The sequence below is a fragment of the Zonotrichia leucophrys genome, chromosome 10, assembly GCF_028769735.1.
Source record: "Zonotrichia leucophrys gambelii isolate GWCS_2022_RI chromosome 10, RI_Zleu_2.0, whole genome shotgun sequence".
NCBI classification, from domain to species: Eukaryota; Metazoa; Chordata; class Aves; order Passeriformes; family Passerellidae; genus Zonotrichia; species Zonotrichia leucophrys.
The window spans coordinates 7,382,152-7,443,099 of record NC_088180.1 but is presented as its reverse complement, the minus strand read 5'-3'; the positions used below and the strand labels follow the sequence as shown (position 1 = coordinate 7,443,099).

The 60,948-nt window shown below is 38.9% G+C and overlaps 1 protein-coding gene across 8 annotated transcripts; it reads right to left on the bottom strand.

Moving 5' to 3' along the window:
• Window positions 1–1,502: 1,502 nt before the first annotated feature.
• NEDD4 (NEDD4 E3 ubiquitin protein ligase) lies at window positions 1,503–52,555 on the bottom strand. 8 transcript variants are annotated; one of them, XM_064721994.1, is made up of 29 exons: window positions 52,494–52,555; window positions 42,403–42,476; window positions 40,850–40,928; window positions 39,723–39,761; window positions 39,224–39,277; window positions 20,920–20,970; window positions 20,045–20,106; window positions 19,604–19,706; window positions 18,781–18,950; window positions 18,111–18,228; window positions 17,803–17,970; window positions 15,987–16,052; window positions 15,278–15,397; window positions 14,673–14,879; window positions 13,499–13,576; window positions 13,185–13,239; window positions 13,037–13,095; window positions 12,135–12,200; window positions 10,667–10,896; window positions 9,994–10,115; window positions 9,825–9,895; window positions 8,691–8,786; window positions 7,609–7,682; window positions 7,394–7,454; window positions 6,765–6,824; window positions 6,561–6,668; window positions 5,868–5,964; window positions 3,349–3,421; window positions 1,503–3,271 (listed from the first exon to the last, which is right to left on the bottom strand). In XM_064721994.1, exons 1-29 carry the CDS (start codon window positions 52,536–52,538, stop codon window positions 3,169–3,171), a joined length of 2,709 nt encoding a protein of 902 aa, XP_064578064.1. In that variant the 5' UTR covers window positions 52,539–52,555; the 3' UTR covers window positions 1,503–3,168. The 8 variants fall into 8 exon arrangements, with proteins under 8 accessions (XP_064578064.1, XP_064578065.1, XP_064578067.1 ...); XM_064721995.1 differs by lacking the exon at window positions 52,494–52,555 and adding an exon at window positions 51,854–52,044; XM_064721997.1 differs by lacking the exon at window positions 52,494–52,555 and adding an exon at window positions 51,869–52,044.
• Window positions 52,556–60,948: the final 8,393 nt, after the last annotated feature.

Below are 60,948 nucleotides of genomic sequence, written 5' to 3'. Positions count from 1 at the left end.
ATCCAGGACATGTTCCATGTTGACAGTATGCCAGAGGCAGCCGTGTCAAGGATATGTGTGCAGATTTTTGTAAAGATGTCATCAATTAGTGAAATAGCACCAAACTGTGCTATGGATCTACAGAACAAATCAAATGTCAAGGCACTAGATAGCTTACCATCCAAGTGTATGCATGAAATAGTGAGGTTAGAGAAACAGGATAAAGAAAGAAAATTAGTAGTTTACACTCATGTATTTTGCCCAGGTTTTATTCATTCTCTAACAAAAAAAACCCCAAAAAAACCAAAAACAAAACAAAAAAAAAAAAACACCCAACTTGTTTGATATGCTACAGATGTGATATTTTAATAGCAATTTAAAATAATTTCAGTCATGTGTTCTTCAAACTGCCTAAGTGAAGACTCAATGGCACTTTCTATAGAAATTATTGTTTTTCACAAGGGAAATTATTGTTTTCAAGGGAAAAACCAACAACACCCCTTGCCCCAAACATGCGAGTGTTGAATGTGTCTTGTTCATGCCTAAAGTCTCATTTCCCCACCACCAGACTGCAGAGCAGTTACACAGACATTACCTTCAGAGTAAAGGAGAAATTTTCAAGTTTGCACTGCAAGTCTTTGTTGAGGTTAATCTATACACTTACCTTTTTCAGGCTACATAAATTCCCTTCAAAAGCATCATAACCATTTATTCAGAAACACCCTTTACTACATAACTGTAATAATTAACACATAAAAAACCACCACCAGCAGCCTTATTAAACATGCAATAGGAATAGTTTACCTTCCTAGGGAAGTTCAGCCCCTAAAAAATTTCCCAGAGGTTTCACACCATCCTAACACATCTAACGCTGTGCCAGCAGCTCACATCCCTGCTGTGCCAGCAGCTCACATCCCTGCTGTGCCCATCACCCACGGTCCCAGGGGGCCTGGCCCAGCCATCTCCAGTGCCCAGGGAGGCCCTGTGGCCACTCCCAGCCCAGCCAAGAGTCCAAATCCCAGGCAGAGCCTCCACTGGAGTCTCCAGGATCTATGAAAGATTCCTGGAATCAGCACTGAGCTGCAGAAGCCACAACCAACAGGAGGGAACTGTTGTGCTTACAGCTCTCCAGCTGCTGGGGCAGGGTTTCAGGGCCCTGTCCCACTGCCCACCCCGCTGTGCACCTGCCAGGAGGGTTCCCAGAGCAGGGAGGAGCCTGGCCCTGCCTCACCTGCTCACTGGCCTCAGCATCTCTAGGCTGGCCATGCCCTGAAGGCTGACAGTGACCCAGAGCTTCTAGAAAAACACAATGTGTGTTTTTGCAGGGCTGCACATCTCAGGAGCAGAACACCAGCAAACAGCACTGCTGCATCTTCACTGCTCTGCAAAAGCAGCAGCATCTTGTGGTGGAACTACTGCTGTGGCCTACCTAGGAGTACAAAAATGACTCAATTCTTGCTATTTCAAGATTACTGATTTGCACTTCAAAGAACTCAATCACAACTTATTAGAATAAACTTTTATTTACTGCTTTCAGGATCCTTATTTTATACTTTAAAGTATGCAACAAAACCTGCTACATTCAAATCTATACAGATTTACTGATATATCATTCACGTTTTACAAAACTGCATATAGATTTGGGAAATTTGTATAAGTTACCTTTATTTACATGTAATACTCTCAGTCCTAATGACCTAGTCAAAGGATAAAACAAAGTGGGATTTTAAATATCCCTTAAGACCCATTAACATTTGTTACATAATTTACATATCTTCAGAGAGAGATGTGCTACACTTCCTTCTTGCATATTTATAAAGACTGTGACTAAACAGAAATTTGGTGGCCAAAGCTAGGTACTGTCATTTCCTTAGATCATATTGGTAATAAAATGTTAAAATTTGAGCAAGTCAGGTATACAAACCAATTTGTTTTCTTTCAGAACCAACTTTGCTAATAATTTTGACCAGCACTTGCTCAAAAAAAAAGTTAATATTAATACAAAAAAGACCCACATTTACAAAATAAATCAAACTAATATTTATATATGACAAGTTGATCTACAATAAATTGCACATTGTTGGTTATGACTTTGGTTATACTGTATTAACAAATTTGGTTTCTAGACTAACACTGGAGAAAAAAATATAAAAATGCAGCTGTAGAAACTATCAACCTGTAAACATATCACAGAACCAAATTCTGCACCTGATCAATGTGCATAACCTCCATGCAGTTCAGGAGTTTGCACATAACAGACTGCTGAATTTGGCCCAGAAAACCCTGTAAACATGTTCTTTATTGTTATGTAGTGCAATACTGCAAGAATGGATAATAAAGGCCTCTAACTATCAGTAACTAAATACTGAGTGATATCCATACAAATTTCATTTTAAGATTGATTTGTTGCAAAAGGCTGAATTGAAAATATTATCGTTCAACTACAAATTTATCCAAAATAGTGATGAACACTCAATAAACCAACATCAGTATATAAATTTAAACAAAAAATGGATTTCTCATTAAAAGTCAGAATTATGCTGCTTATCTGTTTTGTATAAAAATCTTGGGTTTGTTACACGGTTTTAGCAAAAGCAAGTTAGAAACAGAAGTCTAACAACTGTATCAAGTCAGTGTTCTGCAAACAAATGTTTTCCAATGTTGTATCTAATTTGCTGAATTATAAGGTGCTTTGGGCAGATCTGTTGCAAAAAGCCTGAAGCAGCACAAATAATGATATTGTAATACATGAAGTTTGTTGGGTTTTTTTTTGTTTGGGTGGGTTTTTTTAAAAACAGTTTAACAATTTCATTTGCTTCTCTTAAAGCAGCAAATCAAATTTAAATCCTCTGCAAAGATTTCTTCACAGCTTTACTTCAGTAGTTTACTGCAGGACAGTCTCAAATACTGTACAAGAGGCAACTGCTAAAAACACTTTAGTTTTTCACTTACTTGGCACTGGCTGATCCAATGTGTATATTGCATGTATCAGCAAATACACAAAACTATGGAAATGACAAAATACATTTTCAAAAGTTAGTGATTTTTAATACTTAGTTATTTTACACCCTATGAAGATTCAACAGCCATGTGACTAAATACAATGGTAGTCCCTGGAAAATTCAGATTTGTTTGTAAACCCTTAAAACGAAATTGCAGCACTGGACCAACATAATTTATGTCTGTATCTTAATCAACCCCATCAAAACCCTGAGTGTTTTCAATGGCTAGAAGAAGTTTATCCCATAAATCTTCAAACGAGTCATACGGAGGCAAATCCAAGCGATTAAAGCTGAAAAACAGATGAAAACTCTTAAGTATTTTATCACTTATACTAGAGGTCATAATTCATCTGAATTAAATACTCACCAGGTATGAGCTCTTGGCAGTTTTTCAGGGGTACCCCACTGTTCAACTGTGAACAACTGTGGTCCATTTGAACCTGAAGAAAAGAACACATCAATTTTCACCCTATTATAAAAAATCCTTTTATAATCAGAGATACAAATGATGACCTATTTGGGGGTTTTGTAATCCAGGGCTGACATCTGAAGGAGCTATCTATATGAATAAAATACAGACTATAGAAAGTAAAAGTCAATAATCCCAATTCTCTTGTATTTTTTGCTATACCTCAGTTTCAAGAGACTTCTACACCTTCAGCTCAGAAGTCTAAGACCTAAATGTTTATGCATGGTAGCTGGTATTGAAGTTTTTATACTTTATACTTTTATAAGTATTATAAATTTGTATATTAAATTGCAAAATAAGTTTTATTATTATGAATTTTATACTTTTTTATACTTTTATAAATTTTGCATGTAAAAACTTAGACATGTTTATCACCATGTGCCAAGTTTGATAAGCTGGTAGAAAGTAGTCAATGCACCTATACAGCAACAAAAATAGAGTCACTGAGAACTTTTGGAAACATGGCAATCATATGTGTACTCCCAGGATGTTTTTATGCACCTGAGAGAACATTTTCTGGCTAGCAAAAAAGGCCGCAGCTCCCTCTATCCTTCAAGAACTCTTACAGCATCCTCAATTCTCCCCAGGCAGATGCAAGGAGTATTTTATAACCGTTTCCTTAAGCTGGGAGAAGTCTGCAGTTAAAAAACGAGGAAGACAAAAGCTGCACTATTTCAGAGCGTGTCTGTTCAGGGTGCCGGAGCTCCAGCACGGCTGGGCTCGCTGCCGAGCTGGGAGCCCTTGAGGAGAGGAGCCACAAGAGGGAGATCTCGGCCAGGGAGCGGCTCCAGCGCTGCCGGCGGGCGGGGAAGGGAAGGGAAGGGCCCGGCAGCGGCACAACGCTGAAAAACCACGTACAGCTCTTTCGACACAAGGTACAGGAAATTTGTTACTGGGGTTTGGTAAGGACGGCATGCTGGGCATAGCAAAGCAGAAATAACTGTAGGAGAAACAAACAAAGCACTGTGCAAGACAACTGCTAGTTGAATTTTTCATTAATGGGTGAGTGAATATAACTACAGAAAACTGCTCAAGTATATTCTAATCCCTGGGCAGAAGGAAGCCAAGAACTTCAGCAGTTTCTTCCCCTGTATCAATTCTTAGTTCTGTCTCTAGCAGTGTTCATACACAAATAAGCAGAGCTCCTGGGGCAGCAGAATTCTGCCTGGGTTCCCCTGTGATGAGCAGGTGCTGTAACCCCAGCAATGCCAAGGCTCAGGTGCAGCAGCAGACACATGGCTGAGCCTGCTGAGCACACTGCTCTTCCCACTGCCACTCACAACTCTTTTACTGATGGAACAGAAAAAATAAACCAAGTACCTCAAGCTACATTATGGAAGGTATAGGTTGGATATTAGGAAAAAAAAAATTCACTGAAAGAATAATAAAGTACTGGAATGCTCTTCCTAGGGAGGTGGGAGAATCACCATCTCTGGATGTGTTTAAAAAGAGACTGGACATGGTGCTTGATGCTATAGTCTAGTTGAGGTGTTAGGGCATAGGTTAGACTCAATGATCTTAGAGGTCTCTTCCAACCTCATTATTCTGTGATTCTGTGATTTATAATGAAAATGAAGACATGGAGAAATGGGAACACAAGACGGGTGGTTCTGTTCACAATCCTTTTGTTTTATAAACAAATTAATGTCCTGTTTATAAAAAGGAAATGTTTAATCAAACAGGCAAGTTAGACTATTCAGTCATTTGCACAGCATCCCAAGCACTTTTAGCCTTAATAGAGTAGTCCAGCAGAAAACATAATAGCTGATGGCAGCTGAGAACAGACCTCCCCTAAGCCAAGCATCCCCACCCATTGTGGGCTGCTCTATCTGCCTGCCCACAGTGGCTTTTCTGGCTTTGCTATTGAAATTTGCTCCCTGCTGTCCTCTGCTTGTCTCAGTCTCAGCATTGTAGGTTCAGTACTTTTCTTCTAACTTTATGTTTAACTCGTGACATTTCAGTGGTCCCCTTTGGAGTATATCCTTACAAACAACTGCATCTGTACAACCATGGCTTGTGAGCAGATAAAAGCAGTTGTGGAACTGAAGTTAACTGCTGATGCCAGCATGTCTTTGTAATCAGATCTTGGATAACTGAGAATTTTCTTCAAGCTCAATCATGTGTTAAACAGGGATTTTTGCAGCTCTTGAGAACTTTAAAAATCCACATTCATTTGAGAACTCCTATACATTTAAAAACTTCAAAACCAGAACTAAACCAATATGCTCCCATACAGAACATGGGAAACGTGATGTAAGTGACTCTTCTCTAACTTTGTTTCTTATAACTGCCAGTACATACTACATTTTAAAACAAAATTTGAAAAAAAATTTGACAATGTCTGAAGTCAAACATCAGGAAAATGTTGGTACCGGGTTCATTGTTACTTAATTGTGAAGATAATCTTAAGTACTCACCATAGAGCTCAGCAAACCCATTCATGGGAACACGTGATGTGCCAGTAACAAACTGAAGTAATCTTATTCTCTTTTCAGAGTCCATCATTAAGACTGCCTATGTATGACAATGATTACAATTAAATATTTCTTTTTAAATTAAGGTTTTAAGCTAATAGACTTATGCAAAATAGTATCTACCTCTAAATCATTATCTATGAAATATATATGCATTTTTTTGGTGACACACACAGTCTAATTCACTGCCTATTGCTTAAAGCTATGAAGTCAACAATTTTTTAATGGCACTGTAACAAGAGCATGGTTACTGGCTTAGCAGGCTGTTAAAATGCTTCCCTTGAAGATTTGGCCCCCTACTTTCTTTGAAGTTTCTTATGTTATGAACTAGAAGCCAAATTCCTGTAATTTATTAAACAGAACAGTTTAACACCTCTTTAGTGTAACCATGCCAGGAAAACCTACACAAATATATTTTTAACCCCAGCCAGACAGGGATATTTTTGAAAAAGCAATCATCAGTATTGCATTTACATTCTTACCACGCATCTCACCTTTAGTTTTCTTACTTTCTCAGGAATTTTAATGGTCAGATAATATTTACCTAACCTTTTAATGAATCAAACTATAAACTAGCAGAAAGGCAGCAGCTTTTGAACACATTTTCAAGAAGAAAATATTAGAACTTCACGATACCTTCCAGAACCACTGTATTACTTGATGGTTTATGTTGTAGCCATTTTTGTACTTTGTGTGTAGTTTCCAATCAGCCACGTCCACATCTCCCAATCCACACATTAATAACTACACAGATAAAAAAACCAAACAAACAACACCAAAGTTTAAGTCAGTAAACTAAAGTTTCAACATAATTTGTTCTCTTTTCTATGATACACCTACCTCTAGCTCATTTTCATCAAAAATTTTAATCAGATCCTGTGGTATTAGTTCAAAAAAGCCCTAAAAAAAGATGAGGGAAGTTTGTAAAAATCAAAGCAACATTATTTTAGTTTTTAGTCAAGAAGAAGGATATTGTGAGGCTTTGGTAAACACAGCCAAAGCAATATATCAAAGACAGATGTTTGGACACCAGTAGTCCTCAGTTTCACTACAGTACTTTTAATTGATTTCTCACATCTTAACTGTGCAACACTGAGTGATGAGTATGAAGTCTGAATATCATCTATGTAATACAATTGGTACAGAAAAGGGTAAATTGCCTAGTTTAAATCAAACTAATATAATTAAATTAGGTTCGATTTCTGCAGAGGTCATTAAATAGTTTGCTCTGCAGCTAAAGCTGTCAGTCAGGATTGAGAAATAAGCAATTTTTCAAGATGAATTAAACACTTCAGTAAGAACATACCAAAATATTTTTAACTCTGAAATAATTCACAGCTGACACTACAAACAGTATCGCTGTCTTTTCTAATACTTTAAACAAAATGATTAGTGAGTCTTCAGGGTGTCCAAAAAATATCAGATGCAACAAACCCTTAGAAGAATGCATTTTGTAATTAGAACTGTACCTCTTTAAAGGCTGTCATTTGTTTCTGTACTCGGCTCACAAATCTCCACTGAATTACAAGACTGCAAAAAAATAAAAACCCAAACAAAACGGCATTTAAAATAAAAGTGATTTATATACAAAGCAACAACTTCCTTTTATAATTAAAGCTAACACAGAGCCCTGTGCTAGAGGGCAATCCAGTGAGGTACATTGCACACAGCAGCCACTACTCACTGAATGTAGTCTCTCTTGTTCTTGTTGGTGACAACTATTTCTGATCCACCACTTTTCAGTTCATGTTGATGGGTCTAAATGCAATGCACAGAACGGGTCTTAAACAAGGTGAATATATAACAGAATTCCTATGTTAATATTAGATAATTCATACAACTCTTGAAGACTGCACAATTTGAGAACTATGAGAAACAGATCCAGCCACACAGGTCATCTAATAAATAGAATGTGGTACATTAAAAAAAAAAAGATGTATTATTAAGGGGTGCAATGGAAAACCTCTATTTTGTCTGCTCTGCTCCAGCACACCACCCAAGACTGCACACAGGTTCACAGTAAGGCACACTTCTCTAACCGTATTCCATGACCCAGCCCTCACTCCAAAGCTCAAGGAAAAACAATGACAGAAACCACTTCAGCAATCATCCCAGTAAGTGAATCAATTCACATCTCTGTTACAGAGTGACTTATACTGCTAGAACACAAATATCTCACTTTCAGTTACCACTGATACACATTTTCATTGCTTCTTCTCAGGCTCACTGCTGTTGCACAAGACCATAAAGGTTATTATCCTTAGATCTAGCTGGCAACTGCAGTTTGGAAGTTTTATACAAGACCTGTGGTATTTATATATAATTATCTTAAATAGCTTTGTATGCACTAACAAACTTGTTTATTCTATAGGTTTCTAGTACATCTTAAGAGAAAGGAAACATGTTACATCTCAGCAATTCCTGCATTTTCCAGAGGAACTCATCCTTTCCAGCCAGTCACATAAACCCAACCTCTACTCCAGATCAAATCATGGTCTATGGATATCTTCGTTTTGGTTGCCTTCACAGCAACAGCTACATTTCAATGCAAGTAGTATTCAGCAAAAAAGCAAAAGCAATTTTTTAAAGCTCTGCTCATTTCCAAGTCCTTTATCACAGCAGGCTGAAATGCACTCACCACATGAGTGGAAAGAGCTGAGTGAGTGAAGGAGTTTTCTTAACACCATACACATAAAATCCCCGAATTCCACAGGTCAAGTATTTTCTTCATGTTTTTTCTATTCCACATTACATAAACATACTAACCTGACCAAAAAGTTCTTCATCAACTATAAATCTGAGGTCCAGTTCTGTTGGATCATTTTCAAGAATCCATCTCAGAGAATTGTAATATTCACTATCCTGAGAGAAAATTACAAAAGAGTAAGTGCTAAATAAAGTAGCCACCCTATAAACTGCAAGAGGTTCCATGACAGCCCAGTGAACACTTCTGCCTAGGGTAATCCTATACTGGACACAGAGACACTGCAGTGGTACAAAGCTCTGAAGACCTTTAAAACCTGATGGCTCAGCAATCCTTGTAAATGTCCTTCTATCAGGGAGTGAAGTGAAGGATGAGGAGGGCAGATCTAGCTTAGATATTAAGAAATTCTTCCCTGTGAGTATGGTGAGCCACTGGCACAGGGTGCCCAGAGAAGCTGTGGCTGCCCCATCCCTGGAAGTGTCCAAGGTTGGACAGGGCTTGGTGCCACACCCTTCTAGTGGAAGGTGTCCCTGCCTTGAACCCAAACCATTCCAATCATTCTAGAGCACCAAACAAAACCAAATCAAAACAAAAAAAATCTGGACACATCTATAAATCTATTACTCAGATAGCAACTACATGCTGTAATCTTAAAGGGCAGCTAAACCAGTAACAGATTAAAAAGACAAAATAAAAATGACTTTGCCTATGAGCATTCTAGATAAGAGCCATTATCAGGGAACCAACCAAACAAGAAAATGGACATGTTTCTCCTCTAAAAATGTTACATTGTATCATTCAATTTTCAGTACCTGAAAATTATTAATTTTTATAATCAAAGAAAAAAAATAATTTAAAAAACAGGTTAAGATAGGAATCCTGAAAGTATTTATATTCCATTTTAACAATCTCAGAGTCTAAAACACTTTAAGAAAACATCACAGAAAGTTTAGGTTCCAGTTTCCAATACAGCTTAACTGACTTGAACCTGAGTCTAGGTCTTTGATTTTCATTAGAAGTTTTAATTCCTATACAGCTTACAGACTTTTAAAAGATGTAGCCTAAAATATCTTTTAATTGTACATTTTCAACCTTCAAAATGTAGATTATAGATATGTAGATATTATAAATAGATATATCCATAAAAATTATAAATTAACATTAGATTTGTCAACATGATAAAGCAAATTACATACCACAGACTCCATATCATGTAGAGTTATTGGTTTTTGCAGCATCATCTTGTAAAAAGGACGAATAAAAAAGGCTTTAAAGAAGAAGAAATAAATTTAACAGATGCAACTCAGGACTCAAAACACATTCAATATTAATCTGAACATCACATTACATAAGATAAATACTTACCATCCAAAAGTTTGCCATGGTAAACAGCCATTCCAGCCACACGACCTATAAACTTGAAATAAGAGAGATGATCTTCATTGCAAAGGCCAGAGTTGGGATTGATCTGCAGAGTATAGTTATCTCTGAAGAGTTGAAGGAGGGAACAGGGAAGAGAAAGAAAAATAAAAATGTTGTACTATTGGATCAATCTCACATCTGAAGATCTGAAAGACATCACTTATGAAATCAGTTATTGCTTTTCATGATGTTATCTAATATTAAACAATACACAATAGAAGACTACTAGTGTATCAGAAACAACCACCAGGAACCACCTCAGTAAGATGGAGATAAACCAAAGAGAAGGGATTAACTCCCATTCATTTCAAAGCAGGGTAACATCCTCTGCATTATGGTTACATACTGCCTCTTCTGCATGCAGGAGATGGTTGCAAGCACATGCTTGTCCATGCAAAAATGCCATGGCTTATGTTAGGACTGCTATAAAAAACCCCACAATATTGTCTCCACATTACTCTTCTGGCAAGCAAATAGGTGCAGATTGTTGCAGTTATTATCAACTAAACCCTCTGGTACATTTGCCAGGGCAGCAGGAACCCCATTTTTAAAGAAGGTACAAGAAACACAATTTCTTTTCATAAGTTTTCACATCTTCCAGAGTGGTATTACTTACGTAGCTGAATATTCAAACAATCCATAATAAGGATTAAACATTTCTTTAGAGAGAAGGAAGAACCATTCCCTGGCAACTCCTCCATAGTCTAAACCTTTTTCACCATCAAATTCAATCCAAAGTCTTGCTTTAAGGAAATCTGCTCTCTTTACAGCTATGATTCTTCTGTAAGAATCTTCAAGGATTGTTGTGCGATGAATTTTCATTTCAAACCTATTTGGAATATCACTCTAAAAAAGAGAAACATGAAAACAAAGAATAATGAAACAAAACCCAGCATCTTATCATTTTGCAGAATATGCAAATTCTGAAAACAGACAAAGAGTACAGAAACTGTTTCCTTACTGCACTTGGAAACATAACAGAGTATGATTGAAAAGAGGCTCCATTTATCTACAATTCAACTAGCAAAGAATTTTAGATGCTAACTTCTATTTCATGCTAAGAAAATAAAGTTCTCACTAGTAACAGCATACGGGCAGTTGCTCTGCATGCAGCGAGGCATGGAGTCTCTTCTGACACTGGACATTTATCATATTACACACTTGATTAAAAACAGCTCACAGTTGACACATAAAATTATCTGGAACCATTTTACCTGACTTATTTCACCTTCTAGTTCAATATCCTATGAGCCTAGGCATCCTGTTCTCTCACTTGAGACAAAATCTACAGTTGTATTTAATTCTTACACTACCACAATTGTATTGTGTGGCTGAGCTCTCTATCTCAGATTAAGATAATGACATTTGAATGAATGCCAATCTTGTTTTACTAGGAACACAAAAAACGAGGTGCATGTATAATTGTGTGTAACTTACATGCAGCTCAAAGTGCACAGGCAGACTTGGCAGGTAGGTGAAGCATGGATCTAAACCCAAAGGTTATTATTTATGTAAAATATCTCCCAAGGATGTAAAATTTGATTGAACTTGTGCAGACTCATTGTTATCTGGCTGTCCAGATGCTATTTACAGTCTTTTATGCTACATGTTATAAATATACCTGGCACTGCCACTTCAAACTAGAGTTTGGAAACAAGATCCATAAACTTCAGATTTTAAGGCTGTAACAACCTATTGCAGTCATCCAACCTGATCATGACAACAGAGATTTCTACATAGACAGACTAAAATCTACTCTGAGAACTTTCCATATTCTGACTTTCAAAAACTATTCCATGCACGATTAGTGATTTCCAAACTTTTCTGTTGGCAGTCTTACTTTCAGGGTCATGACATTTTAACCTTTGAGAATTTTGGCTTTTTAAATTAGACTGCTTACAGTCTTCATCAGTGCATAAAGTCAGAAACCCTGCTGCTAGAGCAAATGCTAATTGTTATGAAGTTGGTGCTTCACAAATGTATTTGTGATCAGACAGTAAATTTACCTTCCCTGTAAGTTTGCTTTCCCTTGTTTAGGGGCCTAAGTTTCATAACCTTCTGCTGGATTGCTACTGATTACTGACCTGTTTCTTCAATTTCTTTCTGAAGAATTCATACTTCCTCTTATAGTCCCTGGAGTAAGGCACAGCCTTAGGGAAAAAAAAGAAAAAAAGTCTTGTGTGTCTTGTGAAACACAGACAAGCCATTTAAATTCTGAGATAACAGGAATACATGTTTTACTGAGTGCCAGGGGAAACTTCCAGTTTGTAAACACCAGGAATGAAAAGCACCTCTCTGTTCAGATCAGATCCACAGAATTCATGCTGTACTTCCCCATTAGCTCAGGAACTGCCCGAGATCCCTGAGTGGCCCAGATCAAAGTGAGCAAAATGCCTTTGGTGACGTCCATTTCCCTGCTGGATCATGAGAGACCTGGCTACAAACACCTCTATTTTCCATGGACAGGGAAGGCTGTTTACAAATGCAGGCTATTAATAAACACAGATATCAGCTGAACACTAAAACCCATCTATAATTATAATGTAAACCATCTTTGCAATTAGTTCTGGTAATTTCACACTACAGATTAAGTATTGAGGCTGGATAATTATTTTCCAGTTGAAAATCAATTTAATTCCTTTTGAAGCCCTTTTTTTTTCTTTTTCTTCTTTTTTCTCAAATTTACTTCATGAATTGAGCTAGTGTGGACAAGAAATAAATAAGACTTCCTCACACACTTCAAAGCCCTCCCCCCAGTCTATAAGGAAACTTTCTTACTACCATGGGAACTGCTTTTTCTTTCTGGCATTTAAAGACCATTTCCCTAGAAAGGTCTCTAAACAGCTTTTAAAAAGAAATAAAAATGCTTTGTTCAGATACCCTGAAAGTTTCACTTTCTAGACTAACTGATAAATGACAAGAGTTTATTTGGATTCTATTAACAGTATTTCTGAAAAATATGAAAATCTACATTAGGAAATCTTACTGGTCCAGTTATTGCCACATTCTGCAGTCGAGGATCCTCCCATTGGGTTCTCTTTGTATCTGCAAGAGATGTTTTAATTAGTTCCATTAATTCAAATAATGGTCACAAATAAAATGATAAGTAGGGAAGAACGCTACATTGTACATACTGTGGTTTATGAAGAATATTCTTCCATCTGTGTGAGTTCTCTCTTCCCACCCTGGCTGTAAAAAGACAACATTTTTATTTCTCTTTTTAATTACATTTATATTATAAACTTCTGATCATATAGTCTGCATAGAACTCAACAAGATCTGCAGATGAGGGCATTCCTCTCCCATCTACAGTCAGCACTGAAATTCAAAACAGTATCTTTTGTAGGAAAGAAGCAGGCTGCATTTTCTCATGTGCAAATTTCAATAATGCTAACTTTAACAGTTAAACTGTTTCATCTGCAAAACAAGTACAAAATGGTTTACTTACTGGTAATGGGCCCAGGTCAACTGGATCTAGGGAAGTCTTTCTCCTTGGATGAGCAGAAATTTTCAGTCTTGGATCTTCCTTTGAAAAGAAAACAAGCAGCATGTTAAAATCCTTTTGCTGTTTTGTTTTGCTTTTAATTTTTGTTTTGTTTTTATCAATAATTTTGTCAAGAATATGCCTAGTACTAATTAGGTAATGGTTACATATTCTGCAGCCAGAGGAATCCTTGTGGATTCTCAGTCCTCCAGTAATTTACAATCATCTTCTAGTAACCTCTCACTTGATTTTATTTACATACATATAAATCCTTCATTCAACTCAATTTTTGTGTAATTGAGTTGAATTACTCTTTCCACACCATTTCTGACACACCTTATACTTTTTGGGTTTGGTGAAGTTTTTTGTTGTTTGGTTGATAGGCTGGGATTTTTTGTGGGAGCTAGTATGAAGGTGGTTGTGTTAAGGGAGTTCTTTTTGTCTGCCTGGAGAAAAGAATACCCACTTTGAATCAACTTCATGCACTTCTCTTTCCCTTCCACCTGCCAGTACCACTGACTGACTCTGGAGATGCTGAAGCCCACCTAGCAGCGCTGCCAGTGGTGTGCAGTGCCCCTCTGTGGAACTGCAGCTGCACAGCTCCCTCATCCATACGGCACTGGCACCTGCTCTGCTCTCCTAAGCATGCACAGAAATTTCTGTTGTGCCCTGTGATAAATTCAAGGTAATGGATTTCCTGTTGAAGGTATATTTACTGAACTCATTTCTGTGAACACCACCTATAAGCTACCATAGTTCTGCAATGACATTTAGGAGGGGCTCACATCTGCAAAGCAGATTCCTGTTTTCCTCCTTCCAAGCTAAACTTTCAAGTACCAATACAATTAGTAAAATTTATAATCTTCTATCCATGACAAGTATTATAACTTGGCATTTTTATTACAGATCACTCAGACTCACACAGAATATTTTGGGTTGGAAGAGACCCAATAAGGATCATGGAGTCCATCTCCATGGCCTGTACAGGGACTGTTTATTAGCACCATGATCTGACCATGCTCCTGAACAGACACAGCTATCTATCACACTAAAGAAACATATGGAAGCTTGCTGAAAGCAGCCAAGTTTGCTTCAAGAGGAACTAGAATTCCAGTTCATGAGAACAGTTTTGCATTACCCATGTTGTAGTTTTGGTATTGTGGTCAATAAAGAATGGTCTCCCATTGGGTGCATGTCGGACTTCCCAGCCTTTAGGGAGAAATCCTTGCTCCATTTCAGGCTGCTGCTGAGAAGACTGTTGTGATGAATCACTTGCTGTTGCTTGTGGCTGTCTTGCTACAGAAACACTTTGTGCAGCTGATGCCTGACTTGTTTCCGCAGCAATCTATGGAAAATGATCAAAAACATCCTATCAAATCAAAGCCCTGTAAAACAATATCTTTTTTCCATTAGCCCATATTTTGAGTGATGAAAGCAGGTTCATAAAGCAAGTCCCTGAGAGATTCCATGATATCAACCACACTGACTAACAATCACTGACTGTGGTGAAGGTTTACAGAAGCTTTCCAGCCTCCTCAGTCAGCTACCTCTCTCGAGAAGGGAGAGTGACTGCCATGAACATTACTGTTGCTAACTCTGTGCAGTCCCTCAGCTATTGTATGTGGTACTTTACAGTCTATGCCTCTTGCACATTCTATTTCAAAGCCATCCCCACTTCTATTACACAAGATGTTTAAAAGGCTCAATGAATAAAAACATCAGCAAATTGAAGACAGGCAGTACCTGTACAACTGGTTTTATCCAGGTAGTGGTTCTAGAATTGTGATCTATATAATATGACCTTCCTTTTTCATCTTGTCGTTCTTCCCAGCCTGGGGGTAATCCAGATGAAGTAGGCAGTAACTAAATATTAGTGATAACAAGACAAAAAACAATTAACAAACTATGAAACTTACTGTGAAAAGGTTTTCCTCTGTCAATTTAAAACAACAAAACTATATTCCAGAAGGTTCATGACTTTTATGAGCTGGATAAAATAGATAAGTAGTATTGAAGTCCTTTCTGAATAGTATGAGGTAACAGATTTTTAGTTTTTTGTTTATACAAAATTCAAACTCCTCATGTTAAAGGATTCATTTATATACCTGGTTTAGCCTGATCCAGCCTAGTACTTCTGGCTATAAGATCACAGTTTGCAGTGTCACCATAAAAGCAAAATGGAACGTGGTATAGCTTTTAATTAGAAGTAAACAATTAGAAGGCAAACCATTTGAAAAATGAAACTCATATCATCAGGGCAAGACTACTTCCTTCTGCAGGCTATGCATCAAGATAATGCTAAACAAAGCTGAAGTGTGGAAGCTTTACAGCTGAACCAGACCCGTAATGGCCATTTTGTCAGGACAGCTGCTGGGCAAGGAAGGCCAAATCTCATTTGAGATGTCAGCAGCTAACACAGCTAAAAGCCTGTGTTTTTTGAAAAATGACTTACCACTGGATGTGCAGGCTGCTCTTCAAGTCTGTATGTCTGCAGACTACCTCTTCTGCTGGAATGGTTCTTGAAGGAGTGGAGAGGAATGACACATTAGCTATTACTGCAGCTTTAAGGATGGCAGCAAACAGCCAGCAATGGTTATCTCACTTCAAGCTAGTACAGCTTCCATCCCGAGCAAAGTGTTGTATCTATTTCAAACATTATTTAATACCATATTTTTCAACCTCTTGTTTTAACAGCTAGAAACATCAAGTTCACAGAGTCTATTATAATCTTAGAATGACAGAAGCTTGTGAAAGGTCAGAATACTCTAGCAATAGATGTTTTGGCATGTAAAACATTAATTACAAATAGTTACAGAACAATTGAATTTACAATATAGAACTTTTTGTGTTGTCAGTAAAGTCTGTGATAGAGCAGAGCTAACACAACTTTCCAGAGAGTAAATTAAGTCAATAATGAAAAAGTATGAGAGTCTGAGATAATCAGTTTGAGAAGAGCAATTAAATCCCTAGACTTTGCCTAAGTGCCCATCTTCCTGCCCACAGCCACATTTAGATCTCACTTGCTACTTCATTAGACACCTGTACTTCATTTTGATCCAGAATTTCCACAGCTACTTGAAGGATTTCTCCCTATCCACATACTACTGAAGTACTTCAAAGAAAAAACATTATTAACTTTTAAAGGTTTTTTGGTGGGGGAGTGGGGTGTAATGCAGGTGAAAAAAGGCAACACTACCATTCTAGCTGACTCTTGCAAATAATTTGAACATCTGCTTCTTTCTTTGCTCAGGCCACCCAAGCAAGCTGAAATAACACTTTCTTTGCTACCCATTGAATGCTGAACAGCAGAGATGAAGTAAAGTCTTGTTACTTTCACTTGACTGTTTCCAGCAACAGTAGTGATACATTTGTACAAACTCAGATAAACATTGTCAATTCCAAACTTACACTTGGAAGGGCATTCTTAACATCACACAAGCTAATGATTATTTCAGTACCAAAATCTAACAGACTAGATGCCCTGGGTCACCTCTAAAGGCTTTCCTCAATGGACAGTGGATTTCTCACGTCACATATCAGGTTACAAGGCTGTTTGTGGAGCTCGGGTTTCACAGGACAGCTGAGCTTATTTAATTGCTTGCTACCACACCACCAAAAAGTCGAGTTTCACCCTGGCTACACGCTCCTGCTGTTTTCCCTCTGCTACTGTAGCATTTGTCAGACAATCTAGCATGCTGTTCCACTTGTTCAAACTGCAAAAAAGCAGCGCTGGGGAAAAGAGAGCAGTTTTCTGCTGGGTTAGCAAGCTGAACAGTCTCATGCAGAGGTCTGGCAAGTTCCACAGCTGGCACAAGGGCTGTGGAACTGTATGAGCAAGCTCCCTGTTTTGCTGCAAAGGAAGCAGCAGGTTTACACAACCCAATCATAAAGCCTTATCCCAATATTCAGAATGAAAAAAGGTAAATCTTTGAACTTTTTCTAATTGGAAAAGTAACTCGCATAGCACAACTCCCTTAGAAATAAGCTTTCAAGAAACAGATTTTTCATTCGTAGTTTTCAGCACTCTACAACACTAGACCAAGAGGTAGATTTACAGACTGAAAAATAGTTCACACACATCTGTTTTAACCTCAGGCAGAATTCCATATAAGCAAAGCAGAGACGAAGAAAATGCTTGCTTAGATGGGATTCTACAGCACAGAAACTATTCTTAAAGTGTGTGCATTTGAGATGAAATTTAAAATATAATTCCTAAATAAAGTATTCATGGATCTAATTCTATCAGAACAAGTAGAAAAATAATTTACAGTGTAGGCTGTTGACTGGCCAGTAGCTGGACTTCCAGAGGTAGTGAGTCTGTTACTCAATTCTTCTGCAAGATGACTCTGGATATCACAGCTACTCTGCGAGAGAGGTATTTGAACATTCTGATTGCTGTACATTGTTGCCTCATCTTCAGTTATAATTTCCCAGCTCTTTAAAACGAAAACAAAGGGAAAACATTTTTAACAAGTAGTTGCAAGTTACAATTATTTAAGACAAGCTTTCTGAGTAGGCTAGATGAAAGCCAGCAGCTGCATTTCAGAAGCACATCAGTTGAGCTGCACTGCTGTACCTCAGGGGAATCCCTGTTGTCGGCGCTCTCGGTATCCTCGGAAATCTGCCGCCGGTGAGTGAACACGTGCTGCGCCTCCAGCTGCACGCTGCCGAGGTCTGACACGGCCACGCTGTCCCTGCAGGGCACCGTGCGACAAGTCAGCTCACAGCAGCCTGAGTCTATCTTTCAACAGTAAGCCAGGCTAACAGCAAAAGCATACATCACAGTCATTCTGGCAGAAGAAAAAGAAACAGTCTGGACGATATAAATTAACGTAAACTGTTTGAGATGAATGAGCATTTATGTCAATGTGAAGTGTAAGCTGAAGAACCAGGTTGCATTCTCGGGCAGGGGCGGAAAACAAAAAAAAAAAAGCAAACAATTTTAAAAGGCCCTGATGGAAGGAAGAAAACAGGCTGAAAACTGAAAAATTATTTAGCTTCCATTCCTATAGTTGTTATCTCTCCAGCTACAATCAGTTTCTATTTGAACACACACTTCCAGAGCACAGTACAGTCACAGTGATCACTAGCCAGTGACCACTGCATGAGGGCTTCCAAGTGAAGTGAGGGAAAGCTCTCTACTAATTTTCAAGCTGTTCACATTTTATTTCTCCTTGCTTTCAATGTGACTAGGGTGAATTACACTAGCTAATAAAAGACTTGAATTTGCAAGCTAAAAGACTTACTGTGCAGTTGGTCTTTTCCACTGTGTTCTTCTGAATTCATGATTGACATAGTAGGTCCTGCCAAGGATGTCTTGTCTCTCTTCCCAGCCTGAAGGCAGTGGAGGAGATTCCTGCTGCTGCTGCTGTGGCTGGCTAGCAGCCTCTGGTTGGTCCAATATAATCCACCCAGGCTGAAAGACACAATAGAACTGTTGAAAAAACATATCTTAATTTTTCAAGCCACTCCCCCTTTTAAGGTGTAGTCCATCTTAAGCCAGTAAATTTGACTCTGGTCTTAGTGTGTTTATTTCTAAAAAATGACAGGGCATATTATGCATGCAGAAATCTTATTTTTAACTCAAGATCCTTAAATACATTAGTACCAGAGGTTGTTAATTCCAGGAAAATAAACAGCAGTCACAGAATACATTAAAAGCTTAAATATTGTCATTTCATAACATGCTGCAAATGTACGAGGCAGGTGAACACACCCTTCTGTAACAAAGCGTAATTACAGCAAAGCTGGCAATGCTAAATAGAGTTAAGTCTGGAAAGGAAATCCATTAATCTACAGTGGATGTGCTTAAAAAGATCATATATACATGGTAGGTAAGATCAAAATGTCCCTCTGGATTGGAGAGAGTTGAAATTCTAAAACCAGAGAGATGTTAGTGTCTGCCTGGAGTCAAAAAAAATTGAACAGTACCTACAACAGAAACTTCAACACCTTCAATTATATGCACAATACAAGCAATCACTTTTAACTGGTTTATTTCTAAAACACTATTTATAGCTTAGTGATTCCTAACATGCGTTTTTCAGCAATAAACACATTTTTTCCCACCTCTAATTCTTCAGCCTGTTCTGTGGTTTCTTCTTCAGACCCATTGTTTTTAGGTAAGTAAGTCATTTTTAATCTAAGGTGACCTTTAACTCTTGATTTATGGCTGCAGAAGAGAAAATAAAATTATCTTATTGTGCACTTGTAAAACAAAACAGCTGAAAAAGCACAGCTAGAGGATTATTCTTAAGTGCTCCAACACAAACTTGACTTTCTATAATTTACATTAATAAAGTTCTATAATAGCATTGAGGCTTCAGACTTCTGAATACAGTAAGTACTTAATGCTGACATTTTAGTAGAACATCAATATCTTAGAAATGGCTACTCAAATTTCTTTGATGAAAACAGAAAAACTTAGAAAATGCATATGTAGTTACAAGTAATTACCTAAGAGCATTGTTTAGATATAAAAACTACAATTTCCATGTGGTATTTACTAACCTTCTCGGATGAAGAACAAAATCCTTAAACGTATATGGTCTCTCCATACTTGGATTTTCTGTCTGGAATATGAATGTTTTTTCAAGAAAAATCTTTATCAAGCATTTGAAATCAAAGAAAACTATCAGAAATTTCCAGTTGATTTCTTTAAAGGCCTTATAACATTTGAAAACTTAAATTACAGGTTCAGGTACAGTAACAGCAACACCAGCTTTAATCTTAGCAGTCATACTCTGGTTCAAGAAAACAACAATTACCTTTCAGTGTCTATGCACATTACAGAATGAAACACCTGCTCTTGGAAAGGGTTTGCCATGGTTGCTACCATGTTTTTAAGACAGTTTCTGATAAATCTGTTAGTATCTGCTAATGTTTTGAGACTTCAGAAGAAAATGGAAAAGCTTATTTATTTCAATGTTCTTAGTGATATTTCTTAAAAGCCAATTATCTGCCTTGCAAAAGGATTACAAGAAACAAAAAAACTGGCCAAAGCAACAGCAGCTCTATTTCCCACTTACCCTCTTTTTTGTATCTGTTTATGTGAATAAGGAACAGTAAAAATAAATTTACAGACATTAAAGAAATATTTTAAGACATGACAATAATTACAATCTCTTCTTATCTTTTAGACTGTAAAACTATGGAAAAGCTAAAAGCACATCAGTATTGAAAAAACAAGGTAACCTACACTGTTTTATAAATATCAGCACTGAAAAATCCCAAACAGATCTACAAAATAAAACAAGGAACCCACAGAGCAGGAGAATTTATTTACTTTATTACCAGTATTGTTGACTTCCTTAGATGACTAATAGAGTGCATATAGAAATATTTTTTCCCTTTCATAGTTTTAAAAACAAACAAAAAATACAAACCGGTAACTGATAAAGAGGAATATCCACTTGTCCAAGAAAATCATCTCGAGTCTACAGAAAACAAAAACAAACACCACAGAAAGTTGGAAGCTGCAAAGTGTTTAAACACCATTGTCCCCCACACCCTGATAGCACACCAATGCTTTCTTAGAACCTGAAGGCACTTTTGAATTATAGGCAATAACTTGTTCTGTACAGAGCAAGCATGGCATTTACATTCTCTGAACAGAGAGAAAGAGAATTCTCTATCACAGGCTTTTTCCCGGAGAAGCACAGAGAGAAGAACAGAAAACAATTCTTATCTCTACTTGCTGCTCCTGTTGTTTCTGCACGTGTGGAATGTGTTAGGAAGATTGTTTACCTGAAGTGATTTGTCAATTAGATTCTGCTGAAGATTGTTTTGTTTCCTCAGCCAAACACTCAAAGCTGTGTCCTGACTGTCTGGAGACAGTCATGAGTTTTTTTACTTTTTCTTTAGTATTCTTTGTAGTATAGCATCTCTTTAATACAGCATAGTATAATGTAATATAATATAGTTTAATAAAGCAATTGCTCAGCGTTGTGACTCAATGGAGTCAGATGCCAATCATTCCCTGCTCAAGGGTCACCTTGTTTACTATTAGCAAGTTCTGATTGACCCAACACTCCGAGCCTTGGACAGTTCTGCCTTCCTCAAAACAAAATTTGAGGGATCTGGAAGTGGAGATTTACTAAATTATACAGGCTAATGTTACCAAAACAGGAGAGTTGGTCAGCATCAGGACCGAGACTGTCAGTATCTCCTGTAGAAACATTGTCCTAAAGGACCCTCCTCCTAGGAGAGCCCAACAATTTCCATAAACCTGGGCAGCTGTTTCAAACAGGCATGTATAAACATTTTTTCTCTTTTCTAAATCATACAGCTACTGTCAAAGCTAACAAGGAGCAAAAGTAAGTGCAATCTGTGGTAAGTGCTTTGGAAGTTCCAGCAATTCCAGTGGTCCCAAGCTTGGCATGAAAATCTGTCAGAACTATGAAAAAATGCCTTCTGTCTACACACTTTGCAGAGTTTAGTTTTAACAATGACCATCCACAAGATTTTACCTGACCTGGATATCTGGACTGTCCAGCTGGGACCAGACTATGAACACAGCAGCTGTCAGGCCAGGGCAGGGACTGACAATACACAGTATCACTGCACACCTGACTTTTCATCATGGATTTTTGCTTGCCAAATAAATTACAATTTCAGTAATCTACACAGGTAATTTCAGTATTCACGAATAATCACCACCAGCAGTAATTTACTTGACTTCTTGCTGGATTACTGGAACACGTGTTAAGTTGCTTCAAATTAATTTGTGATTTGAAAACCTTTGTGAACCTCCACAAAAGCAGGAAAAATATTAGGGTCATTTAACATGAAGACATATCAGTGCCTGTGGAATAAACTCAGGACAGCATGGAATTTTTTGAAGGTGTATATATAAGCTTATGGCTTAAAAAAAAAAAAAAAAAAAAAAAAGCCCTACACTACAATAAGACTACACTTTTTGGCACAGACTGAGTAAGGAGCTGTAGAAGTCTTCAACTCTGTGCCTCGTGCAACCTCTGAAATTCCAGGCTTCCTGATTTTTCTAGCTAACAAAAAATTTGGTGCCCATTCTTTCCTAAATCTGTTGTTGCATTTATTCAAACCAATCACTCCAGAATTTTAATGTTTGTCCATAAAACTTCTCACCACAAGGCTCTGCAGCTTGCTGACATCTATTTCCTTCACCTCAGGGTAAAACCATGTGTTCCAATTTTCTTCTGAAAACTTACTTTAATTTTCAATTCAAATGTTTTACAGCCTTAAAACTCCAGCCCAATCCTATCAGTTTTTTGGTCCCTCTGACATTAAAGCACAGGTATTTCTTGAAGCAGTTCTTTTTGCCTTAGTAATTCTGGTACCTTTTTTCCTTATCTCTGTTGTCCTAAGCTCATCCATTTAACCTTTTAAGTCCTACATGTATTTGGAGAATCAGTGTCTCTCTCACCTGCAAAAAGCACAACTAGATTGTCATAGGTGATAAAATGTAGAAATTTGGAGCTATGTCATTTCAAATTCAGTTTGCAGTGTGGATGCCATGTTCAGATCTGAAGGGGACAAAAATGAAAATATATACAAAACATCCACTGTTTTAGTCCACAAACTTATTTGAGACAGAAAGCTACAACAGGTTTCATACCTGTGGAGGCTTCCCTGAACTAGTGAAGGAACACTTTCTGTGCTATTATAGACCACAAGACTCTGGAAAAAAATAGTTATCATTTTTGCCTATGAGGTTCTTTTTTAAATGGCACAGCACATACCTTAGACATGTTAAAAGGCTTAGTATTTGTAAAGTTCTTGGCAATCCTCAAGTGGAACATGCCTTCCAAATAAATTATTGGAATGTGGGACAAAAGTTTGCTCTATTTTAGAAACCCTCAGAACATTGTGTTTGTTACCAGCACAATTTGAGTGTGGGCTCCTGTTATTCACTTTATTATTCTGCTGTCTCTCCTATTTTTAGCAGAGTTAGCCTCGATACCCAACTTTTGAACAGTACTTTCTCCTCCAGCCAGAAAGCACAACCCTGAGTGGAGATTTTTGTTGACCTCCAAACAACTAAGACATAAATCAGATAGCAGGAATGATCTCCAGCAACGTGTCCCCCATGACAAGCTGACTGACTGCCTGCCAAGAGGTGCCAGAGCAGCAACAGACACTGCACACAGGAACAACGAAATGCCAGCCGGGCTGAAACTGTTTGGATCTCTGTTCCATCAGAGCAGGCAACACACACAAGTGGGTCAGTTGTTCTTGTCAACTTCTAATTTCTTAACAGCCAGAGAACTCAAACATTCTGCTTGGCATAAACCTCAATTAATGATATACTGCACTAACAGAGAGGCCTTGTATTTTACTGATTCACTGGTTTAGTCTATAGAAAGTTATTAAAAACAGGTGAGGACAGACAGCTGCTGTACACAATTCACCTGAAGAACTCCAGTGCAATGCCAAAGCATTCAAAGAAAAGCACCAAAAGACAGTAATTCTGTTCAAAACTGATTTTCATCTGTTTTATGAATATATGCTTACTGAGTTTTAGGTTTTGGACTTTTTTTTCTGCAACTCCCATCAGAAACTGACGTAGATTTTAAACAGACATGCTTATCTGAGTCACACATTTAACAGCAGTACTGAGAACATATCCCAAAATTTAGTATGTTTGAAAATGGATCAATGAATGTAATGCCTTTCTTAATTACTGGATTCACCACACAGCCTTTTGAAACAGCTCTTGTATAAGACCAGGGTGTTGAAATAACAAGTATTTTCTCTACCAGATTTTGTGACAAATGTTTGGTGGTATTAGTGCATTAATTAGAATCCAAGCATATTCCCAGTCTTTTTCTGAATAAACAGGCAGCTAGTTGTGCACAGGTTGGTCTCTGCACAGAAATCCACAGCTGCATGGCAAAACAAGAAAGCATACAGCTTTTATTGGAGGGAACATAAGTATCAATTCAAATTGAAAAAACAAACAGTGATCTGGACTATCGCTGCTTAAGAAAACATGAGCTCAATAGATGCCTTATAAAACCAACATTCTTCTTGCTTAAACACCCAAACATCAACATTAGTTACAAGCTTGATGAGAATGAAAAAAACTCTCCTGAGCTACACTAACAAATTCAAGTATTTTTCTTTTCATGCTGCACTGAGTGTATTATTTGGTTCTGTTAAACTCTAAATTGAAAAAAGTGAGAGCATTTTTTTCTTCCATAAAATACTGCCAGCATATGCTATTCATCATGAAAAAGTTACAGTTTCAAAAAAACAAGATTCAATTATGACATGAAGATTGTACCGGATTCCACGAGTAATGTTTTCTCTATCTCGCAATGCAATAAATACTTGGTTGCATGGAATTCATTACAGTCCCAGTCTCTTGTATTTTTAAGGGGGACCTGTAGATTGTGAGGAGATTTTATTTTTTAGTGACACGTAGGCATTTCTTTAGAGCTGGCATCTATGACAGAGAGATATAAGACCCTATCAGCATTTTCAAAAAAGGGAGAATACATACTGTTGGGTCAAGGGTTATCACACAACATGTGTTTGTGCAGGACCTTCAGCCTGCTGCCTGTTCCAACAGCAAGGTGTCAGCACAACATGCTTCAGCAGTTTTACCATCTGCTTAACAGACAGCATTTAGAAATGACACTGAGGTTATTTTCACTAATTCTCTCTCTCACTTCCAAAGATACTTTCAGACAACTGCTTATCTAAAAGCATCATCTGTTTCTCCATTTATAGCTTACACATTTTATATGGCACCAAAATCTTACCACTTCCTTAAAAGTTTATGTTTAGTTTACAGTACTTTTACAACAATATTCATATATGAGTCCACTCAATGTGTGCTGCCTTGTCCTTAAAAGTTTATTAACAATGAAATTTAAGACAGGTTTTTTTCCCACACAGTTCACAGTAAGGCAAATTGTCTAATATAACCAAAGCATCCTTCAGAACAACATAAACAGAGAATATGTCAAAAGTTATTAATGCATTGATTTTATTCATCAGAACTTTGAGTTCCTTTGGTTTGATGTATGCATGTGTCAAACAAGCTACCATATAAAAAACAGATACATCACATTTTATGAAAAGTCAAAAGCCAATCCAGACTTGCTCTCCTGTGTTAAATCTGCCAATATTCACCACAAAAAAATTAGAAAACAGTACCAAATATTTAATTAGGTACTATTTCAACAAGTCATTTCTGACATCAAATCAGTTATCTTCATAATAGTATGAAAACATAAAACTCTTGCATCTGTTTGTGAAAGCTCTTTTGCCCTATCTTAAGACTTCAAAGAGTGTTTGAAAAACAGTCTTGTAGTAACAATTCCAGGCGCACTTTCACCTTCTCCATTTAACACTATAAAGCTTAAAACACAGAAATGCCAAACTCTATCAAATGTTAAAACTGCATGTGTAATTTGCTCCCAGAAATAACAACATATAAACCAGATATAGCAGATGTTTACTACAGTGGCTAATTAACACAATCAGCTGAAGGACTTCATACAGTCAATCAACTTTTTGCTTCTCAGAGCAGGAGGGAAGAAAGAGAATTAAAAATAAGATAAATTACTTTTCTCCAAAAGGGAGACAATTGGAGCATGTCTGCATCATGGTCTGACTCCTATGAAGTTGATCCAGTTCAGGATCACACAGAGCCACAAAGTCAGGCTGAACCTGGAAGCTGCTTTTCAGCCCTAAATTAAATCACTTTATCAGGAATCTACAGGTACCTGGCCACTTCTTAGAGCATGAGGCCAGAGCAGGGCTGGATGCAGCCTCCATGGCCTCACCCTGCTCCAAAGTCAGTCCAGCAGTTTTTAAAAGCATTCCTAAGTCTTCTGTGGATGCAAATGCAGCATCAACACCAACTCAGGCCTGCCCTTGCCTCTTGCTGCCAGGTTAAGGGCAGACACAGCACCTGGCCAGAGCAGAACTCAGTGGCTGGGTTTGTTTTAAGGTCTGCTGTGCTCAAGCTATAAATCCCACCTGTCCAAAATCAGTCTGCATGAACTGACCTTGGATGCCTCAACCTCTAACAACAAAAGGTGACCACAACACAAATAATCCAACTACAATCACTTTTCCAACAAAACAGTATTACAGTTTATTTCAGACAAGCTCAACAACACTACCAAAGTTATATTACACTTCCCACCTCAGACATTGTTTTATTAGCCTATAATTTGCCAGATGTTAACCACTTTAGATTTCTCATTAATAAGCTAAATATTTGTCCCAAAACAAACTTAGAAACAACGAATAGTAGAATAACTGGCTAATGCAGAAACTCTATTGAAAAAAGAAGTAATAGTCATAATAAATTCTGGAATTCCTTTTCCTTAAAAAGCTCTTGTACTTGGACATTACCAAAGAGGCCATCTCCCTTATGCTAGGAAAATCCCTGATTGCCAGAGAAATCATCCAGGTCTGAAAGAATCCAGTTCTGTGTTCCTTACCACATTCCTCTCACTGAGTAGCTGGAGTGTCTCATTTGCATTTTAATATGTCCTAACTTCAATGACTCCAATTCAAGTTTGTATGTAATTTCAGCCAGGAACTTGCTGATGTCCTTCTTAAATCCTGTTTGCTTATGTTACAGTTGATACAGCTGAAAGCAGCCAAGGTCTCAAACAATAATTGCAGCTATCTGTAGAGGTTTCAGTTTATTGTAAACTATCATGACAGAAAAAAAGAATGATGCACTCTCTTGAAACAGAGATGATTATAGATCCATAAACTAACACTGCAATGAGCTACAAACATTTTGCTGGCTGCATTCCCAAATCAGCATGTTCTGTTTGTCACAGGGAATAAGGAAGAAAATACACTTGAACCAGAGACACTTCACAGAAATGCAGGGCAGTCCCCTTCAGACAAGGGTGAAAGTCAGTCACAAGCAAATGACTGAAAAGGCCACTCAGTTTTGCTTACTTGCTTAATCTGTGAAATTCATCCACTTCTGGAAGATGAGAAAACACGTGTTGGAACACAGAAGAGCACTCTGCCAAGGGTGAGGGTAGAGCATTTCTACCACTTGATCCTCTGTGGCTGCAAGGGCTGAGCAGGCACCAGAGAGCCTGGGGGTCAGATTAACACTCTGCCTACCCTTGTATCCTTTCCATGGAATGGCCAGGAGCAGATGCTTAAGGAATAATAATAACAGTGGCAATTAAGAACAGTACTTCCTTTGATACAACCCCCCAATGAATAAGTGGTCATGGACCTCTTGATCCTGACATTAAAATACATATTGAAAATACCCTTTCTTCAACTTACCTAACTTCTTAAAATCCATTTCTACTTTTGATATGCAGATATTGAGACAATTTGCTCAGTAACATATAAAAGAATATCTTCCTAAAAAAGTGGAATGGAAAAATTCACCTCCTCTAAAGTATAGTTTTATAAATTCCCTCTATACCACCTTATTTTTCCAAAGCTGAAAAACCCCTGGCCTCCTTAGTGTTTCTCCTCACATAAAGCTCACCCCAATCTTGCAACCCTTCTTTTTTTAGTTCTGTTATCCATGCTTCCTGAAAAAGGACCACTAGAAAAATACATGCCATGCCCTTATGATTTGTACAATTCCATAATGGTGGTTTTAATTTTGTTAGTTTATTTCTTCCCTAATAAATCCTAAGCTTTTATTTGCCTGTCAATAAGATCTGAGCTGGCATTTTCAGCAAGTCTTTCCCCATGACACAAACCATTTCCTGACCAGTATTGCAGGCCATCACCAAGGGTACATCATTAGCTGCTTTTCATGTGTGCAATACTTGGCATTTTTCAACACTGATTTCCAGATTGCCTATTTGGAAAAAAAAAATTAAATTAAAGCAATGATCCTGTCTCATATCTAAAAGCCTGCAAGTTCTTCAGGTAATGAGGAGTAAAGGAAAAATGTCTCTAGCTTGCCCTGTGAACATGTTTTACTTTAACACATTCTTGAAGGGATACCACATTTTAAAAAACAGAGTAACTATAGCTTGTGGCAACATTAAAGAAGCCACAGCATCAACGCTACCCACTCTCTCATGGAAGATTAAAAGGACATGAATCACCCTGAAGGCTGGATAATTACATATTTACATAAGCTGTTTCAGGAGGCCTGCTCTGCATGGTTTTGCAGTTTTACTTTCCCCATTTTTTTCTGGCAAGAGAAAGCTGCCCAAATTCAGTTCAGCTGCAGACTATAAACAGAATTAGGCTAATCATAATCTCCACAGAGCACAATCAAATAAAACTTCTTAATATGTACATGTAATGTTTGCTGAGGACTGCAAAGTGCTAGAGCTTTAATATACTGGTATATTCAAGTATCTGCTTCCCTAGAGTATGATGATATTCTGAAAGTTACATATGGCTCAGAGTTGCCAAATGCAACCTGTGAAACCTGAAAAACTTCAGGGATCAAGTTATTACCTAATAATGTTATTTGATCACTTCCTTTCCATCACTTTCCTAATGCATCCACATAGCAGGCTCTAATATCTATCCCATCCTTTGTGTGCCATCTTTTTGTTCCCCTGAAGGAGGACTGCTAATCAAAAGCTGAAGCATGAAGAAAGGCAGAGAAGAAGTTGTAACTAACTCTGCGTTTAAGGAAGACGAAAACCAGAAGAAATTAGTACCAGCTATTAAAGCACCACAGGTGATTAAAGCACAGAAGCAGGAAATTACCTACAACTAATTATAAATTGTTCATTATTGTGATTAACACAGTTTGCACTGTCTTCCCTTCAACGTATTGATGTATATTTCAGCTTCCAAAATTTGTCTGAGACACAGCACATACACTCCTGTGTGACTGAAGTCTAACCTAATCAGCCCCACAACTCCTCAGAAAGACACAACCTTCCCTTCAAGCCCAACTCTCCCTGACTGAACTGACAGACCATGACACAGCAATGCACCACATGCTCCTGTAATGTGATCCTCCCAGATATGCAATACTGAACAATATGAAAGTTGTTAGGTTATGAGGTTACCATAGCACAGTAGCATAAAGTGTTGCCAATTTGTGCTTTGCTTTGTACTGGCTCCATAATCTTCTGCTTTTGCTGCTCCTTTTCCACCTCACCTCCTTGCACAGATTTGGGACACTGATACACATGCAGCCCTTTGCTCCATGTGCAAAGCTGGAGCTGAGCCACAGCTGTCCTTCGCTTCTCCTGGCACTTCTCCCTGGCTGGATAAATGTTTTCTGGGAGGGAGTTATGCCATGACAGAAGCTCTACACCTAAGGAGAATGCAAGAGACAAAACAACCTCAGACTACCCAGCACTAACTTGTGGTGCAGCATTTATCAAGGGAATCACAATCTTCCAGACACAGGTTCTGGTCTCCTCAGCATGTTCAGATCAGCTGGGAAGTTGTTCAAGAGAGAAATCCTCACACACAGCCCCCTCAAATTACTGTTTTACTAAATTTAAATTTAGTACAGCAAGATTCAAATAGCATCTTTTATGAAGGCAAAGTTCCAGAGTTCAGTGAAAAAAGCTCAAGAGTTCCAACTAAAAGGTTTCTCTTACGTGAATCTGACAGTAGAAAAACAATTTGGTTATTTTACACCATCTCTGAAGTTTGGGGGATTTTTCTGCTTCAAAACATGTCATTTCAATAACTAGAGACAAAACTCGAGCAAAATTACTTGTAAGGACTATAACACAATTTATTCCCTCAATTGTATAAGAAATTATTTTAATGACATACAGCTGCTGAAATAGATTTGCAAGTTCATTTACAATATTCACATATCCAATAGAGAGTGATACTGATGGGGAAGGAATAGCTAATGTCAACAGGGATGTCAACATGATCTTATACTTGTAGAAGAGATTAACAGAACTTTTAATTTTTTAGAAGTTTATGTTCTACAAGAACTGGAACTGTATCCACTGTTTCTGCCTTTCTCTGTACCTCCTGGACTTTATGTATGTATGATGGGAAGCAACCTGTTCCCCTACTCACTCCTACCCTCCCAATCCACATCTGTGATGTGAAAATGCTTTAGTTGCAGATTTATTTCTACCCCAAGCAGAGACAGATGCACTAAAAAAAAACCAAACCCAAAACAATAATGAAAAACCCCAAAACATTAAAGTGGAAATACATAGTCAAGGACAACCTTCAATGCTGTAACCATGGACTTCTTTCTTTCTCCTGCTTCCCATAAATGAAATTCCAATATCTATTAGAGAACCTCTTCAATAAGTTCCCAGTAAAGATCAGCAGTCACACACTGGCCACCACCATTCCCCATTTTGTAACTTAATTAAAAAGAATCCAAAGCCAGTTGTCATAGAAATGGTGTTGATTTTTTTTAAGCCAGCCTTTAACAAGCTGTTGATTATGGAAAGCAGGAAATGTGATCTGAGGTGGCTGAAGGCTGGTAGCAAGGCATGGAAGAAAAGAATGCATAGACCTTTTGCTGCTTCAGCCTCTGGAGTCTCTGACCACAGCACTGATTTGATTTCATGGCTGCCCTGTACAGATAGCTGACATTACTAAATGCTACTCCAGTATCAACTTGTTAAATTTGAACCCAGACTCAGCATATCAATATACTAGGCCAGACTAACTGGAGTCAAGAGAAATATTTTTGGAGTTGTTTATTTTTAAATGAGTCACAATACACCATGATAATTAACTGGACTATGTAATTAAATGATTGCCATAGAATCTGTTGTATTGGTCACAAAGACTAATAACAAATACAATGGTATTTATCTATTTTATTCCAGTCAGTTACTGAACTGCTGTGAAGTCAGCTATGGTTTTTGCTTGGTTTGGTGGAGGAAGCTTTTACATTTTTTGATAACATGTTTTATAGAATATTTACCTATTTACTGGTTTTACATAAAAACTGAAAATAGCCATTTGAGAACTGAAAATTTTCTGTACCTGATGTTTATGTCAATCCATTTTAAACACTGCTCCTGGGAACTGAAACAAACTACTGCCTGCCCAGTGTCCTAGGAGGTTTGCTGGAAACGTTAGCTAACAATCCAATCCTGAACTTGGATTAAAATACAGATTATCTTTCATATCAGCTGCCATTAAACACAGAGACCAGCAGTGCAAGTTGATGAGAAATATAATTGAAGTGCATGACTCAACTCTTTTTTCACAATATACTTTCAAAATAACTGACACAATTTAATTAGTCTGGATCTAACGTGTTTGTGCTTATTGTGGATTTTACCCCTCACTTTACAGTGAGATTTTGGGAAAAAGAATCACCAAACAGTATATATAATGATTATCTATTCCACTCTGAGTTTTATAAAGAATTTTAAGCATAAATCACAGTTTCCCAACAAGGAAAGTCAAAGTGTAAAATCATCAAGCACTGCTCTAAGGGCAAAAAAAGACTGAAAATTCCAGGCTAACACCTCCAAGGTGAATTACTAGTTTAGATAGGGATTGTCATAACTGTAAGGTCTTTGGCAAAAAGCCCTTTGCTTAAACAAACACATTAGTTACATGGTAGTAGTGTCAAATCAATGAGAATGAGTTCTTAAAACAATTTTAGTAACCATCAATTGTTGCACTTTTATCAGCATTCATAACTAAAAATATTCAGATAATTTAAGTTCTCACAATGTTATTTAAACTACCTTAAAGGCTTAAAATCTACCTTCCATGTGGCCTATGCTTTACTAACTGCCTCAAGAGCTAGTAAGAGTAGACACCTCTACCAGCAGTTTAGCTGGACATGAATTTCATTACAAAAAAAATATATTTAATATAAGCCTTCTAGACCCAAGTACTGTAATTTGAACAGCAATGTTGTTGGAAGAGGTATTAAGTTACTCAGTACTGCTCAGGCTGAAATAGTAGTTGGAAGGAGGAAAAAAAGAGTGAGAGGAAACTGAAAATTCCTGTGGTTCAGGGTGTATACAGAAACAAATGATATTTACAGTTTCTCTTCTCAAATACGACTTATCTTTAATTCTACATACAACAAACCGTTCTGTAAAACAAAGCCTATCTGAAATAAAACTAAAAGATCACTCATTTTTACCCATTTTATATGCAAACTTCAGTAACTGCTATTAATTTACTGAAAATTTAGGTGTTTATAACTACAAAATTTCATCTGAAGTTCAAATGACTCCCACGTCTCCATAAGTAGACAAGAAAATCCCTCTGAACTCATGTAAACAGCAAACTATTGTTTAAAAATCTATTAAAGACGCTTATTTCACAGCAACACCTATTTACCTACGCCCCATATTCTAAGAAACTAATCTAAAACCCAAATGTTACAGATAATTAAAAAATTAACTTCCTAATGGTGACAATTTGACACTATTAGGAAACTCTGAAATCACTGTGCTTAAGCCTTGGTTGCAAACTTTTACTACTTTCCAGCTAAATTTCAACTCTAAGATAGCATCACATTTTTCTACAAACCACAACACTCACCTTCTGGGGCCTCCACAAAGTGCTAGACGTTTCCCTTTTAGAGGTTCCATATCTTTTCCTAACTCCAGTTGTTTTTCCTTCATTCCCAGCTTTGAACTGTATGTGCAACTGAGACGTCCTTGCACTATGACACTTGTATTTAAGGCTGGATAAGCAGCAAGAAACTTTTTGGCGTGATCCTTCCAAGGAAACACTTCTTTGCAAAATATGGGGAGTTTTGCTCATCTGTGCATTGGGTCCTCCTAGTTCATTTATATTAATCTGATATTCTGAATCTGTTTTTGAGGGCAGACAAGCAGATGTGCTACGCTCCAGTCTTAAATGAGGGTATTTTGTACCAGAGTTCAGATTTAACTCTGGACTGCAAGAGCCATTAACCATTTCACTGCTTGATGCAAATGCTCTTTGTTTAAGATGAACTGAAACACATGGGAAGCCATCAGGTACTTCTTCACAAGTTGCCTGCTGAGGACCACTCAAAATTTGACTTTTGTCCTGTAATGATGCATTCAAATAAAGTGGGCGGATGTCTCTGACCTCGCCAGAAGAGCAAACTGTTTTAGACAGTCTAAGTCCATTGACTGCTGTTGAAAGGAATCCCTTGGAAATGGTCTGATCTTCTTTTTGTGCCAGCTCACTAGGAGAAATAATTAATTTATGAGATGTTTGATAGGTGCCTCTGTGTGGTAGCTGACCTGAGCTTACTGGAGAAGCTGGAGGAGTACTGGAAGGACTCCTAGGAAAAATAACCAGTGATGAACAACGTCGCAATGGAATTTTGGTTTTCTTCCTCACTGACACAGCATCTTGGTCAAAAGTAGTATTACTTCTGTACAGTGTTTCCTGAGATGAGTTGCTCCTGGAGGGATTACATTTGTTTCCAGTGCTTCTATATGAAGAGTCACCATGTGCAACGCTACCACAGAAAGTACTGTCACTTGTCCAAAGAGTGCCACTGCCACTGTCACTGATGACACTGTTAGCATATGAACCTCCATCACTTGTGGTACTTGCACATGATCCGTAGTCACTGCCAGCACTGCTGAACGAGCCACTGTCACTCGCTGCAATGCTGCTGAGGCTGCCTCTGCCCAGAGCAGCACTGCTCAGAAGGCTGTCATTACAGCGATGCTCAGACACGGCTCCAGCACCGCAGCTCCCTTCGCTACCAACGCCAATGAATGAAGTGTCTTCACCAGCAGCCACGGCATCACCAAACCTAGAACATCCACTCTGCTTCCTAGACTGCAAGGAAATGTGCAGTGAACTGCTCTTTTTTATTTGCAGTGAAGAAACAGTCGTGCTTTTCTCTGGATTAATTACTTGTTGCACTACAGGTGCATAAGCAGCTTGTCTAGGAATTAGTTTCACTTGTGTAAAGCTAGGTGCAGAACTCTGCGATTTTTTGAAGTACATACAATTATTCCTATCCAAAAAATCTTCAGAGGTTTCTGATAATGGGTCTGTGTTGCTTCTTTGGGTAGCAAAATGCAATCTTAACCGTCGTGCCATTTGTTCTCATTTCCACGCATGTTAGCAAATGAAAACCACAAAGATCCTTCAGCAGAAAGGCTACAGGCAGCTGCACAGAACCCAGAGCTGGTACATTGCAACAGTAAAAGCCCATAAAAGTTGCAGTCTTTGTCCTAATTTCTACAAGATACTAGCATTATAAAAGAAAGTACCTCTTGAAATAAGCCAGCCATTCCTTGAACTGTAGTTTCTGGACCGTCGTTGATTGCTTGCAGTCAAAAAGGCTTCATTTAAAAAGCTCTTATGCTCCAAGGATCTCAGCTGCGACACACTGACAAACACTACTGACCTTGTTGCAATTACACCTCCTGGAATTTGCATAAATGAATGCTAGAATAGGCTTCCAGAACTTGCAGGCTGCAAGCAGCAACGCCGGCTGCGGCTGCACGAGCTGAGTCAATGCGTCCGCACTTTCCTCAGCAGCGTATGACTACTAATATTTTTACCCATAGGTTTAGAATTACAGGAAGTTGGTAGGAATGAAGTCCCATATAATTGAGTATCAAGTCCAGGATTGAATTTCCAAATAGTAACCATGCTAGCAAACTGCTGAGGTCTGAATTATGCACAAACTAGTGAAATAAGCCTCCTCTCCCTTAAGAAAATGTTTTTCTGCACTATTTAAATAAAACTTGAAAGCAATCTGGCATTATCTTGCAATCCAAATGCTGCTAAGCAATCACACTTTCTAAAGATCTGCACATAGTAGAAGCCTCTGTGCTTATTAATTCATAATTTTAAATGAGGTGCAACTGAAAAGGGGCCAAAACAAAGTTTTGCTGGTTAATAATCTGGCATTTGTTTTTATTTCTAGTTTGACCTTTTCTAACTACAGCTGTTAAAGGTAGAAAGAAACAAAATTACTCTTACAAACCTAACTACCTCATCTTATTTGCTGGAAGCCCAGAGTAAGGACACATTCATTACAGTTCAATGTGATTTGCAGATATCTGACCAGCTACACAAACTTTAGAACACTGAACTAAGTATGCACAGAGATAAAAAGCATTACCAAACAGAATTACAGAAGAAAGCTATTCTCTGTAAGTACACATAAACTGCCTCATAGATTCATAACTAATTTTTTTCATGTTCATTTTTTAAAGAAAATTATCAGCATGTCAAGAAATTAATATACTGCAAATTCTTCCAAGAGTAAAGGGATTGAGAATTCCTACAAAATGTTTCACTGGCTCATTTAATCGGTAGAGGTCCTTTGCTGGCACCTAGTGGGACTTTTGATAAAAGACAATGTTGACTCCTGCTGTTAAGTGGGATTTTTGTTGTGGGTTTGTTTTGAAAAACACCAACATTTGGCCATGAATGTACTTTTGAATACATAAGCCATCTATGATGCAGTACTGAATGCTACTGCTCTAACATGAAGTTACTTAGTGCTGCTCAAAGAGTACAAACAGAGGAGAACACTAGGCCATTTGTACTTTTATAGGTCATACTACCAGGAGTTTTTTCTGCTTCATATTTATTTAACCTTTACTGTATTTTAAGCTAGAAGGCAGTAAAGTTAACATTTATACCTCCTTCCCAAAAAAGAGCCAAGAATCAAATTCACAGTACCTTGTTTGCAAGAAACAAATTTGTTTTCTAATTATACTCCAGGGCTTACTTAACCTCCATTACCTGAATTCCATTATTAGAATGCAGCAATAAATGAATACTAGCTTATTCATAAAAAGCCAACAAATACAACACTTCATTTATTTCATTATAACCAACAGGACTTCTTCTAAAGTTATATGTTGGTGGGGACTGGGATGGGGAGAGAAGAGGAAAGGAAAATACCATGAAAGGTTCTTTTGGTCAGTTTCAAAAAGTTACATTTGTACTTCAAGCAATACAGTAAAAAATACCCATAAAATCAAACAAACCAAACACAAACCAAAAACATCAGCAAGTGACCCTAAGATATGTGAGCAAAAAGTAAAAAATGCATTTCTTAAGGCTTCTTCTCTCCCCAATAACAAATATATTAGTGGACAGTTTGTAACATGCTGGTGTGATGTGAAGTGCAACCATTGGAGGTGCTGGTTTCTTTCAGTAAAAGCATTACCTTCTCCCACAGTGGATGATCTGAAATCTTTTGTTTAATTTTACTAAAGAAACCCCAAAAAAAACAATAAACTGACATAATTTGGTAACTCAAGACAAGATTCCAGCAAAATTTCTCAACATGTCTCTCTTCCTCAGCTATACCTGATTAGGTGTTGCCAGCCAACTGCAGCTTTCTCAGGTAATGTCAAATGGCTTTTAAAGTGTTAAATTCAATGTTGCTGAATTAGAGTTGGCATAAATATAAACTAAAAGTTAGTATTTTTAAATATACCAATAGTTCCATTCAAAGCTTAATATCATTGATTTCTTCAGTATCAATAACAGATTTAGGCACTTACTTTGCAAGATTATCTATATTGTGGCCAGGTACTGTAAGACAGACAGCAAGAGGTGTGGTCTCTTCACTGATTCACCTTTTAAGTGATCTCAATGCTCTTCTTGACATTTTTCTAGTGTGCTTTTAAAGACAACCTTCATTAAAGACTCCACAAACCACTCAAATCCTCTATTCTACCAAGGGTTTGCAAGCCAGAAGAACAAACTAGATTTAGCACTCTTTTACCAAATCCAAGACAAGTGATTTTTGAAAATTTTAAAGCTATTACAAGAAGATTTCAAAACTCTGACTACTGGCAATATAAATTTCAAGTCTTGCCAATGCAGCAAGATCTGAAATTTAACCTAAACTCTGAAGAAAGGTTTTGAGGCTGGTATTCAAGAACACAACATTTCTTAAAAACAAGCAGGTATTTCTGGCTTCCATTTATCCCTAAAAGTTAAAGGGAATAAAAGCACTTGAGAGAAAATTTTGTCAAGAGGAAATTAACCATTGGTAGGCACAAATATAAGAATATTTTAGTTTTACCAGATTGCTCACATTTAGACTTTAAACACTCATCCAATAGGGAGATGAAAGAACACTGAAAATAACAGAATAAAATACTAAAATAGCAGAAGATGAAACACCTTTTGATCATAGCTACTTAGCAAGGCACCTATTTGTGACATGTGAGGATGAATTAAAAGTGGGGGAGCTTGTCAACACTAAATAACAATCATAGCTAAGGCAACAATTTGTCTTACTTAAAAGAACCCAAGACATTTGGGATAAAAGCAGTTTCTGAGAGCCAGCTGAAGAGGAACAGGGAGATGGACTGTTCCATTCACCAAATGAGATGGAAACAATCAAAATATAGGGATTTAATTACAGAACTATAGAGTGACTGATGAGGTCATGACACTTTGATCTCTAAATATAATCATGCATGGGAAACAAAGCACCGTTTCCCAGTTGATACCAACAAAACGTTTAACTGGTTCCTCTGCATAAGCAAACAGATCAAACAACTCATATATTTAGATACAGAAAGAATGTGAAGGAGTTCTATTGGAAAACACAAAGAAAACACTGGCCTTCTCCCCACAAAAAATCAAGAATCCTACTTTCTGATCATGCCTCGTGGCCTCCAGGTGGTGGCAGCAATGCTCTAACGAGACAGGCAATGGACAGAGAACTTGGCCGTGCTGAGGAATATGCTCCAGCCCATAATACTACGTGCAGATGAAAATCTGAGCATCCTAAAAAACCACATTTAACCTCCCATGTAGGGACAAGTGCTTGTGATTCCCTTTAACACTGCTTTTAAATAAATCAAAGAGACATCATATTTTGAATACTTGGGACAGGTAATATCATCAGTTAAATAGTAAATGGCCTGGGGACTGTGTAACGCCTGTAACCAAGAATCAAGCCTCCTCCTTCTTAAATCTCATTATTCTAGGCAGTTTGTACTTATATTTACACACATTTTCACTCTTCCCAACCTCAGAAGAGCAGCACCTTCATACGGTTTACTGAACACGTGCATTTTAGGAAAGAATGTTTTTCATGGCCAACACACTACTCAAGCACAAAGCACAAAGAGATCCTTTCTTTGGAATGAAACCGTGTTTGGCCTTCAAGAGCTCTCAACCCCTTCCATTAGTTCCAAACTCCTGCAGAAGGGAAAGGTACCTTAGTGACAAGGAACATCGGTGACACAGATGCAAGTGTCATGACTGTACTGCTACAAGCTTACTCACAATGGAACACACAAACAAACACAGGTAATCAGACATCTGGACACAAAATGAGAGCTTGGGTCAGAGGAGGAATTTTGATTTCACCGAGATAAAAGCACAAGCTAGCTCTGTCTCACCAGTGAGCTGCCATTCACAGTGACACCTATCTACGAGATCACAATCCATTGTTCACTTCCTGAGCCTTCCAAAGAAAATCCATGTATGCTTTCTTTGATGCTACTCCTCACACACTGAAGAAGCTTCTCACACCACATCTCAATACTGCTTTGTTTGTAAGGAAAAATAAACATCCAATGCAGAGCTTTCAATATCACCAAAGAATTTGGTCCTGTCATGTGAGCAGCACTAAGAAAGAATGATGCTTTCATGAGTTAAAGCACATTAGAAGTTTACAGTAACAATGTAACTGCTTCAGAGCTTCAGGAGTGTGGCAACTGTCACATAAATAATCAGGTCTGCCTTGAGTTTTAGGTGTCATTATAGAAATTAAAGTTGTTTGGAGTGGGTTTTTTATCCACATTGAATCGTGGTGGACTTGCTTTCTTTCAAGTCTTTAATACACTGCAAAATTAACACAAATAGACCTACCAAACGGTTTTCATCAAATACTTCAAAAAGCAGTCTGTGTTTCTGAGGATTAACCTATGGAAAAGAAGTATAGTGATAATTAACATATGTACTGAATTCCAGCACTTGTCTTCAGCAAAATCTCTGTGTTTTGGAAAGAAATACCAAAGGTCTTTACTAGACAGCAAATTTATACCCTGTTGCCATTCTACTATGCAATGCATTTCTACTAGAACCAATAAGCCATAACTGGTACTATCCCAAACTGTTTCTAAATTCATGCACATGCTTTCAAACATTCACAGAATAAAGAAGGCAACGCCAAGACTGAAAATCTGACATTTGTCCCAGAGTTAACAAAAGTATTTCTAAGGAAAGCAGTTTGTGAGCCCTTTAGAACATTAATTGTGGAGTTCTTTCTGAATTAGGGAAGAGTTCTGAAGTGGGGAGAGTAGTGAGTAGTTTTTCCCAATGTGGAATATATCCAACATGTAATAAAGCTATAAACAAAATCACTTACTCTAAATAAGAGTTCTTCATTCCATTTTGGGTTTAAAGACTATGTGCAGAGAAACAAAAAAAAAAAAATAAGAGAGCATTAGTTATACTGATAATTCTGTACAAGTGTACATAATTTTTGATGTATTACACATTTTATTCCATGTAACAATCCACTTAATACAAAAGTATCTTTAAGCTTGATATTGCTGGTAAAAATCAAAGGAATCTTGTACTGTTTAATGCAGTGCAGAATGTAGACAATTTGTGCAGGTATTGTGAACTATTTTCCATGCCATGGATGCAGAGAAAGTGCACGAGACACTGAAAATAGTTAATTTAGAGTATGTCCCTTCAGTAACAATCCCTGCCTGCCTCTCAGTTCAACACCCACATTACTTACATGCAAGCTCTTAGCAAATGCCAAATCTCTAAGCAACATCAACTACACAGACCAGGAACAGATGGGCCAAACACAGCACAACTCACTCAGCTCAGCTCATCTTTGAACTGGGATTATTTTAAAAAATACTACAGATAGTTTAATGTAACAATTATCAAAATGGAATGAAAAATATGCATGAGTGATCTCATAAGTCAGAGCCACTATCCAAGTACAACAATTTGGAAGGGTGCTTTCCCTCTCATATATACAGTTCTTCATTTTTAGTTACACTGAGTTAGCAGTACTTTTTGCTGCATGAATTCTAGAAAAACAATGATTCAGGTGAATGGTGCAATTTGATGTTTAAACAGAACAAAGTGGGTTTGTGTTTTTAACGTAAAAAGATAAAAAGTTGTAAAACAAGAAAGATTCTTATATCATTAAAGGTCTCAGAAAAATCAGAACAATCCAGTACTTCCATTAATAATGTAGTTTTCAATCAGTACTCACCTTATATTCCTCAGTTTTTCCTCTACCTTTCAATAAATTTTTTGAAGAGAAAATACCACAATAATGGCACAAACAGAGAAACTGAGCAGACCATGGAACGCTCCTTTCCCCACGTCCATTCACTCTAATACACGAATTCTCACATTTCCTCTAGCTTTAACTTTTCCTCTGGAGTCTGTTTTAAAAAAAACCTCAACACAATACCAGAAAGCCCAACCAAAGCCCACCACACCCACACAGATAAGATGACTAACCTTTCTAATAGTTTTTGTCTGAATACTGGTAAGGGCTCCATTCACTGGATCATACAATGTCACTTTCACATATGGGTCACTGGGAGGGAAAAAAACCAAACAAGTAGTATGCTGCTCTTTGGTCACCATTATCAGCAGTCAGGTTTTGAAAGGCTTAAATTAACAGCAGTTATGTAATCAGGGGGTCACAATTACTTTACAAATACCACAGAGATTTGTAATTACAATAATTTCCTGCACAGTTTCAGAGATAAAACTAATATAAACACTAGTAGTGATAATGATCATATTAGCTATGCCATTCTGTGTATCAGTACAATTTCACTCTCTGTCCTCTTTCATAGTTATTTCAAGATAACAGATTGAATAAAACCTCTCATTTCAACAAGACAAGCATGAAAAAAATCAGTTGTGACTGAAAAAATCTCAAAGTAACTTTAGAACATCTGGAATTTGAGGTACTTTCTCGAACATGCAACAATTTTACTAAATGTTCTGTCATTTTGAGAGAGTTTGAGTTTAACCTGAATTCTTCTGTTAATGATGATATATCCCAATTATGCTGCTTAAAATGTCTTACTGCCTTTTCCTTTCCTGTGGTACTAAAACACAACATATTATATGAGTTTCTACTTTTCATGAACAATCAAAGCACTCAATTGCACAGAATAGTAACAAATGGTGACCAAGACTGTCTGCCATATAGTAAAAGAGCATATGGTTTTCACATATTTAAGTAATGATGAGAAAAGCTGATCTATTATTGTTTGAAGTTAAAAAAAAATTGTACATGAACAAAAACTTAAGGGAGACTGTCTAGCTTTAGGAAAAACACAAATTTCACAAGAGAATTTTTTCTATTGCTAAACTGATGTCACACAGCAATTTTGTGCTAAAATAACAACATTCCTGCACATATGCCAAGGCAGCTGACAGCAGAACTTGTACTAAACCCTTCAATACTTTTCTAGACCCTTTGTACAAAGGCCAGAAGCTAAAGTGGCTTTAGCACAAAATGCATTCTGCCACTTGTCAACTCTACAAGATCCTAAAAGCATTTCAATTACCAACTCACAAGTCTGATCATTCCCTTGCTAAATTTTAAGCCACTGCACATAATTTGAGCTGAAACAGCCTCACAGCCACCAGTGTTTAGTACTGTGCTCATTCCAAGTCTTTCAAGCACAGATGAGAACTCTGACCACAATCAAACTCTAGTTATTTTAACTGTAGTTATTTGAGCTGCAGCCTACCTGAAGGGAAACACAGACCTGCATCTATCCTCCATGGCAGAGCTATTCTATTATGCAGAGAATAAAACATTCCTCTACTTTGTTTTGCCAACACTTAAGATCTGTCCAAGTCACTCTTGGACATGAAAGCAGATCTCTTCATGTTTATATAGGCTCTAATAGTTTTATAAAGTTGCCAGTAGAAGGAGTTCAGATTCTTTTTTTTCCACTTGGCACAGAAGAATTTACTGAGAGCTAAAGAGCTGTAGAAGGACAATAAAGAAGCAGCTGTCCCTTAATCCATTAATAACATATTCTTACCTGGCTCCTAAGAGATCCTTCTTGGCCAGGCCGATTCCAGCTATGACCTTCACCCGGACAATTCGTGTGTTCTCCTTCAAAACAAAGGAACATGTTCAAGACGCATTCAGATTTCTTTTTCAGGTCTATTTTCAATTAATAAAGCTAAAAGAAATTATAGGCAGAATTTTGAATTCCCACTGAAAACTACAGACTAAATGATGCAGTTACTTTGTCTGACAGAAACAGCTCTATCAGTAACACTCAAGACAAATCTGCATGGACCACAGAAGTTTTCACCTGATGGTATCTTGGCATGCATCAGAGGGAGGGAAATAGACTCTGACAATATTTATTTCCTGGGAAGAACAAAAAGGATATCAAATTTATCAAAATAGGTTAATAAAACAGTAATAAACTCTGGAAAGAAATGTAGGAACAAAAAATCTTGCATCTATTTTTAGTAAACAGCACAGAGAGGTCATAATTAAAATATCAGGATTACTGATATGACCTGCCAGCAGGGTATGAGTTTTATAAGAAATAAAAAAATATTTTAATTACACATTATACAAATTAGCTTCACAGGAGTGACATAAGTAATTGCACTTCTCCTGTTAATTAATACAGCTGCACAGTCCTATATGGCTCATCTGATAAGAAACTGAATTCAAGAGGGGAAAAAAAAATTCCCAACAGCTGTGACAGTATCAGAGGAGGAATACAAATGATCATTGTTTCTCTGGAAAGCAAAAAGCTTTCCAGATGAAGGGCTGTTTGTAGGAGATGGTGGGCCAGAGAGACACTCGTGAGGAAAGCTGATCCAATCTAGGTTAAGGAGATAGAAGAGCAATGGGGGAAGCAGGAGATGCTCTCCCTGGGGCCTTCCTGAATTCCACACACTACTGAAAGTGCTTTCTAAAGGCCACTCCCAGCAAGCTCTAGGAATGCTCCATCATTAGTCTACCATGTAACTCCCTAACCAACCCCAGCTGGAATGGCTCTTAAAGCCAATGGAGAGAACTGCATCCTAATACTGAGGCAGGAACTACTGGCTAAAAATGTAAAACTGAGAACAGACCCCTAAATAAAAATAAAATAATAAAAAAGTAAATTATTTTCTCCCACCCTCTACAGTCAGAGGTGATTGCCTGGGAACTGAGATGAACATCTACAAGGTCCACTGACAAAACAATCAATTGTCCAAGTCAATTCCAGCCAAGTCACAAGTCTATCTTCAGCCTTCACCTCAAAGGACATTGTCTCCTACCAGAAACTCCAGGAGCTCAGAAAAGGAAGACCAACAGACAACCCCTCCCAGCACTGACCACTTGAAAGTGGCCTAAGCTTTCAAAATTCTTAGTCATGACCAGGCTTCTAAGGTACATAACATTATCACGTGTTTTATGATAACAACACAACCAACCAGATTTAAGAAAACATAAGTAAAAAACTATGTTGGCATCAAATTAGGAGGAGCTATTTGTTAACATTTTTATATATAACAAATATCCTAACATATCCACCCATCTTACATTCTAAAACAACGTCCAATTTATCTTCTACCAATTACTTGGCCTCAGTGACATTCAGCATCAGTGGGTTTCTGTGATGATTCCAGAGTCCCATGTGTGCATTTCCCCTCTCCCTGAGCACCCTGACCCCCCTTCCAACAGGAGGATGGTCCTCAGTCACTGCCCATGGGACCCAAATGACAGAAATCACTTTGGCAATCAACCCCATCTTTTCCTTCTCAGAAAAAGACCAAGAGCTAAGGCTGATGTGGGACACACAGCCCTAAAAGACAAATAGGTTTTCTTGTCTCTGCATTCAGTTGCTTAGACCACGAGGTTTGCTCCATTATTCAAGCATGAGAAAAGCAAAGACAATTAGATGCTTTTGGGCAAAGGCATCCCAGAGTCAGCCTTAATAGTGCATCAATGCAGTCCACACAGGGGGGATCCCAGAATAGGATCCACACTCCTGAGATTTTAAAGTTGGCTTAATCACATGGTTTGTTTACTTGTATCATAATAGAGATATGAAAGCTATTTTACAAAAAGACAAATTGCTTTGCACATAGCCTTAGGAAACTAGAAGCCACAAACCCAATGCTGGCATGCTGAAGGCTGATTGAAACATGCCTTGCTGAAAGAAAGGTTATTATTTATTTGGGGTCAGTGCCAAACTAGGACAGCTACAGCATTTTAGTTAGCTGAGCAGAACAACCAACCAAACCACCATGAAGGAATGAAAAGGTAGAAATACCTTTCTACATTAACAGAAACAGTTAAAAAAAATTCCTGAATTGTTCACAACAACCTTCCCAACAGATCTCCATTTTCACTTTCACTTTTTCAACTAACCACTCTCACTGCCAAAAGCCACCACACCCCTTTTTGGCTTTTTTAAACTGATAGGTGACACTGAAGAGTCCACTTCCTTTCCCAAGCTATGGTGACTAGAAACTCTAGGAAGAAACCCAGGCTAACAGGCAAGGGCAATACACAATCACAGCATACGAGGTTCCCCAGTCTCTGGTCAGGCCAGTGTGCCATGAGCATCAGGGGAAATTCAGCCAGCTTGATGCAAACGCAGGCAGAAGGGCCTGACAGTGGAAGGAGCCACTGTGCTGTGACCCCACACATCCTGGGGAGGCAAAGCTGCTGACAGGATACAGCCCTGTGACCCTACAACCTCTCCTCCTCACTCACTGATGGCAGAATTACTGAGCAACTGCTGCCACAGCTCAGAAAAGCTGCCACAAACACACTGATCCCACAAAGCACTGAACAGCCAAAGAGCTCCAGCACCTTTTGAAGATCCTTTCATGCAGACAAAAATTAGGCCATGCAAGCTCTGCACGGAGACAAAGCATCTGATACTTGATTCTGGCACCCACCAGGAACAGATTCAAAATCAAAATTTCATGGTTTGAAAAGCAATTTTGAACCTCATCCTCTTCATTCACCTTTGCTCTGGAGATCCTTATTTGCTCCTTCATAGCTATATACAAGAAACTGTGGATCAGTAACTCCTGTAGATTCACAGGCAGTTGCAACATGAGTGGGTTTGTAGACCAAAAAATAAACAGGCTGCAGCCTGTACCTTTACCCTTTTATATTGACTACAGACACTCTCAAGTTTGCCTTGCTACTCTTTTACACCACTGCCATGCTTCAAGGGCTTCTGGTGGCAGAGGAGGGGCAGGCACCTAGCCAGTAAACAGGAACACACCAGCAATGCCTAGCAGCACTGCTGTTTATCTAAGACTGCTCTCTCAGCCCTATTTATCTCCTCAAGAGTCTCTTCCTGGATATAAATGTCTACCCAAGCTTCTGACATTAACCTGAATGGGTCAATCTGAATTTATTGTGTCTACAAAGCTAAAGAAACTGAGCATCCTCTGCTGCTTTGCACACACAGGGAGTTGTCCAGGTTTAGAGGCCTTGTACCCAGCTGCTCTGTAACACAGACATGCACACAGCAGCCCTCAAAGGCAGCAGCTCTGGGCACTGCCTTGCACAGGGATTGTTTGTACAGATGGAACAAGGACCTTCAGCTTCTGACAACTTCTGACTGCCAGCCATTCCACAGGCTGGAGGTAAAAAAACAAACAAAAAAAGAATACAATAATGTCAAAACTGAACTGTTAAGCTGTTCCCTCTGAGAATGTAAGTAATCCAATATGAATCAGACAAAAACAGCAAATAGAAGAAATATTGTTTAAACTACTGAATCTGCCAAGGAGTGGTTGCACACGGTCTGTATGAGTTAGGCTGCTCCCAACAAATTCAGGCTTAAATTGTTTTTAGGGGTTATATAGTATTTTAAAGCTATGGGGAGGGGGAATAAGGTTGAGACACATTACAGAGACTAAACTATTCAAAACGTCTTGGTCTGATTAAGTGAGACAAAACATCCTTTTCCGAGCTGAGTCAGCAAGATATTATCTTACTATCAACTTCCAGGTTTTATCATTACTTTATTGTTAATCATATTAGTATATTCTGAAGTACATGTTCATGATGCTAGACAAAATAGCTGGGACTACTAAACCATACCATTTTCACCATCTCTAATAATGACTCTATTTACTAACAGATACTGTGTAACAAGGGATTAAATAAAAGGTTTCTGAGCCACTATGCTGACAATCAGTAACTTAAAGGTTTAAAGGCAATGCCTTCCAGCTTGTGATTCTCTGAACAGATAATAAAACAGAAATCCTTTTTATGTATGCCTTAAAATAGTTGTACAATGTGTTCTCAGAGTAGCAAAGCAAGTGTCAAACTAATCAAGTGGCACTTGTAGAAGAAGACAGTTTAATTCCACAAAAGTCACTATGAAACTATCTATGTTCAATGAATGTACATCAAGATGAGGCATTCTTGAACTGTTCATTTTGGACACAAAACAGCACTTGGAAAGAAATTTCAACTTTATAAGGAGTTCAAAACTTGTTCACAACCTTGGAATGGTCTTGCCTGGCTTACATTGTTTGCAGTCAATAATTACAAAGGACAGCTATTAAGAAACTGTTCATCCTCACCCCATCCTTTCCAAATTCACATGGTAGGAAAATAACACCAAAGACAACTGGGAGAATGAGTCCTGCTTTAGTGATAGAAGTCCAAGAGAGAGCAGAAGCGAGAAGACAAATATAAGCAAGAAGAAAGAGTGAGAAAAAAGCACAGATCGAGAAATGGTGGCATGTTGATAACTATAGCCAAAGCCAGGATGGTTCATTTAATGTAAAACATAAAATGGTAGTATGTCCTGGACTACTAGAGAGCTTTTTTTTGAGGAAGCCAATATAAAAATGACTGAGTGGTCTAACAGGGAACACTTGGTAGTAAACAATTCCTCTAGGCAATAACATCCTGTTATTCTTTTGTTCCTGTTAGATAGGTCAAGAATCAACTACCACTGAAGCCAAGATAAGAGCACCAAAGCTTATTGCAACAATAAAACAGCACAGCAGCATCAGCTTGAAAGATTCTGCCAATATCAGGAACTATATATTAAAGCTTTCTTAAGATTCATATCATGTCTGCATATAGTACTCATTTGAAAGAAAGCATTTCCACAGAATGGGGAGCCTTAGGAGAAAAGAACTTCCTGCAATAATCAGACCTCTCCAGTGAGCCACACGTTAGGTGACATCCAAATGATAGCAAGTCCTTTTAGCATCATCACTTCCCCTCACCAGGAGATGGAAAATGGAAAGGAGACTTTCCCATCTGACCATTGCTTCACAAGCCAGAGAACACTGTCCCCTCTACAGTGACCAACAGAGCTGAACCATTTTTTTAAAAGAAATTATTTCAAAACAAAGTTTTAGATTCACAAAGATTCCTATTACAAAACTACATTAATTGATCTTTTAAACATAATGAAAGTCATTAACTTCCTCTGCCAGTTACAGATCAGTCTTAGTAATTCACTAGAAGAATTTAATTGTACCATGTGAGCATTTTGTGGTCATAAATACAAAAGTCTCATCCATTAAGAAATGCTGGCTGTTACTACAGATTGTATTTAACTACAATCTGCATTTGACTACAAATTAAAGAGATTCAAGACAACAGAAGTCCACTAATGGAGTTCCCAATTTGTCAACAGAATTTTAAAAAATCCAAAATCTCCCAACCCATTCCCAAACACTTTTTCACTATGTGCAACCCAGTATCCATACCAGTGTTTATTAGTTCCGTGTAAAGGAAATGCTTTAAAAAAAACAACACAAAACAAGCAGAGGGACATAAAATAGCTTCTGGGAACCACCAGATCTACACAAATTACACTGCTGTTCAAAAAAATGCAAGCAAACTCCAAACAAAATGAGGAAACCTCTCAAGACTACAGGCCAGCAAGCTTCACTATTACAAGAGTCTCAACTAACCCAGATACTTGGGATTCTAGGCTATGCCTTGCAGTGGTAGTTCCTCACAGCCTAGAAAAAACTGAGAGCCTTTCTACAGCCCAGAGACACCAATGTCTGTTTTTCCTGTCTGAGGGCCTGTATAAGAACAGTCAGACATTGCATACACCTTGTACAGAGGCACTGGGGAGACCACAGGCTTTGAACAGGAATGGAAGCACTGGGCTGCTGAAGCACAAAGAGCCAAACAACATTACTGGTTTGGTCAGAGGCAATCCAAAAAAAGATTAGTCCATGCCAGTGTCTGAAGCCATGTCTGAAATGTTTTAACTCATCAGCATCACCTTCAAAAGACAGCAATATGGGAAGAGTTGTGGGGTACGGTGTGCAGAAGCTGAGAAGACAAACCCTGTATCCTGGACATTCAGCTCACCAACTACAAGCCAAATAACCATAAACAACCTACTCCAGCAGGAGATCCTAAGGGAACATAATATATCTAAAGCTTTCCAGAATGAAATACCCTATGGCTATGAGAAATCTTAGGCAAGCTGCAGTAAACAAGAATGCTTGTTCTACACAGGACAGGTCTCAACTGACTGAGCAAGCTGAAATGGCAAATGCATGCAAGTAGGAAGTGCATTTTTGCCTGTGAGAAGTTCTCATTTCTAGTTTCATCCCTGAAAGCAACTGCACATAATAGATACAAAAGATCTAAAAACCTATCTAACTTAGAATGTTATCTGGGCAACATAAAAAGAGCTAAAAAAATAAGAAGTCTTTGATTCAGGCTGGGAGTATAGGAACTCTGACATACAGACATCTGTACATTAAACTATGAAAGACATGTATATAGACAATCAGTGTTTTATTGAATGCCATTCCAAAGCCCTACCGTGCAAGCAGGTATTATAATAGAAAACAGAAGTAGATACTGGACAACTCTCTAAAAATTACATTTCTAAAAAGAAATTATTCCTTGTGTAACCAAAGAAATAACAGTGCATTGGCTAAGATACCAACAATTCTTCCTTCCATCTTTGAAAGAGCATTCCACAATTACTGTTAGAAAATACTTTATTTGGTACTGCAGTCAATTGTCACAAAAATGCAGTATATGGAAGTGAATACCTCGTTAGAAAATGCTTGATTAAAGTGATTAACCTACAGAAATCCAAGTCTTAACAACTTGAAAGTTTTGAACTTTCAAAGAAACCTGAACCATTGGAGTCATCCTACTCTTGACCCTCATAGCAACTGCCTTTGTAGGACATGTCCTGCCACGAGGTGAAATATCATTCTGAGGGGCTACTGTAACCACAAACCTATTCTCAGCCATCCCCTACATCGGACAAACACGAGTCGAATGAGCCTGAGGTGGGTTCTCTGTCGATAACCCCACACTAACTCGAAAAGCCCCTCTTCCAAAAGCCTGCTGTGACAAAGCAGCAGCAGTGTCAGCCCGCTCCTGTGGGTGCGAACCATCACCGGCCCTGCATCCAGAGGAAGATGTACCCGAGCAGGCAGGGCAGGGCTGGGCAGTCAGGGCTGGGCAGTCAGGGCAGGGCAGGGCTGGGCAGGGCAGGGCAGGGCTGGGCAGGGCAGGGCAGGGCAGGGCTGGGCAGTCAGGGCAGGGCTGGCCCAGCCCAACCCGGGCACGCCTCAGGCCCCAGCCGGGAACGCTCCCCCAGGGCTCCAGCGGCAGAGAGCGCTGCCAGAGGAGCCCGACCTGCTGGGAAGGAGGAAGTACATTTTATCGCATTCCTTTCCCCTCTAAAAAAAGTTACTAGGGTGATAAAAAGCAACATGTTGTTCTTATTTCCATCCCATTGGAGATCTACTTTTCTACTGCTAAGACCTTGCTCTGAATACAGAACTATTGTTTTTTCCACGTTGACCTTACTAGTGCTCATTATTGCAATATTCAACTAAGCCATAAGTCCTGGGGCTGACAGGAGACTTTTACAGAGGAAAAACTGAACCAGAGAAATTAGGGAAAACTGCACCTGCTAGATTCAGGCACTGCAACTCAGACACCTACATACAGCACTGACACAAACCCACTGTATACACAATAACACCTTCTTTATCCCAGCTTCTTTTTGTGTCAGCAACACCATATTAGCAATCCTTTATTGAGTCCAAGTGATTAATACACCTTTAACAAAGAAATCTGTCATAAAGGCCCAACCTGAGTTTGACAGAATCCACAATAATACTGCATTCAACTCCTTCAACAATTACACCAACTTCTCTTCACTTGCCTTCCTAAATGACAATTTATTTATAATTATTATATTTACCATAGGATCATATCCAAAAGCTGCAAACAGAGGTTTTGCAGATAACATTGCTTTCTTTTCTCAGACAATTCTGATTTACACCCAAAGCAAATCCATCTTGCAGAACAGGCCCCAGAGCAGCCCTGGGAAAGCAGCAGCGCGCAGACAAACTATGACAAGACTGCAAAACAACGTGGGGGGACAACAGAAAAGTCCTTGATGATACTTTCAATATGACTTGGGTTTCTGGCTGTGTTTTTCTTGTGCTTCTGTGTACACAATCTTAAACTCTGTGAGGACAAAAGAATTTTCCATTCTTGTATCCTAGGCAAGAGCAGTTAGCAGAGCAGTTTTCTCGTAACCCTAAGATCATTTGTTTTGTTATTTGCGCATGCAGAATCTCACACAAAAACTATGGAGACAACTGAGCAAGTACTTTACACACAAATCAGTATGTACTCACTGAGTATTAAAGTCTCTGAGCATAAACAAACTGCACTTTTCATATATGTCACTTGAAAAAGTTTGGCTAAGCTTTTGAATTACAGAAGAAGTCAGATCTAATGGATTTTGTACATGCTTTTTCCTCCCTTCCCCCAGTTCCAAAGGAACACATTTATGCTCAAAAAGATTGAGGGAAGATCAGAATTGTTAAATTTTAAGCAGTTTTCAAAAAATTTTCACCATAGCAATGAAAGCTACAAAGCAGCTAAACTGAACAAAGCTTAACAATGCAAAAGTAGAGAGCCTAAGGCATGGAATCTTTTGGTAGAGCTACATAGCCTCAGAAAGTTACTAGCAAACGAAAACAGGATCTTGCAATAGGAAGTGTTATGCAACCCTTGCAGTATGGAGTGCTAATTTGGTATTAGAAAACCTAGGTAATTCAAATATAAAGAAAAAAAAGTAATTCAAGAGCTTTTTAAGTTACTTCTCCAGAAATAAAGCACAACCTGAGAAAGAGAGCTATGCTAACAAGAAAAGGAAAAGTATTTTAGAGCTTTAACAAACCGAATTCCTATTATGGATGCAACAAGTACGCATTAACACAGAGCTCATCACTGCCTGAACACAAAAAAGAGCTGATCAAAGACAATCTTGGTAAAATATCCTGTTGGCTCAAAGACAACATTACTGACATTTCACACAGGTCACCAAACAGCTTTCAGAGGTACTGCTTTTAGTCTTCCTGCATCTGCAATTTAAAAAAAAAACCCTGACTCTCCTTCTTCTTGATAAAGTGAACCATTCCATAATAATCCGGCCCACGCACAAGCCTCGGTTACAACGCAACAGCCACCCCCACCTGTCTGCCACTTACACCCAGCGCAGGTACAGCCCCAGCCACCTTCCAAAGATCCACGTGCTCAGGAACTACGACCTGAGGACAGAGGCCGCTGCACGAGTCGCTTTCAGTCACCCACGCGTTTATTGCAAAAAACACCGACACGCAGACAGGTTTGCACACTCCCGCTGATGGCAATGCTGGGATGAGCCCCTTGGCTCAGGCACCGCTCTAATGCACGCACGGCTCCGTCACACCGCTGTGACAAAGCCCGGAACAAAGGCGCGATTCTCCGGTACCGGGAAGGGAGCGGGGGGAGAAGAAATCCCGCTTCACTCCGTCACGAGGAAGTTGCGAGCGCACGCGGATCCCTCCATCCATAGAGGAGGCTCCACAGCCTCCAATGGGAGAAGCCAGGAATGCCGGTGCTAGACGGCGCGGCAGCCGCCACCTTACGGCGGGCCGGGGCTCAGGGCAGCCGGCAGCGGGGCGCCGATCCCGCCGGAACCCCCCTCATCACCTCACCCCGCTCCCCCGCCCCGCGCCACGCCGCGGCAGGTCCGCAGGGAATACCCGCCCCGCAGGGGGTTCAGTCCCGCGGAGAAGCCGCCGCCCGGCTCCGCGGAGAGGGCAACGGGGGGCGGCCAAGGGCCTCGCTCACCTCCTCGCCCGGCAGCCCGAGCACCTCCGCAGGAGACGCCGCCATGGCCGCACGGCGCGCGCCCCCCGCCGCCGTGTTTACCTACGCCCCGCCCCGGGCCCCGCCCTGTGCCCGCCCCGGGCCCCGCCCCTCACCTCTCCCCATCGTCTGATTGGCTCGTGGAGCCTCGGCCCCGCCCACCCGGTTGCCGGCGGCGCCTTCCGATTGGGTCTCGCACCGCGCCCCGCCTGGAGACACGCGCCGCGCGGGCAGCCTGAGGGGGCGCGCGGCCGCCGCCCTCAGCCCGAGCGCCCCTCAGGGAGCCGCGGCGCGCTCCGCCCTGCCCGCTTCGGCAGCCCTACCCAGGGCCGCGGCGGGATAACGCCGCCTTTCTAAAAATTTTCCTGGTGCTTTACGCTGTTGAGGTCTTTCCTTACAGAATCACCGAATCGATTATGTTGAGAAAGACCCCTTAGATCATCGGGTACAACCTACGACCGAACACCATCGTGCCAACTAGACCACGGCACCAAATGACCAGTCTTTCCTTAAACACCTCCAGGGACGGTGACACTACCAACCTCCCTGAGCAGTATCTAATCACCCTTTTTATGATTCTTCAGAATGTCTAACATAAAATCTTCCAAATGTCTAACTTAAACCTCTCCTGCTGCAGTTTGAGATTATTTTTGCACCTCTGAGGGCCAGGCCCAAACTATGGAGCTCTTGCCTAACCCCTCGTATTCAGGGAACCTGAAACAGCAAAAATTTAGGGAAATTTAGGGAAAACTGAGAGGAAAAAAGGACTTTCCCCGCCAGGATGAGGCAGTGCTGCCTTCCAGGGTGCTCTGAGGAGGAAGGAAGTCCCAGCTGTGTGAGGAGATGACCTGACATAACATCCAAGTGAGGAGGATGCCAGAGCACAGAAAAAAATAAACTGTAAAAGCTATATCTGAAATCAAAACAATGAGGTTGTCAAGACTTTTCTCGAGAAAAAAATCTGCTTGCCCCCCATGGAAGCCTGTGACTCAATCTCTCAGGAATCCCTCCCTGACCATCCATATTTCCAGCAGGGAGAGGACAACAGCAAGAGCTGTGCTGAAAAAGCTGTAAATAGAATGGTTTAGTCTGAGCTTTGTAACCATAACCCTTACTACAAGCTTAGGCCAAACTCCTCCAGGCAATACCATCTGGGAGTGCAGAGAACATACCTCCCTCTTAGGATGAACATGCTGAAAATCACTGGTCACTAACAACAAACAAATGTAGCAGCACCTGTACTGGCAAGGAACCAGGGTCTTTCGTCACCTTTCAACTGATCCAACCTGGCCCCTCATGCCCTGGGTGACCTATTTCTGCCATCATCATCTGATGAGAAACTCTTCCCTTTCCAAAACAAACACAGACCCAGGCTCAGCTCTTTGGACTGTGCCCCAAGCAGACCACAGAACATGCAGGTAACACCTCCTCAGAAAGACTCAGGCAAACCTGTGCCCATCAGCACACACACACACACACACACACACACTCATCTTCTCCTTCCAGAGGCTGACCAGATACCCCAAGGAAACACAGTCTCAATATCAACATCAGTTTGTGCATGTCCCAAAATCAGCGTAGGGTGCTAGCTATGAAAATTGAGGTGAATGTCTTACAAACAGAAAAAGTGGCATTGGGCAAGTGGCTTCATGAATTGATAGATTTACTTGGGGAAAAAATGTGTGTTGCAAGACCAACCAAGCTTTGGAAAAGTTTTTGGGTATTTCAAAATAAACAGCCCTCTTCTGTTTCTGAATAGACCCTCTGGACACCCAAAGTTTCCAATTCCTTTGGCTCAGCTTTGCCTACATCAGTCTTTAAGTTTAGAAGTGTGTCCCAATTGAAGTTTCTGGGTAACAGCCAAGGAAGGAAAATCTGCCTAAGTTACAGCAGGCATGACTTCCAGGTCCAGGTTTTTCTGGGATTGAGTATAACAATGATTAGTAAGTTGTTGTTACAGCTTGCTAGAAAAAGCATGTGGGTTTGTGGCTGTCAAACACCAACACTGGGTTTTGCAGTGCTGTCTCATGCTCTGCTAGAGTGTACAAAGCAAGTCAAAGAAACGGCATCAGAGCCCCAAAAGCTTACAGCTGAGGTTTTTTGTATTTTTTTTCATAATTGTAGTCTATTAAAAGATACTCTTTTATTTCTCCCTATAAATATCTTTCTACACATTACTGTCACTATCCGGAACTCTGCCTGCCTTTCTGCAGTCTCAGTCTCAGCTTTTCTGTACAGTAAGTGCTATAAGAAAAGCTTCCCAAAGTCCTGTTTAATAAAGGCTTTATTGTGAATATTTTATTAGTGCATTACTTGTTGGACTTTTTTGTAGGACATCAAATTTTAAGTAATGTGTCATTTCAATAACTTTGAAATTTAAAATAATTCCCTTTTGAAACTTACAACAGGACATTAACATACTCATTTTGTTATATTACATTTTTTAAGTAGCAGAGTAACACAGCACTGACTCTTTTTTTGTGTGGAAAGACCACTGAGTGAGAGTAGGCATTAGTCAGTCAATGCCCAAATCCATAAGCAGATGACCTGCCATGAACAGGTCTGAAACACAGAACTTGTGTTTCTGGCTTTGATACCCAGAGGCATCCATACATTAAGGTAAGGTCTATGTGCATTTTCAGTGGGATCAATAGTTATCTCCAATATTCCAGCAAGATATCTATCACTTCACCCAAATTATCCTTTTACTTAAAAATGGGGGAACATAAACCATGATATGTTTGTTAACAAACATTCAGTTCTTATGTTAGATATATATCTCCAGCATTTAATATTTTATGGTGTTATGCTATTACAAACTATTAGTGGAAGAGAGATATTCTGAAAGCAAATAATTGATTTTCAGTTGCAGAGAATAACCTGAATCTGGATCATCTAAGTGCAATGGAACACTTTGTATATCCATACCATTAAAAATCTGTTAATATTTTATCTTATTAGTCCATCCCAATAGTCAGCTCTTATCTGGTAACAAATTTGACTTCTCTTGCCACCTAAATTAACCTTCAGTCCCATGAAAGATTAAAAATGTACAAAGTTTTTAAAAAATCGCATCTCTAAGCTGAAGGCATTCATCCTGATAGATCCAATTTGTGATTTGAATTTTATATACATTTAATGGTAATATGGTTTGTGTCTTTCTTTATCATAAATGCTTTTCCTAGGCCAAAGAGAATCTCTACACTATAATACTGAATTACTTTGAAAAAAAAAATCAACAAAGCAGTGTTGGCTTTTAAAGGAGGAAATTATGTGGATAAAGGACATTTGTTTCAGAATTCCAAAGGATTATCACAATAGCCTTTGATTTAAGAATATATGTTAGATATAGTGATGGTTAAGTGATAAAAGCTAGGACATCAAGTAGCAGGATACACTTTTGCTACAGCGGATTTTAAATCAAACTGGATACATTATCTTTGCTGCTCTTCCTTTAAACCAAAGGAATAGAAGTCATTTTAACTGCAACAAAACAAAATAAAACAAACCCTAAACAAATAAACAAAAAACCCAACAAACCACTCCCAAAAAAACCCAACAACAAAAAACCCCTAAATCAAAATAAAACAAAAAAAACCCAGATGCAAATGGCAGAAACAGATTTTTGTCCTATTGTCTTTTGTTCTACTGAGTCATACAATAGAAAATGTTATGAACCACTCACAATGTCACAGTGATAGGTAAATGGAAATCTGTACAACAGGGAATTCATAGAAAAACATTATATTGGTCATGAGTCATTGCTATGACTAAGAGAAGTAAACATCTATTGCTATTCTAATAATATCAATTTCTTACTATTAAGGCAATGTGTCAGTAAGGAGACTGATGCAGAGATGAGTTAAGAGCCCAAGACTTAACACTCTTGTTGGCTTTACTGTTAAATGCAGGCCAGATCCTGGCAATTAATACTGATTTCAAACACCATGACAACGAGATGCAAAACTGATCCAAACATGAAGGCCTATATTTATATTTTGTAAGCAAGTTCTTCAGTCTGGTAGTCACTCCAGGCTGGCAGCTGTCTCTGCATTGCATTGCAACTGGGCTGCTTTTAGCTCATTTGCAGGTTTTCATCAGCCCCTTCCTACTCCTTTTCACTCTCAGTTCTCCAAAGTCACAGGTTCTGTTTTCCTTAGCTTTTCTTCTTTCCCTTAAAAGCAAACATCTCCTTGTTTGGATACATGTGCTTTGCCTGAAGCCAAGCCACTGCCTCCAGCAGTCTCAAGCCCTGCAGCTCCTGCAGGATGACAGCGAGGTGTGACCATCACCCAGGGACAGACCAGATGTGAACCAGAAATTCTCTCCTCAAGTAGCTCCTTTCCAGGGCGACCTGCAGACAAAATTTCACACTGCCCTCCAAGCGTGGGCCTGTGTTCCCCAGGCACCAACACCTGCTCTGGGCCAGCTCCCTTCTTCCCTGCCTCCCAGGAAAGATGCTGAGCTCTCCAACTCTCACAGGGTAGAAGAGAAATACATAAAAAATGTTTTTCCTAATTTTTGTGACTTGTATAACAGTTTACGAGCAATTTCTTTTGGAAAGATCTCAGTCTTGATGAGCAAACCTGCATAGTAGGAAGAGCAACTATAGTGGAGGTGGAATGTCACACTCATTTTGTGCATATGCATTTGAATGAAATGGTAAACACTTGTCTGAATCACCACCACTCAGATGTCATCTTCTTCTCTCTATTTTCAGCTTGAGGGGGAGGAGAGCTGCCAGAACAGAAACCCTGAAGTGATGAGCTCCAGCCAACTGCTCCCAGATTAATTATCCACCGGTGATCCCATGTTTAACACACTACTTATGGATATTTTTGCTAACAGCTCAACCCGTCGCAATGTTAGACAAGTAAGAACTTTCCAGGGATTACATATTTGGGCTTTTCTTCTTTAAATACCTTGAGAGTATCCTTCTCCATATGTGTATGAAGTAGTATGTGCTGTATCCTCTTTGCCAGGGCCTAAAACATTGCTAAGACCAGGAGAAGCTGTGTTCTGGTATGGTGTGTGACTGAGCATCACTAACACACTCCCATCTTCCCACATCTCAGTTTCACACAAGAAGCTCCTTCTTAGAGTGTTTCTCTCTTATTTCATTAGGAAAATGGCAATAGTAAATAATTGCTGTTATTAGTTGGTTTGAATTACTTCTGAGGTGTTTTTAATTTCAAATATTTTTGAGTACACAGATTTTCAATGTGTTATCCTTGGTCCACTGATTGGCTTCCAATGATCTTGAAAGTTTTGTCACTGGGAATTAATTACTGATAATAACAAACTACACTTAATAGTACAACATCCAAGAAATGTCCACATATCTTAAGGTCTGGCTGGCATAAAAAGTAATCCCACAAGAAGGTGCTCCTAAAAACCAGGCTGACTGACAAGAATGTAGAGCTTTGTACATGCTGTAAAATGATATTTATTAATGATTAGAGTATTACCTCTGCCAAAAGCAAAGGGAAATGCAAATATCTTCCTATTATCATACAGCTACTGTTTTAGATAAAAGGTTAACCTCAGATAATTCATAACAGCTCTCCAGCAATTCCTTATTAATAAACACTGAGATCTGCTATTTTGGTTTTTCAGAGACAGCCATTTTAGGCCCTTGTGTTAGTTTTGCTGTCCACAATTAATCCTTGTCAGAGCAGATTTTAGTTTATGTTTTTGGTGCAAGAACCAAGAACCTTTGAGCAGGGCCTCTTAGACACAGGCACTTCATCATCATTCTTATCCATACATATGTAGCAGGAAAGATGGTTTTAATTTTTCAAAGCAATTTTAAATAGAATCAAGGAGATTTTTTTTCCAGTCAGAATTAATCATTGCTTATACACAGCTTTTTAAACAACACATTTCAAAATGCCTCTTCTTGTCTCAGAGCAAGGAGGATTTGGGCATGATCCCTCTGGGAAATGATTATCATAGCCCTTGGAACAAGTGTCCTTTTGAAGTACTGATAGAGAGCAGGCAAATAGAACACTCAGGGGTATTCTTGATAGGGGAAGGAGATGACCAAGTCTTTATCAGTTAATTCATAATGTAGGATAAGTTACAGTGCTGTGGTTTCCCATCCATACTAGAAACAAAAGAATGTTTGCAAAAAGAGAGCCCTATAGCTCTCCAAATAAGTATGTTGAAAAGTACTGATTGAAGGCATAGGTAGGCTGGCTACCTGAGGAAGGCTGCAGGGACAGCTTCTCTTGAAGGACAGGTTCTCCCACTAGCTACCTCCTCCACAGAGTGCTTCAAAAACCTGAGGCTACAGATGGACTCAGCTCCAGCAGCAGGCAGGCAATGCCCTGTTCTGTTTAGTCATCACAAAAATGCACTTCAACAAGTTAATAAGTGAACATAAGGCTATCAACTCCTGAAAAAATAGAAATGTATTTCCAGCTTCCCATGTATCTTCTTCTTCCTACCTTCACCACATATGAAGGCTTTAAAAGCACATTTAGCTTATTTGGTATAATATATATGCAACTTTAAAAACAGTTCCATCAAAAAGTGGCCCCTTGTATGCATAGGTAGGTTAAAATGAAGCTCACAAGCTGCTGAGGCTCATTTCAGTCCTTGGGCCAATTTTTCAAGTACAATTTTAACATCTGACTCAAAGCCCCCCTACACAAACAGCAGCCTATGCTTTGGATCAGCAGATACTGCTAACATTGCTTGAACCAGCAGCCTGAGATCCACTGCAATTTTATTCTAATAGGCATCATCTAATTAGGTAGTGTGGATAGGCAAAGTTCCAATGATACATAACTTATCATAATCCATATGAAAGCAGTTTATTTCAAAGGAAGCTGACAGCAGAGAAAAGATGAGCCACAGGGACAAAAATGGAGCCTTTTAATGATTTCAGAACTGAGGTATTACCAGATATAGAAAAAGGGTAGGCAGGCCCAGGAAGAACAGACTCAGGAGGAGGCACGACAAAGCCATTGGAGAATAGATATGCAAATGTTCCAACACATTTCAAGTATTTACATCACTGGTAGGATATTTCCTACGTACCCAAAGCACATGGCAGAAATGTTATAACCTATCACGAATTAGAATAATTCAGTTATGTATTCTGCATATCAGACAGTCTCTTATTTAGGGTATTTAAACACTGTAATCTGCAAGAAACAGCTGTCTTTTTTGCACTAAATGCTTTCTAAACAGTTTTTTCCATATCCTCAGTTCACTTCTGACTTAATTAATCTGGCTTTTCTGAGTTTGTATGTCACCCCCTTCTCTTTTTTTAACAAGTTGGGTAAGAAGAACAAAAGAAACAGAAAGATTTGCAATTTCATCAGGTAATGTTAACCATGCAGTAGAAGATGTTGTTTTGTTATAAAAGCAGTAACAAAGGCACTCAGATCCTGTGAAGTAATGCTTAAAATGCCATTTGCTGGAATGAGCACTACAAAGAGAGGACAGTACAGTCTCACATCCCTTCAGATCCCTCAGCTGTGCAGCACAGAATGGGCTCCAATCCACACACACATCTTGCCTATGGAAGGCCACCTTATTTGAGTTTTTACAGGACTTTCCTACCAGAAAACAACCTCTGCTCACTACTTCAAAGGTCAGTCAGAAAGGATGTTCACATGAGAACTTCCAGCTGCACTTTGAGATAAAAGGCAAGGACACCCAAGTGGCATCACTGCCAGCACTGAGTGGGAGCTGCCTGCAGCTCCTCTGTTATGGCTACCTGGCCAAGGTTTCCTGCAGCCAGAGACAAACACAGCACAAGGACAGCACAGCCCGGGCCTGGGCACGTTCAGGTTAATTGTTAACTATTTCGTGGATCCCAACTCAGAAACATCTTAAACACACAGTCAGCTCCCTGCTCCTTCCTAAGTTTGGAATAACTTCCCAGAGTTGCTCCAATTTGTAAGCCTCACTATATATTTTTCTTCAATCTTGTCTCCTTATCCAAGCTCAACTTGTACCATTTTTAAGAGAGGGAGGAGAGCAGCAAGATCCAAGCATTGGTTAACTCTGACTTCAGATGGAGCTTCTGTCTCTTGAGTCTAGAACAGTTTCCGAAGAGCCATTTATTCTGTGACCACATAATAATGCAGGTCTGCTCTAGAGAAGAGGCATCAGTTGCCAGAGACACTGTATGGACTACGTGAACCACTGCCCCATTTGGCACAGCAATCCCTAACCCCAGAGGTGGAATTCTGTTTACTGGAATACCAGCTGCATCCACACATACAGACTGGTATTTCTGGAGATGTCAAAATATTTCAAAGCAATTGTTTTGGACTTCCTCTGGATGTCTTTATTAAGCACATAAGCATCTAATAATTTGAAATCTACAAAGCTCATGACTTCAGCTCCAAGATTTCTACCTTCTTAAATCTTTCCTGTTAGGACATTTCCATTCAGAGATTTGTTTGTTTAAAAAGGATCT

What these genes read in the sequence shown, in the direction of transcription:
- NEDD4 (XM_064721990.1), bottom strand. Translation starts at nt 34,459, where the DNA reads ATGGCACGACGGTTAAGATTGCATTTTGCTACCCAAAGAAGCAACACA. An exon ending in ACAACAGGGATTCCCCTGAG is followed by an intron (nt 17,971 to 18,110) that starts GTACAGCAGTGC and finishes TTCGTTTTAAAG; the next exon opens with AGCTGGGAAATTATAACTGA. An exon ending in GAAAGAAATTGAAGAAACAG is followed by an intron (nt 10,897 to 12,134) that starts GTCAGTAATCAG and finishes TCTCTTTTTTAG; the next exon opens with AGTGATATTCCAAATAGGTT.